Raw genomic sequence first — 56,005 nt, forward strand, 5'->3', positions numbered from 1 at the left:
CACATCACACACATGGCTATGGGATTTAAAAAAGAGACAGGTAGTACTGGGTCAGATATAGTATCCACATCACACACATGGCTATGGGATTTAAAAAAGAAGACAGTAGTACTGGGTCAGATATAGTATCCACATCACACACATGGCTATGGGATTTAAAAAAGAAGACAGTAGTACTGGGTCAGATATAGTATCCACATCACACACACATGGCTATGGATTTAAAAAAGAAGACAGTAGTACTGGGTCAGATATAGTATCCACATCACACACATGGCTATGGGATTTAAAAAAGAAGACAGTATAGTACTGGGTCAGATATAGTATCCACATCACACATGGCTATGGGATTTAAAAAAGAAGACAGTAGTACTGGGTCAGATCTGTCTCTTATACACATCTAGATGTGTATAAGAGACACACATGGCTATGGGATTTAAAAAAGAAGACAGTAGTACTGGGTCAGATATAGTATCCACATCACACACATGGCTATGGGATTTAAAAAGAAGACAGTAGTACTGGGTCAGATATAGTATCACATCACACACATGGCTATGGGATTTAAAAAGAAGACAGTAGTACTGGTCAGATATAGTATCCACATCACACACATGGCTATGGGATTTAAAAAAGAAGACAGTAGTACTGGGTCAGATATAGTATCCACATCACACACATGGCTATGGGATTTAAAAAAGAAGACAGTAGTACTGGGTCAGATATAGTATCCACATCACACACATGGCTATGGGATTAAAAAAGAAGACAGTAGTACTGGGTCAGATATAGTATCCACATCACACACATGGCTATGGGATTTAAAAAAGAAGAAGTAGTACTGGGTCAGATATAGTATCCACATCACACACATGGCTATGGGATTTAAAAAAGGAGACGTAGACAGTAGTACTGGGGGGTTCAGATATAGTATCCACATCACACACATGGCTATGGGATTTAAAAAAGAAGACAGTAGTACTGGGTCAGATATAGTATCCACATCACACACATGGCTATGGGATTTAAAAAAGAAGACAGCAGTAGTACTGGGTCAGATATAGTATCCACATCACACACATGGCTATGGGATTTAAAAAAGAAGACAGTAGTACTGGGTCAGATATAGTATCCACATCACACACATGGCTATGGGATTTAAAAAAAAGAAGACAGTAGTACTGGGTCAGATATAGTATCCACATCACACACATGGCTATGGATTTAAAAAAGAAGACAGTAGTACTGGGTCAGATATAGTATCCACATCACACACATGGCTATGGGATTTAAAAAAGAAGACGTAGTAACTGGGTCAGATATAGTATCCACATCACAACACATGGCTATGGGATTTAAAAAAGAAGACAGTAGTACTGGGTCAGATATAGTATCCACATCACACACATGGCTATGGGATTTAAAAAAGAAGACAGTAGTACTGGGTCAGAATATAGTATCCACATCACACACATGGCTATGGATTTAAAAAAGAAGACAGTAGTACTGGGTCAGATATAGTATCCACATCACACACATGGCTATGGGATTTAAAAAAGAAGACAGTAGTACTGGGTCAGATATAGTATCCACATCACACACATGGCTATGGGAATTTAAAAAAGAAGACAGTAGTACTGGGTCAGATATAGTAATCCACATCACACACATGGCTTGGGATTTAAAAAAGAAGACAGTAGTACTGGGTCAGATATAGTATCCACATCACACACATGGCTATGGGATTTAAAAAAGAAGACAGGTACTGGGTCAGATATAGTATCCACATCACCACACATGGCTATGGGATTTAAAAAGAAGACAGTAGTACTGGTCAGATATAGTATCCACATCACACACATGGCTATGGGATTTAAAAAAGAAGACAGTAGTACTGGGTCAGATATAGTATCCACATCACACACATGGCTATGGGATTTAAAAAAGAAGACGTAGTACTGGGTCAGATATAGTATCCACATCAGCACACATGGCTATGGGATTAAAAAAGAAGACGATAGTACTGTGTCAGATATAGTAATCCACATCACACACCTGGCTATGGGATTTAAACAAAGAAGAACAGTAGTAAACTGGGTGCAGATATAGTATCCACATCACACACATGGCTATGGGATTTAAAAAGAAGACAGTAGTACTGGGTCAGATATAGTATCCACATCACACACATGGCTATGGGATTAAAAGAAGACAGTAGTTACTGGGTCAGATATAGTATCCACATCACACACATGGCTATGGGATTTAAAAAAGGAAGAAGTAGTACTGGTCCAGATATAGTATCCACATCACACACATGGCTATGGGGATTTAAAAAGAAGACAGTAGTAACTGGGCCAGATATAGTATCCACATCACACACATGGCTATGGGATTTAAAAAAGAAGACAGTAGTACTGGGCAGATATAGTATCCACATCACACACATGGCTATGGGGATTTAAAAGAAGACAGTAGTACTGGTCAGAGATAGTATCCACATCACACACATGGCTATGGGATTTAAAAAAGAAGACAGTAGTACTGGGTCAGATATAGTATCCACATCACACACATGGCTATGGGATTTAAAAAAGAAGACGTAGTACTGGGTCAGATATAGTATCCACATCACACACATGGCTATGGGATTTAAAAAGAAGACAGTAGTACTGGGTCAGATATAGTATCCACATCACCACATGGCTATGGGATTTAAAAAAAGAAGACAGTAGTACTGGGTCAGATATAGTATCCCACATCACACACATGGCTATGGGATTTAAAAAAGAAGACAGTAGTACTGGGTCAGATATAGTATCCACATCACACACATGGCTATGGGATTTAAAAAGAAGACAGTAGTACTGGTCAGATATAGTATCCACATCACACACATGGCTATGGGATTTAAAAAAGAAGACAGTAGTACTGGGTCAGATATAGTATCCACATCACACACATGGCTATGGGATTTAAAAAGAAGACAGTAGTACTGGGTCAGATATGTATCCACATCACACACATGCTATGGGATTTAAAAAGAAGACAGTAGTACTGGGTCAGATATAGTATCCACATCACACACATGGCTATGGGATTTAAAAAAGAAGACAGTAGTATGGGGTCAGATATAGTATCCACATCACACACATGGCTATGGGATTTAAAAAGAAGACAGTAGTACTGGTTCAGATATAGTATCCACATCACACACATGGCTATGGGATTTAAAAGAAGACAGTAGTACTGGGTCAGATATAGTATCCACATCACACACATGGCTAGGGATTTAAAAAGAAGACAGTAGTACTGGGTCAGATATAGTATCCACATCACACACATGGCTATGGGGATTTAAAAAAAGAGACAGTAGTACTGGGTGCAGTATAGTATCACATCACACACATGGCTATTGGATTTAAAAAAGAAGAATAGTAACGGGTCATATAGTATCCACATCACACACATGGCTATGGGATTTAAAAAAAGAAGACAGTAGTACTGGGTCAGATATAGTATCCACATCACACACATGGCTATGGGATTTAAAAAAGAAGACAGTAGTACTGGTCAGATATAGTATCCACATCACACACATGGCTATGGGATTTAAAAAAGAAGACAGTAGTACTGGGTCAGATATAGTATCCACATCACACACATGGCTATGGGATTTAAAAAAGAAGACAGTAGTACTGGGTCAGATATAGTATCCACATCACACACATGGCTATGGGATTTAAAAAAGAAGACAGTAGTACTGGGTCAGATATAGTATCCACATCACACACATGGCTATGGATTTAAAAAAGAAGACAGTAGTACTGGGTCAGATATAGTATCCACATCACACACATGGCTATGGGATTTAAAAAAGAAGACAGTAGTACTGGGTCAGATATAGTATCCACATCACACACATGGCTATGGGATTTAAAAAAGAAGACAGTAGTACTGGGTCAGATATAGTATCCACATCACACACATGGCTATGGGATTTAAAAAAGAAGACAGTAGTACTGGGTCAGATATAGTATCCACATCACACACATGGCTATGGGATTTAAAAAAGAAGACAGTAGTACTGGGTCAGATATAGTATCCACATCACACACATGGCTATGGGATTTAAAAAAGAAGACAGTAGTACTGGGTCAGATATAGTATCCACATCACACACATGGCTATGGGATTTAAAAAAGAAGACAGTAGTACTGGGTCAGATATAGTATCCACATCACACACATGGCTATGGGATTTAAAAAGAAGACAGTAGTACTGGGTCAGATATAGTATCCACATCACACACATGGCTATGGGATTTAAAAAGAAGACAGTAGTACTGGGTCAGATATAGTATCCACATCACACACATGGCTATGGGATTTAAAAAAGAAGACAGTAGTACTGGGTCAGATATAGTATCCACATCACACACATGGCTATGGGATTTAAAAAGAAGACAGTAGTACTGGGTCAGATATAGTATCCACATCACACACATGGCTATGGGATTTAAAAAAGAAGACAGTAGTACTGGGTCAGATATAGTATCCACATCACACACATGGCTATGGGATTTAAAAAAGAAGACAGTAGTACTGGGTCAGATATAGTATCCACATCACACACATGGCTATGGGATTTAAAAAAGAAGACAGTAGTACTGGGTCAGATATAGTATCCACATCACACACATGGCTATGGGATTTAAAAAAGAAGACAGTAGTACTGGGTCAGATATAGTATCCACATCACACACATGGCTATGGGATTTAAAAAAGAAGACAGTAGTACTGGGTCAGATATAGTATCCACATCACACACATGGCTATGGGATTTAAAAAAGAAGACAGTAGTACTGGGTCAGATATAGTATCCACATCACACACATGGCTATGGGATTTAAAAAAGAAGACAGTAGTACTGGGTCAGATATAGTATCCACATCACACACATGGCTATGGGATTTAAAAAAGAAGACAGTAGTACTGGGTCAGATATAGTATCCACATCACACACATGGCTATGGGATTTAAAAAGAAGACAGTAGTACTGGGTCAGATATAGTATCCACATCACACACATGGCTATGGGATTTAAAAAAGAAGACAGTAGTACTGGGTCAGATATAGTATCCACATCACACACATGGCTATGGGATTTAAAAAAGAAGACAGTAGTACTGGGTCAGATATAGTATCCACATCACACACATGGCTATGGGATTTAAAAAGAAGACAGTAGTACTGGGTCAGATATAGTATCCACATCACACACATGGCTATGGGATTTAAAAAGAAGACAGTAGTACTGGGTCAGATATAGTATCCACATCACACACATGGCTATGGGATTTAAAAAAGAAGACAGTAGTACTGGGTCAGATATAGTATCCACATCACACACATGGCTATGGGATTTAAAAAGAAGACAGTAGTACTGGGTCAGATATAGTATCCACATCACACACATGGCTATGGGATTTAAAAAAGAAGACAGTAGTACTGGGTCAGATATAGTATCCACATCACACACATGGCTATGGGATTTAAAAGAAGACAGTAGTACTGGGTCAGATATAGTATCCACATCACACACATGGCTATGGGATTTAAAAGAAGACAGTAGTACTGGGTCAGATATAGTATCCACATCACACACATGGCTATGGGATTTAAAAGAAGACAGTAGTACTGGGTCAGATATAGTATCCACATCACACACATGGCTATGGGATTTAAAAGAAGACAGTAGTACTGGGTCAGATATAGTATCCACATCACACACATGGCTATGGGATTTAAAAGAAGACAGTAGTACTGGGTCAGATATAGTATCCACATCACACACATGGCTATGGGATTTAAAAAGAAGACAGTAGTACTGGGTCAGATATAGTATCCACATCACACACATGGCTATGGGATTTAAAAGAAGACAGTAGTACTGGGTCAGATATAGTATCCACATCACACACATGGCTATGGGATTTAAAAAGAAGACAGTAGTACTGGGTCAGATATAGTATCCACATCACACACATGGCTATGGGATTTAAAAAAGAAGACAGTAGTACTGGGTCAGATATAGTATCCACATCACACACATGGCTATGGGATTTAAAAAAGAAGACAGTAGGTACTGGGTCAGATATAGTATCCACATCACACACATGGCTATGGGATTTAAAAAAGAAGACAGTAGTACTGGGTCAGATATAGTATCCACATCACACACATGGCTATGGGATTTAAAAAGAAGACAGTAGTACTGGGTCAGATATAGTATCCACATCACACACATGGCTATGGGATTTAAAAGAAGACAGTAGTACTGGGCCAGATATAGTATCCACATCACACACATGGCTATGGGATTTAAAAGAAGACAGTAGTACTGGGTCAGATATAGTATCCACATCACACACATGGCTATGGGATTTAAAAGAAGACAGTAGTACTGGGCCAGATATAGTATCCACATCACACACATGGCTATGGGATTTAAAAAAGAAGACAGTAGTACTGGGTCAGATATAGTATCCACATCACACACATGGCTATGGGATTTAAAAGAAGACAGTAGTACTGGGTCAGATATAGTATCCACATCACACACATGGCTATGGGATTTAAAAAGAAGACAGTAGTACTGGGTCAGATATAGTATCCACATCACACACATGGCTATGGGATTTAAAAAGAAGACAGTAGTACTGGGTCAGATATAGTATCCACATCACACACATGGCTATGGGATTTAAAAAGAAGACAGTAGTACTGGGTCAGATATAGTATCCACATCACACACATGGCTATGGGATTTAAAAAAGAAGACAGTAGTACTGGGTCAGATATAGTATCCACATCACACACATGGCTATGGATTTAAAAAAGAAGACAGTAGTACTGGGTCAGATATAGTATCCACATCACACACATGGCTATGGGATTTAAAAGAAGACAGTAGTACTGGGTCAGATATAGTATCCACATCACACACATGGCTATGGGATTTAAAAAAGAAGACAGTAGTACTGGGTCAGATATAGTATCCACATCACACACATGGCTATGGATTTAAAAGAAGACAGTAGTACTGGGTCAGATATAGTATCCACATCACACACATGGCTATGGGATTTAAAAAAGAAGACAGTAGTACTGGGTCAGATATAGTATCCACATCACACACATGGCTATGGGATTTAAAAGAAGACAGTAGTACTGGGTCAGATATAGTATCCACATCACACACATGGCTATGGGATTTAAAAAGAAGACAGTAGTACTGGGTCAGATATAGTATCCACATCACACACATGGCTATGGGATTTAAAAGAAGACAGTAGTACTGGGCCAGATATAGTATCCACATCACACACATGGCTATGGGATTTAAAAGAAGACAGTAGTACTGGGTCAGATATAGTATCCACATCACACACATGGCTATGGGATTTAAAAGAAGACAGTAGTACTGGGCCAGATATAGTATCCACATCACACACATGGCTATGGGATTTAAAAGAAGACAGTAGTACTGGGTCAGATATAGTATCCACATCACACACATGGCTATGGGATTTAAAAGAAGACAGTAGTACTGGGTCAGATATAGTATCCACATCACACACATGGCTATGGGATTTAAAAGAAGACAGTAGTACTGGGTCAGATATAGTATCCACATCACACACATGGCTATGGGATTTAAAAGAAGACAGTAGTACTGGGTCAGATATAGTATCCACATCACACACATGGCTATGGGATTTAAAAAAGAAGACAGTAGTACTGGGTCAGATATAGTATCCACATCACACACATGGCTATGGGATTTAAAAGAAGACAGTAGTACTGGGCCAGATATAGTATCCACATCACACACATGGCTATGGGATTTAAAAAAGAAGACAGTAGTACTGGGTCAGATATAGTATCCACATCACACACATGGCTATGGGATTTAAAAAAGAAGACAGTAGTACTGGGTCAGATATAGTATCCACATCACACACATGGCTATGGGATTTAAAAAAGAAGACAGTAGTACTGGGTCAGATATAGTATCCACATCACACACATGGCTATGGGATTTAAAAAAGAAGACAGTAGTACTGGGTCAGATATAGTATCCACATCACACACATGGCTATGGGATTTAAAAAAGAAGACAGTAGTACTGGGTCAGATATAGTATCCACATCACACACATGGCTATGGGATTTTAAAAAAGAAGACAGTAGTACTGGGTCAGATATAGTATCCACATCACACACATGGCTATGGGATTTAAAAAAGAAGACAGTAGTACTGGGTCAGATATAGTATCCACATCACACACATGGCTATGGGATTTAAAAAAGAAGACAGTAGTACTGGGTCAGATATAGTATCCACATCACACACATGGCTATGGGATTTAAAAAGAAGACAGTAGTACTGGGTCAGATATAGTATCCACATCACACACATGGCTATGGGATTTAAAAAAGAAGACAGTAGTACTGGGTCAGATATAGTATCCACATCACACACATGGCTATGGGATTTAAAAAGAAGACAGTAGTACTGGGTCAGATATAGTATCCACATCACACACATGGCTATGGGATTTAAAAAAGAAGACAGTAGTACTGGGTCAGATATAGTATCCACATCACACACATGGCTATGGGATTTAAAAGAAGACAGTAGTACTGGGTCAGATATAGTATCCACATCACACACATGGCTATGGGATTTAAAAAAGAAGACAGTAGTACTGGGTCAGATATAGTATCCACATCACACACATGGCTATGGGATTTAAAAAGAAGACAGTAGTACTGGGTCAGATATAGTATCCACATCACACACATGGCTATGGGATTTAAAAAAGAAGACAGTAGTACTGGGTCAGATATAGTATCCACATCACACACATGGCTATGGGATTTAAAAAAGAAGACAGTAGTACTGGGTCAGATATAGTATCCACATCACACACATGGCTATGGGATTTAAAAAAGAAGACAGTAGTACTGGGCCAGATATAGTATCCACATCACACACATGGCTATGGGATTTAAAAAAGAAGACAGTAGTACTGGGTCAGATATAGTATCCACATCACACACATGGCTATGGGATTTAAAAAAGAAGACAGTAGTACTGGGCCAGATATAGTATCCACATCACACACATGGCTATGGGATTTAAAAAAGAAGACAGTAGTACTGGGTCAGATATAGTATCCACATCACACACATGGCTATGGGATTTAAAAAAGAAGACAGTAGTACTGGGTCAGATATAGTATCCACATCACACACATGGCTATGGGATTTAAAAAAGAAGACAGTAGTACTGGGTCAGATATAGTATCCACATCACACACATGGCTATGGGATTTAAAAAAGAAGACAGTAGTACTGGGTCAGATATAGTATCCACATCACACACATGGCTATGGGATTTAAAAGAAGACAGTAGTACTGGGTCAGATATAGTATCCACATCACACACATGGCTATGGGATTTAAAAGAAGACAGTAGTACTGGGTCAGATATAGTATCCACATCACACACATGGCTATGGATTTAAAAGAAGACAGTAGTACTGGGTCAGATATAGTATCCACATCACACACATGGCTATGGGATTTAAAAAAGAAGACAGTAGTACTGGGTCAGATATAGTATCCACATCACACACATGGCTATGGGATTTAAAAAAGAAGACAGTAGTACTGGGTCAGATATAGTATCCACATCACACACATGGCTATGGGATTTAAAAAAGAAGACAGTAGTACTGGGTCAGATATAGTATCCACATCACACACATGGCTATGGGATTTAAAAAAGAAGACAGTAGTACTGGGTCAGATATAGTATCCACATCACACACATGGCTATGGGATTTAAAAAAGAAGACAGTAGTACTGGGTCAGATATAGTATCCACATCACACACATGGCTATGGGATTTAAAAAAGAAGACAGTAGTACTGGGTCAGATATAGTATCCACATCACACACATGGCTATGGGATTTAAAAGAAGACAGTAGTACTGGGTCAGATATAGTATCCACATCACACACATGGCTATGGGATTTAAAAAGAAGACAGTAGTACTGGGTCAGATATAGTATCCACATCACACACATGGCTATGGGATTTAAAAAAGAAGACAGTAGTACTGGGTCAGATATAGTATCCACATCACACACATGGCTATGGGATTTAAAAAAGAAGACAGTAGTACTGGGTCAGATATAGTATCCACATCACACACATGGCTATGGGATTTAAAAAAGAAGACAGTAGTACTGGGTCAGATATAGTTTCCATTTATATTTCAGTTTGCATCTCAATATTGACACTTTAAATAAACTCAGCAAAAAAAAAGCAACTTCCCCTTTTTCAGGACCCTTTATCTCTTTCAAAGATCATTCGTAAAAATCTTAGACAAAGCAATATTGTTAATAATGTATATAATAGTTGTTTAATAGACATTTGTTATGATGTATATGACATTCTAACAACAATTTGACCACCCCTGGGTTATGATGTATATGACATTCTAACAACAATTTGACCACCCCTGGGTTATGATGTATATGACATTCTAACAACAATTTGACCACCCTGGGTTATGATGTATATGACATTCTAACAACAATTTGACCACCCCCTGGGTTATGATGTATATGACATTCTAACAACAATTTGACCACCCTGGGTTATGATGTATATGACATTCTAACAACAATTTGACCACCCTGGGTTATGATGTATATGACATTCTAACAACAATTTGACCACCCCTGGGTTATGATGTATATGACATTCTAACAACAATTTGACCACCCCTGGGTTATGATGTATATGACATTCTAACAACAATTTGACCACCCCCTGGGTTATTATGTATATGACATGACAAGATACACTGGTTACTTTAGGCATCTTTGTTAATGACATGTTTATAATCCAAAAGTATGTTTTTAGAGAGGAGGGAAATACTGTTTATGTTAAACTGTAGAGAACAAGAACCTGTGGTGAATCAGGGAGAGAGAGAGAGGCAGAGAGAGAGAGAGAGAGAGAGAGAGGCAGAGAGAGAGGCAGAGAGAGAGAGAGAGGCAGAGAGAGAGAGAGAGATCAGCGAGTCCCCGATTTCTTAAATACTACACAGAAGGTTGGTTCTGACAAACGCATTTCAAAGTTTAAATCACATACTATCACGTGGATTTGTTTTGTTGAAATGATGTGGAAACAGAGTTAATTCAATCAGTGGGAGGCTTGTAAATGACCCCAGGAAAGTAAAACAAAGAAGTCTTCATTGAGACAATGATGAAACAGCAATCCGTGGGAGAGTTGTGGTGGATATTATAAAATAAGGATCGGCTGGAGTCCAAGTCAAACCAAGATTCTTTATTTCTGAGCTCAGAGAGAATAACAGAGTTACACAGCGCAGTGTAGACAGTCTGAATTGCTGAAGCATTGGGTGATGAGCACATATCTTTATAGTTTCCTGTTCCTGGGAGGGACTTTATTCATACAAGGACGCAGGTGCAGCTGGTTTGCAACGCAGGACGTTACTCCCAGGAATAGGAGATTATAATAGGACAGTTTAACAAGGTTAGTCACATACTCAGATATGTGGACACATACAATTAACATTTTACATTACAGTCAGTGATATATTTCATTTAATTAAATCATCAGTGGGACAATGCAAATGTCAACAATGGAGCAAATGCATCACATCCAAATATCACTTGATTATCTGACCATTTAAACACAAGGAATCTGATCTACTCTTTATTGAAACTGACACACTCCATATTCAATTCATGTTTTCTCCCCTGTGTGGACTCTCACATGTCTTTTAAGTGACTGTGATGAGTAATATGTCTTCCCACACTCTGAGCATTTGTAAGGCTTCTCCCCTGTGTGTATTCGCTCATGAGCCATCAGGCTTCCTAACTCGCTAAATCTCTTTCCACACTGGGAGCAACGGTAAGGCTTCTCCCCTGTGTGTATTCTCTCATGTTTTTTCTGATTACTTAAGTGGGTAAAACGCTTTCCACACTTGGAGCAGTGGTACGGCTTTTCTCCTGTATGCATTCTCTCGTGTATTTTCAGGCTCCATAATGTTGTAAAACTCTTTCCACACTGGGAGCAGTGGTACGGCTTTTCTCCTGTATGTATTCTCTCGTGAATTTTCAGTGTCCCTATCGTTGTAAAACTCTTTCCACACCGGGAGCAATGGTAAGGCTTCTCACCTTTGTGTAATCTCTCAGGTCGTTTCAGGTCCCTTAACTGGTTACAACCTGTTCCAAACTGGGGACAGTGGTAAGGCTTCTCCCATGTGTGTATTCTCCCATGCTGCTTCAGGTGTCCTTTCTGGTTAAAACTCTTTCCACACTGAGAGCAGTGGTAAGGCTTCTCCCCTGTGTGTATTCTCTCGTGTGTTTTCAGGTTACATAACAGGGTAAAACTCTTTCCACACTGGGAGCAGAGGTAAGGCTTCTCCCCTGTGTGTATTCTCTCATGTTGTTTCAGGTCCCTTAACCCGTTACAACCCATTCCACACTGGGAGCAGTGGTAAGGCTTCTCCCCTGTGTGTATTTTCTCATGTTGGTTCAGGTGTCCTTTCTGGTTAAAACTCTTTCCACACTGGGAGCACTGGTGTCGTCTTGCTGGTTTGGACATACCTGGCTCTGGTTCCTCCGAGTCTTGTCTCTCTCCTGCCAAAAACAGATTGCTTATTTAAATAGACCTGAATGAAACCTCCACATGATAAAATAGGAAAATCCTAATCAGATCCCTCAATAACCTATAGCCAGTATTAACAATCTTGTTGTGATTTTAAAACAAATTATGTTGTAGAGCTTCCTGGTAATTACTGATAATATGTTTACATTACTTATTTGATTAATTCTGTTTTTACAAGTCAGAACACACAAAAAACGAAACAGTTCTAGGACACTGAAGACACAGACGTCACTGGATTCCAATCGAGCAGGTGGTTCTGAATAAAAAAAACTTCAGAGTTGTAAGACTAGTTGTATGTACAGAATGCGACCTACACACTTCCTTGAACCTAAAATAAGTAAAGAAGTAATTTTATGTGAAAATCCAAAACATGTATTTACGTCGAAGGGTTTCGACACGCTATTTAAATGGCCCAATTCATTTAGACGTTAACACATTTTCAACACTTTGACTGTCACTGAGGTCATGACATTTTGGGTAAAGTAACTATATACAGTACATCTATATATATAGCCACATTATAAAGTCTGAAAGGGCTTGGTCAGTCACATGTCATGAATTCACTATGAAATCATCATATGTTCCTAAGACTGTTAGTAACTATATACAGTACATCTATATATATAGCCACATTATAAAGTCTGAAAGGGCTTGGTCAGTCACATGTCATGAATTCACTATGACATCATCATATGTTCCTAAGACTGATAGTAACTATATACAGTACATCTATATATATAGCCACATTATAAAGTCTGAAAGGGCTTGGTCAGTCACATGTCATGAATTCACTATGACATCATCATATGTTCCTAAGACTGATAGTAACTCTATATAGCACATCTGATAGTAACTCTATATAGCACATCTGATAGTAACTCTATATAGCACATCTGATAGTAACTCTATATAGCACATCTCATAGTAGCACATCTGATAGTAACTATATATAGCACATCTGATAGTAACTCTACTGAACTAAAATATAAACGCAACATGTAAAGTAGAGGTCGACCGATTATGATTTTTCAACGCAGGTACCGATTATTGGAGGACCCCAAAAAATGTCAATACCGATTAATTGGCCGATATATATATATATATATTTGTAACAATTACAACAATACTGAATGAACACTTATTTTAACTTAATATAATACATAAATAAAATCTATTTAGTCTCAAATAAATAATGAAACATGTTCAATTTGGTTTAAATAATGCAAAAACACAGTGTTGGAGAAGAAAGTAAAAGTGCCATGTGAGAAAGCTAACGTTTAAGTTCCTTGCTCAGAACATGAGAACATATGAAAGCTGGTGGTTCCTTTTTACATGAGTCTTCAATATTCCCAGTTGAGAAGTTTTAGGTTGTAGTTATTATAGGAATTATGAGAATATTTCTCTCTATACCGTTTGTATTTCATATACCTTTGATTATTGGATGTTCTTATAGGCACTATAATATTGCCAGCCTAATCTCGGGAGTTGATGGGCTTGAAGTCATAAACAGCGCTGTGCTTCAAGCATTGCGAAGAGCTGCTGGCAAACGCAGAAAAGTGCTGTTTGAATGAATGCTTACGAGCCTGCTGCTGCCTACCACCACTCAGTCAGACAAAGAAATGGTCTTTACACAGTTCGCAATGAGCCAGGCGGCCCAAACTGCTGCATATACCCTGACGTGAATGCGCTTTTGTTAAATCATCACCCGTTTGGCGAAGTAGGCTGTGATTCGATGATAAATTACCAGGCACCACATTGATTATATGCAACGCAGTACAACTATGTGTAGTTAACTAGTGATTATGTTAATATTGATATTCTAGATTCTGGAAACTTCTCCTTTAAAGCATCATTGAGAAATAATGAATTGAAGTTGGAACATCTAACATTTGTAGACTAGCGGTTAATAAGAATGTTGGGCCAGTAAACGAAATTTCTACGGTTCGAATCCCCACGACGGCAAGTAGTAAAAATCCTCCATTAAGACTCCATAATGTGTCATCATTAGATGCTACAGTCCTCCTTTAAGACTCCATAATGTTTCATCTGTAGATTCTACAGTCCTCCTTTAAGACTCCATAATATTTGAAGAATCTAGGTATAGTGTACTGTAGCTATTCAATATAGATAGAAATGCTTTTCATTTAATCATATTTCATGGCTTTTAGAAAAATCTTACGGAGCTTGTTTTAAATATATATATTTGCAATTTTTAACAAGTTCTGTAGATCAGATGTTATTTTTTTAATTTAACCAGTTAGGCAAGTTGAGAACAAGTTCTCATTTACAACTGAGACCTGGCCAAGATAAAGCAAAGCAAGGCAGTTCGGCACATACAACAACACAGAGTTACACATGGAGTAAACAAACATACAGTCAATAATACAGTAGAAAAACAAGTCTATATACAATGTGTGCAAATGAGGTGAGATTAGGGAGGTAAGGCAATAAATAGGCAATGCTGGCGAAGGACATACAGTATAGCAATTAAACACTGGAATGGTAGATGTGCTGCAGATGAATGTGCAAAGTAGAAATACTGGGGTGCAAAGGAGCAAGATAAATAAAATCAATACAGTAGGGGATGAGGTAGTTGTTTGGGCTATTTACAGATGGGCTATGTACAGGTGATCTGTGAGCTGCTCTGACAGCTGGTGCTTAAAGCTAGTGAGGGAGATAAGTGTCTCCAGTTTCAGTGATTTTTGTAGTTCGTTCCAGTCATTGGCAGCAGAGAACTGGAAGGAGAGGCGGCCAAAGGAGGAATTGGCTTTGGGGGTGACCAGTGAGATATACCTGCTGGAGTGCCTGCTACGGGTGGGTGCTGCTATGGTGACCAGTGAGCTGAGATAAGGTGGGCTTTACCTAGCAGAGACTTGTAGATGACCTGGAGCCAGTGGGTTTGGCAATGATTATGAAGCGAGGTCCAACCAACGAGAGCGTACAGGTCGCAGTGGTGGGTAGTATATGGGTCTTTGGTGACAAAACGGCTGGCACTGTGATAGACTTCAACCAATTTGTTGAGTGGAGTGTTGGAGGCTCTTTTGTAAATGACATCGCCGAAGTCGAGGATCGGTAGGATGGTCAGTATTATGAGGAGGGTATGTTTGGCAGCGTGAGCGAAGGATGCTTTGTTTGCGAAATAGGAAGCAAATTCTAGATTTAATTTTGGATTGGAGATGTTTGATGTGAGTTTGGAAGGAGAGTTTACAGTCTAACCAGACACCTAGGTATTTATAGTTGTCCACATATTCTAAGTCAGAACCGTCCAGAGTAGTGATGCTGGACGGGCGGGCAGGTGCAGGCAGCGATCGGTTGAAGAGCACGCATTTAGTTTTACTTGTATTTAAGAGCAGTCGGAGGCCACGGAAGGATAGTTGAATGGCATTGAAGCTCATCTGGAGGGTAGTTAACACAGTGTCCAAAGAAGGGCCAGAAGTACAGTGCCTTGCGAAAGTATTCGGCCCCCTTGAACTTTGCGACCTTTTGCCACATTTCAGGCTTCAAACATAAAGATATAAAACTGTATTTGTTTGTGAAGAATCAACAACAAGTGGGACACAATCATGAAGTGGAATGACGTTTATTGGATATTTCAAACTTTTTTAACAAATCAAAAACTGAAAAATTGGGCGTGCAAAATTATTCAGCCCCTTTACTTTCAGTGCAGCAAACTCTCTCCAGAAGTTCAGTGAGGATCTCTGAATGATCCAATGTTGACCTAAATGACTAATGATGATAAATACAATCCACCTGTGTGTAATCAAGTCTCCGTATCAATGCACCTGCACTGTGATAGTCTCAGAGGTCCGTTAAAAGCGCAGAGAGCATCATGAAGAACAAGGAACACACCAGGCAGGTCCGAGATACTGTTGTGAAGAAGTTTAAAGCCAGATTTGGATACAAAAAGATTTCCCAAGCTTTAAACATCCCAAGGAGCACTGTGCAAGCGATAATATTGAAATGGAAGGAGTATCAGACCACTGCAAATCTACCAAGACCTTGCCGTCCCTCTAAACTTTCAGCTCATACAAGGAGAAGACTGATCAGAGATGCAGCCAAGAGGCCCATGATCACTCTGGATGAACTGCAGATATCTACAGCTGAGGTGGGAGACTCTGTCCATAGGACAACAATCAGTCGTATATTGCACAAATCTGGCCTTTATGGAAGAGTGGCAAGAAGAAAGACATTTCTTAAAGATATCCATAAAAAGTGTTGTTTAAAGTTTGCCACAAGCCACCTGGGAGACACACCAAACATGTGGAAGAAGGTGTTCTGGTCAGATGAAACCAAAATTGAACTTTTTGGCAACAATGCAAAACGTTATGTTTGGCGTAAAAGCAACACAGCTCATCAACCCTGAACACACCATCCCCACTGTCAAACATGGTGGTGGCAGCATCATGTTTTGGGCCTGCTTTTCTTCAGCAGGGACAGGGAAGATGGTTAAAATTGATGGGAAGATGGATGGAGCCAAATACAGGACCATTCTGGAAGAAAACCTGATGGAGTCTGCAAAAGACCTGAGACTGGGACGGAGATTTGTCTTCCAACAAGACAATGATCCAAAACATAAAGCAAAATCTACAATGGAATGGTTCAAAAATAAACATATCCAGGTGTTAGAATGGCCAAGTCAAAGTCCAGACCTGAATCCAATCGAGAATCTGTGGAAAGATCTGAAAACTGCTGTTCACAAATGCTCTCCATCGAGCTGTTTTGCAAGGAGGAATGGGAAAAAATTTCGGTCTCTCGATGTGCAAAACTGATAGAGACATACCCCAAGCGACTTACAGCTGTAATCGCAGCAAAAGGTGGCGCTACAAAGTATTAACTTAAGGGGGCTGAATAATTTTGCACGCCCAATTTTTCCGTTTTTGATTTGTTAAAAAAGTTTGAAATATCCAATAAATGTCGTTCCACTTCATGATTGTGTCCCACTTGTTGTTGATTCTTCACAAAAAAATACAGTTTTATATCTTTATGTTTGAAGCCTCAAATGTGGCAAAAGGTCGCAAAGTTCAAGGGGGGCGAATACTTTCGCATGGCACTGTATACAGAATGGTGTCGTCTTCGTAGAGGTGGATCAGAGAATCACCAGCAGCAAGAAAGAAGCAATACAGACCACATTGAAGTGTCAGGAGTTTAATTTGCATTCTAGAGTCTTGTAAAGATAGGGACAGGCAATGTAACATCCATCATATTTTGAGATTTTTTTTTTGAAAAACATGCACCTTACATCAGATCATCTTGAAACTTTCTCTCTAAAGCGACCTTTCATCAAGGTTTTATATGGTCTATTGGTTTCTCTCTAAAGCCAACTTTCATCAAGGTTTTATTTGGTCTATTGGTTTCTCTCTTTTAATTGGCAGAATCCTTTTTCAGTGTTATGATATTCATAACATCCATATCCACCAGTCTATCTTCCTGTCAACTAACAGAACTCTGCTGGTTGTCCTGGTAACAGATACCAGTGGGCAGATCTATTGTATTTGTTCAAACTAAACTACAGCACTTACTTTGAGTTAAATCTGATCCTTTCTTCTCTTCTCCTCCGCTCACAGTACCACTCAGCCCCGTTGTTTTCCTGCAGTCCACCAGCAGCACAGACAACCTCTTCATACCCAGCAGTAAGGTGCTACCGGGAGAGGCATGACACAGGGACTCTGGGAGGGAGGAAGGGCTAGCGTTGTCCTGGTAACCATAAAGAGGGGACACAGACACATATCATTATGGATGCTGATGTCACTGTTGACATGAAGTGCTTTACAGAAACCCATCCCAGACCCAGAGAGAGCAAGCTGTATGCTAGACCAGACCAAGCTGTACCATCTGGTGTTCTGATCCGGAGAGACTCTTCTCTGCCTCGTCAGCATCAGGATGTTGTTGAGGCTTCCCAGAGGATCCACCATAGTCATGTCTCTCTCCTGTGTTAACGAGAACATCAAACAGATGGTAAACTTATATCTTATTGCAATCACAGGGTCTTACTACAAGATGCATGAATATGTCTAAAAAGGGCCTAAAATGGCCACTTTCATCATGATTTTATAAAATATTGTGTGATGCAAATATAAAATGGTGCCTTTTGTGTCGCTTTGATATTTTAAGTAGAAATTACGCAGCAATATTGAATTTTATATTAGATGAAGTGCACTTTTATAAATCTAATTCAATAAATCTAATTTAAATCTCCCAAAAATATATGTACCAATGGCAGATTGAACTAACAATTTATACAGTACTGAACAACATATTCAAGTGTAGAACTTCAGTAGAATGCCCCTTTAAAACCCCACATTAGTTCAACAACAGTTTGTGCCCTTGTTTAAGACAGTACTCACTGGTGTTAATCTGATATTCTGTCTCTTCTTTCACTCCCAAAACATCTTCCTCCTTCACGTTTATTGAGACAGCATCCTCTTCCTCTCTAAAAGCTTCTTTCTCTTCTTTCACTATAACAGCCTCCTCTTCTTTCACTATAACAGCCTCCTCTTCTTTCACTACAACAGCCTCCTCTTCTTTCACTACAACAGCCTCCTCTTCTTTCACTACAACAGCCTCCTCTTCTTTCACTACAACAGCCTCCTCTTCTTTCACTACAACAGCCTCCTCTTCTTTCACTGCAACAGCCTCCTCTTCTTTTATCATTCTGAAAGATTCTTCCTCTCTTTTCACTGCAACACCCTCCTCTTCTTCTTCTTCCACGACAATGTTCAGTCCCAGAGCTTCTTTTTCCGTCCAGCAGACCACCTCTTCTTTAGCAAGGGAGGAGTAGTTTAGTGAGCTCATGGTCAGGGATGTTAGCTAGTTAGTTAGCATTAGCGACTAGCCTAGTGCTAACTTCAGTATCAATCTTTAACACGTTTGCAAATTAAGTTGACCAGTTGATCCATCAACAGAAATGTGTTTAAAACACAGATTAGCTAATGTACACAAACATGGTCGAAAGGGAGGAGAAGTTTAGTGAGCTCATGGTCAGGGATGTTAGTTAGCAAGTTTAGGTAGCATTAGCGACTAGCCTAGACACTATCAATATTTAACACGTTTGCAAATTGAACAAGCACATTAGGTTAAAGTTAACCATTAGATAAGTCAACCGAAATTTGTTTAAAACACTGAGATTAGCTAATGTACATTAACATGGTCTAAATAATCAATCTTTCAGTTTTATGTTGGCTAGCAAGCTACCGAGGTGGTTGAAAGAGTAGCCGTGTTGTTGTTCCTGAAGAAGCGTCCCGTCCAGTTAATTATACGTCATGCAAGACGCACATCGTCATCTGCTGACTGGAGTGAGTAACGCATTTTGGAATAGGTAGTGTGTTAATACACATTTTCTCTGTTCATTTTTCACATTCGTTTTTATCTCGATGTGACCATACTATTCCCTTAAAGCCAAATAGCACTTGATTATCTGTAGTGCTATACACGGAGTATACAAAACATTAAGAACACCTGCTCCTTCCATGACTTAGACTGACTAGATTAATTCAGGCTAAAGCTACAATCCCTTATTGATGTCAGTAGTTAAATCCAACTCAATCAGTGTAGATGAAGGGGGGGAGACAGGTTAAATAAGGATTTTTAAGCCTTGAGACAAATGAGACATGGATTGTGCATGTGTGCCATTCAGAGGGTGAATTGGGAAGACAAAATATTTAAGTGCCTTTGAACGGGGTATGGTAGTAGGTGCCAGGCGCACCGGTTTGTGTCAAGAACTGCAACACTGCTGTGGTTTTCAGCTCAACAGTTTCCCAAGTGTAGAAAGAATGGTCCACCACCCAAACTGTGGCGGTCAGTGCCGTTTCAGATTAGGGAGGACCATTTTGTTTTTCATGAGCATGGCCTTATTTCTACTACAGCATGTTGGATGACTCTCATTCAACTGTCATTCATATTCGATTCACCCTGTTCAATGTAACAGCGATAGGTTTAGGCTACTACATGATTCTCAAATGTTCCCTTTACAAATCATGAGGTTGCTACAACCTAGCCTATGAATGAAGTTTACAACGTAGGTGCACACAGGTCAGTGACAGTGACACATTCAATACCACCTTGCATACTCTTGCCTGCATCTAGCTGATATAGTGGGTAATCATTAATCCAGCAGTTGCAAACAAGAGTTTCTATTGGACAAATTCAGGTATGTTTATCCCCGTTTTGTTCCGTTTAAGAAACTTTGTCAACAACAATCGGCACATGAATACACCGCTGATCACACGAGAACACAGTTCACTTTCATAACAGCCACGTTGTTTTCCTTCTCATGCCAAGCTGCACCATCTGGTGTTCTGATCTGTAGAGACTATTCTCTGACTCGTCAGCTTCAGGATGTTGTTGAGGCTCCCCAGAGAATCCATGATAGTTGTGTCTCTCTCCTGTGTGAATGAGAAAAATCAAACAGATGGTAAACTTATGATCATCTATTACGATCACAGGGTCTTACATGAGGTATTAATATGTCTAAAAAATGACCTAAATTGACCACGTTAATTGTGCTTTAAAAAAAATATATTGTTTGTGATTGATTCAATGTAAAAGGCTCGTTCCACAAAATGTGTTGCTTTTACGTGATATTTTAAGTAGAAATTACATTTTAAAAGCCTGTTATATTAGATCAAGTGCACTTTAATATAGACCACGTGGGGAATTCAACCAAAATAATTTACAAGTCCTAAAAATATGTACCAATGGCAGATTGGCCCTTAAACAATTCCGACAGTGTAGAACTTCAGTAGAATGTCCCTTTGAAACACCACATTATTTCAAGAACTGCATAGTTTGTCCCTGTTTTTAAGACAATACTCACTGGGGTTAATCTGATCTTCAGTCTCCTCCTCTTTCACTCCCAAAACGTCTTCCTCTTTTATTGAGATATCCTCCTCTTTTACTCCAAAAGGGTCTTCCTCCTCTTTCAATGTTACGGCACCTTCCTCCTTTTTTATTCTGAAAGCTTCTACCTCTTCTTCAACTTTGACAACCTCTTTCCCATATTCCTCTTTCACTGTAATATCATCCTCTTCTTCTTTCAATGTGATAGCCTCCTCTTCATCCGTTTTCATTCTGAAAGCTTCTTCCTCTCCTTTCACCAGACCGTTCTCCGTCTTACTTAGTGAGCTCATGTTCCGGGCGATTAAGTATCAATGTAACACATATGCTAATTTAACGAGCAAATCACGTTTAAATTAACTAGATGATAGGTAAACAAAAGTATGTTCAAAACACAAAGAGTAATATACACAAGGTTGGTCTTAAACGCTTCAATTAACCAGGACCTCAGTGACCCATTGCCTGGAAAAAATAGACTTTAATCCATTGATAACACCAGCTGATGTGGTTATGGGTGTCTCTGCTATTTCAATGTATCTTGAGTAGTAATCTATCACTAGCAGATAAGTGTAATTTTTCCAATAGAACATCTCCGCCTCTACCTTTTGCCATGGCCGTTTTGGCAGCTCCGTTGCCATCATTGGCTCCGGATGACAAGGTTGACATTTTGTACAGACTTCACACTGTGCCACTAGCTTGGCAATCTGAGTACTCAGACCAAGCCACCACACTGACTGTTGAGCCCTCAGTCTGCATTTGGTTATCCTCATGTGTCCATCATGCACTCTGTCTAGCATTTCTGGTTGTAGAGTCTCTGGGATAACTATCCGTTGTCCTTTCATGAGAAGGTCTCCATTACAGTGGAAGTCACGTTGGTGCACCCAATAGGGCTTCAGCAGTTGAGGCAGTTCTGGGCCATCCCTTTTTTCACTATCTGTTGGCAGATGTGGTCTTGTTGTTGCTCCTCTGCAATCTGCTGCCGTTGTCGCGCGTTTTTATTTTAGATCATACTACAGTTTCGGTTTATTTTCGATTGCGAACTACCACGTAGTTGAATCTGTTGTCGCTGTTGAAGAAACCTCCCGTACCGTCCACTAGAAATATACGTCACGCAAGAAGCGTTATCTCGCTCGGCCAGGCAACATTGAGGGTTAGGTGGTTAACAGTCTAATATTGGCTATCAATTCAGAAAGAAACTAACTATAACTTGTTTTAGCAGCATAGGATAAGTTTAGAGTTCGTTTTTGTAAAGTTGAAGAACACGACAGAAAGACAATAGTAAACGGAATATCCAAGTCTCACAGAAGACGGCAGACATGCTAGCTAGCCACAACGAGAACCAGATCAGCATGGATACACAAGAAGCCGCGAACTCAAGCAAGAGAAAGAACAAAACTGACCAGGATTAAATCCTTGCAACCTCTTTACCTCAGACCCCAATTAAAAATCCACCGGTGAAAAAAGAGGCCATTTCCATGTCTGAACTTTTCTCTGCAATCCAGTCCCTGTCAACTAAAATAGACACCACGCTCTCCAAAGTGTCCATCATAGTCCGCTACTCATAATTGTGAGCGAGAACAAGGAAAATATAACGTTCCTAGAGAATGAGTTGGAAGAAACTGCAATCCCAAAATAATGAGCTGTGTGAGAATGTAGCTGAACGTCAAAGGTACTCTCGCAGGTAGAATCTGAAAATCCAAGGTGTAAAAGAGAGAGAGGATATTAGGGATGCAGTCATTCATATCCTGGGAAAGGTGGCTTTGTGCATCAAAGATAGGCTAAGAGATGTGGTACATCGACATGGGAAACGAAGATCTGATGGACCCCCTCGCAATATCATATTGCGCTTAACTGTGCACCATTACAGGGACATCATCTGGAGAATGGCAAAGGGGAACACGTTTCTGGACGAGAAGAAGAAGCTCTGATACCGCAGGATCAGGCTGCCAGATAGAAACTTTGGCCGCTTATACAGAAGGCGCGACAAGAGGGAAAGAAGGCGGGGTTCAAGGGCCCACACGCGATTATCGAAGGAAGAATGATTACTGGGTAACTCTGTTGACATGAACCAAACTGGAACTGTGAGTACTGCCAAGAGCACAGTTAATGTACTGCCATGAGTAAATGTACTGTTTGAACTTGAACTGATGAACACTTGCCCCCCCAAAAAAAGAGGAAGTAAATTTGTTATACGGTTTGTTATATGGTTAACCACCTCAGCTGAGCGTAGTTTTCCGTCGGAGTAATCCTCTAAAGGTTCACTGTTTGTTTTATTGTTCACATTACTACTTCTGTTATCTAGTTTGTGTTATATATATTTTTTAACGCAGGAGTTTGTTTTCAACTCACTCAATATTGTTAGTCGGAATGCCAGGGGTTTGAGAGATCTTACAAAAAGGAAAGCCTTATTTTTATTTTGTAAACGCAGATGTTGTCATTCTTCAGGAAACTCATTCAGGTGAAAGTGATTTGAAATGTTGTAAATCACAACGGGGAGACACATGGCCTATTTCAGTCATGGATCAAATCATTCTGCTGGTGTTTTGACACTTATTCACAAGTTTAAAGGTGACGTTCTAGAATCCACATCTTCACAAGTTTAAAGGTGACGTTCTAGAATCCACATCTTCAAAAGTTTAAAGGTGACGTTCTAGAATCCACATTTTCACAAGTTTAAAGGTGACGTTCTAGAATCCACATCTTCAAAAGTTTAAAGGTGACGTTCTAGAATCCACATTTTCACAGGATGGGAGATGGGTCACAGTAACTGTTAAACTCGACAATGCTATTTTCATCATCTGTAATGTATACGGACATAACTCACATGCTCCAGATAAGACCCCTTTTACCTAATTTACCAGGGAAAGTACAGGATTTAAGCAACAAATACTCTAGAGGCTTTTCTAATTCATTCAGGGGATTTTAATGAAACACCTGATGCATCTGTTGATCGTTTTCGAGTCAAAGCCTTCAAAATAGCAATATTATCACTACATTTTGCATGGTTCTCTGTGTCGATGATGCCTGGTTTTATTTCACTCCGGATGCAAAGGGACCAACAAAACTATGTCACGTAAATCTAGAATAGATTTATTCCTAATGTCCCCCTTTGTTACAATTAGTTATAGATGTAGATTATCAGTTGGCTCCCTTTTCTGATCATCACTTGATTTCCCTGAATTTACAAGCTACTAAAAAATCAACAGGTACTCGAGGATATTGGAAATTAAACAACACACTTCTTAAAGATACTACTCTCATTGAAAACATCAAATCGTTAGCCAAAGATATGTTAGCTATGGTAGCTTTCCACAAGCTTCCTACAATAAGTTGGGTGAATTTTGGCCCATTCCTCCTGACAGAGCTGGTGTAACTGAGTTAGGTTTGTAGGCCTCCTCGCTCGCACACACTTTTTCAGTTCTGTCCACAAATGTTCTATAGGATTGAGGTCAGGGCTTTGTTGTCTTGACTTTGTTGCCATTAAGCCATTTTGCCACATCTTTGGAAGTATGCTTGGGGTCATTGTCCATTTGGTAGACCCATTTGCGACAAAGCTTTAACTTCCTGACTGATGTCTTGATGTTTCTTCAAAATATCCACATCATTTTCCTACCTCATGATGCCATCTATTTTGTGAAGTGCATCAGTCCCTCCTGCAGCAAAGCACCCCCACAACATGATGCTGCCACCCCCGTGCTTCACGGTTGGAATGGTGTTCTTCGGTTTGCAAGCCTCCCCCGTTTTCCTACAAACATAACGATGGACATTATGGCCAAACAGTTTCATCAGACCAGAGGACATTTCATCAAAAAGCACGATCTTTGTCCCCATGTCCAGTTGCAAACCGTAGTCTGGCTTTTTTATGGCGGTTTTGGAACAGTGGCTTCTTCCTTGCTGAGCGGCCTTTCAGGTAATATAGGACTCGGTTGATAAAGGACTTGTTTTACTGTGGATATAGATACTTTTGTACCTGTTTCCTCCAGCATCTTCATAAGGTCCATTGCTGTTGTTCTGGGATTGATTTGCACTTTTTGCACCAAAGTACGTTCAGCTCTAGGAGACAGGACGGATCTCCTTCCTGAGCAGTATGATGGCTGCGTGGTCCCATGGTGTTTATGCTTGCGTACTATTGTTTGTACAGATGAACGTGGTACCTTCAGGCGTTTGGAAATTGCTCCCAAGGATGAACCAGACTTGTGGAGGTCTACAATTTTTTTCCTGTGGACTTGGCTGATTTCTTTTGATTTTCCCATGATGTCAAGCAAAGAGGCACTGAGTTTGAAGGTAGGCCTTGAAATACATCCACAGGTAGACCTCCAATTGACTCAAATGATGTCAATTAGCCTATCAGAAGCTTCTAAAGCCATGACATCATTTTCTGGAATTTTCCCAGTTGTTTAACGGCACAGTCAACTTAGTGTATGTACATTTCTGGATTTGTGATACAGTGAAATAATCTGTCTGTAAACAATTGTTGTAAAAATTACTTGTGTCATGCACAAAGTAGATGTCCTAACCGACTTGCCAAAACTATAGTTTGTTCATTATATACATCTACATTATGTATTGTTACACCATGTAGGAGTAGTATAGACCTAGTCTGTTCATTATATACATCTACATTATGTATTGTTACACCATGTAGGAGTAGTATAGACCTAGTCTGTTCATTATATACATATACATGATGTATTGTTACACCATGTAGGAGCAGTATAGACCTAGTCTGTTCATTATATACATCTACATGATGTATTGTTACACCATGTAGGAGCAGTATAGACCTAGTCTGTTCATTATATACATCTACATTATGTATTGTTACACCATGTAGGAGCAGTATAGACCTAGTCTGTTCATTATATACATGATGTATTGTTACACCATGCATGAGCAGTATAGACCTAGTCTGTTCATTATATACATCTACATGATGTATTGTTACACCATGTAGGAGCAGTATAGACCTAGTCTGTTCATTATATACATCTACATTATGTATTGTTACACCATGTAGGAGCAGTATAGACCTAGTCTGTTCATTATATACATCATGTATTGTTACACAGTATAGAGCAGTATAGACCTAGTCTGTTCATTATATACATCATGTATTGTTACACAGTATAGAGCAGTATAGACCTAGTCTGTTCATTATATACATCATGTATTGTTACACAGTATAGAGCAGTATAGACCTAGTCTGTTCATTATATACATGATGTATTGTTACACAGTATAGAGCAGTATAGACCTAGTCTGTTCATTATATACATGATGTATTGTTACACCATGTAGGAGCAGTATAGACCTAGTCTGTTCATTATATACATCTACATTATGTATTGTTACACCATGTAGGAGCAGTATAGACCTAGTCTGTTCATTATATACATCTACATGATGTATTGTTACACCATGTAGGAGCAGTATAGACCTAGTCTGTTCATTATATACATCTACATTATGTATTGTTACACCATGTAGGAGCAGTATAGACCTAGTCTGTTCATTATATACATATACATGATGTATTGTTACACCATGTAGGAGCAGTATAGACCTAGTCTGTTCGTTATATACATCTACATTATGTATTGTTACACCATGTAGGAGCAGTATAGACCTAGTCTGTTCATTATATACATCATGTATTGTTACACAGTATAGAGCAGTATAGACCTAGTCTGTTCATTATATACATCATGTATTGTTACACAGTATAGAGCAGTATAGACCTAGTCTGTTCATTATATACATCATGTATTGTTACACAGTATAGAGCAGTATAGATATCTCTGCTTATTGTGATATTATATGTTTGTTTGACTGATTTCCAAATGTTTTATTATGGTTTAATTTGACTGTGCAAGTCCGTTAAGAACAAATTCTTGTTTTACAATGACAGCCTACCCCAGCCAAACCCTACCCTGACCTGGGCCAATTGTGTGCCCCCTAATGGGACTCCTGTTCATGGCCGATTGTGATACAGCCCGGGATCGAACCAGGAACTAGAGATATATGCACCTATCAATATATGCTTCTGTTTGTACATTTCCATTTACCATTTAACTCTTTAATGAAATAAATGACAAATTAACCTTTTGTCTGAAATGCATCGTATTTTCCTAAACTGCGTTACCCACTCTGGTCAGCAGAAGGCGAATGACGTATTCCAGGCAATGTGTGACGTCTAATCTAATGGACGGGAAGTTTCTTCAACAACCCCACAACTGCGACCTCAGTAGCTTTGCTAGCCAACGTAGCGGAACATTTCAGCTCTTTGTACGTTTTTGGTTATTATTAGCCACTGTTTTAAACACACGTCTGTCGTATCTACTAGTTACTCCTTTTAATATCACATTTACGTTGGTGTTGGTCAGCTAGCTGTCTGGTTAAGGTAGCAATAGCTATAAGTTAGTCGCTAATGCTAACTAGCTAACATCCCCGACAATGACTTCAAAAAGCTACCACCCCTCTGCTGAAGAGGAGGACTGCTGGACGGAGAGAAACGCTCTCGTGAAAGAGGAAAGGGAAGAGGAGGCTGTTACTGTTAAACAAGAAGTAAAGGACGAGGCTGTTACAGTGAAAGACGTTTCAGTGAAAGAGGAGGAGGAAGTTAATAAACAAGAGGGTGCAGTTTTTACAGTGAAAGAGGAGACGACTGTCACGGTGAAAGAAGAGGAAGACGTTCTTGGAGTGAAGGAGGATGCGGAGATCACTGTCACATTGGAGGAGGAAGAAGAGCAGAATGGAGATCTGATTAACACCAGTGAGTAGTGTCTTTAAACAAAGGGGCACAAACTCTGCAGTTGTTGAACCGATGTCCCTGAATATCTCTTTCTGTTGAACCGATGTCCCTGAATATCTCTTTCTGTTGAACCGATGTCCCTGAATATCTCTTTCTGTTGAACCGATGTCCCTGAATATCTCTTTCTGTTGAACCGATGTCCCTGAATATGTCTTTCTGTTGAACCGATGTCCCTGAATATGTCTTTCTGTTGAACCAATGTTATTTTGAAGGGTCATTCTACTGAAGTTATTCCAGCGTTTTGGACATTAAAGTTGTGATTTTGAGTGCAAATTTAATCTCACAGAATGCGCAGACAAAATATAAATTCAATGTTTGATGTGTTTGTCTGTAGTACCCCTTGGGCTGAGTGTATACCCAGGGGTGGCAGGGTAGCCTAGTGGTTAGAGCGTTGGACTAGTAGCCGGAAGGTTGCAAGTTCAAACCCCCGAGCTGACAAGGTACACATCTGTCGTTCTGCCCCTGAACAGGCAGTTAACCCACTGTTCCTAGGCCGTCATTGAAAATAAGAATTTGTTCTTAACTGACTTGCCTAGTTAAATAAAGGTAAAAAAATATATTTAAAAAATACCCAGGAATACCCAGGGTTACTAGTCCAACGCTCTAACCACTAGGCTACCTGCCGCCCACTGCCACCAGGGTTACTAGTCCAACGCTCTAACCACTAGGCTACCTGCCGCCCACTGCCACCAGGGTTACTAGTCCAACGCTCTAACCACTAGGCTACCTGCCGCCCACTGCAACCAGGGTTACTTGTCCAACGCTCTAACCACTAGGCTACCTGCCACCCACTTACACCTGGGTTACTGGTCCAACGCTCTAACCACTAGGCTACCTGCCACCCACTTATACCTGGGTTACTGGTCCAACGCTCTAACCACTAGGCTACCTGCCACCCACTTACACCTGGGTTACTAGTCCAACGCTCTAACCACTAGGCTACCTGCCACCCACTTACACCAGGGTTACTAGTCCAACGCTCTAACCACTAGGCTACCTGCCGCCCCCTTACACCAGGGTTACTAGTCCAACGCTCTAACCATTAGGCTACCCGCCGCCCCCTTACACCAGGGTTACTAGTCCAACGCTCTAACCACTAGGCTACCCGCCGCCCTTTGACCTCATCAATGAGCTCTTTTCGCCCACAAAAGACTGCCGCTGATTCTGTTTTTGTTTGTCACACCATTCTATTGTAAACCCTAGATACGGTCATGCGTGAAAAACCCAGGAGGCTGTTTCTGAGTCACTGCATCCGGCCCCGACGACCATACGACGCTCAGTCTCTTAGATCACTTGTTTTCCCATCCTAACGTTCAATCGAACAATAACTGAATTCATCGATGCCTGTCTGCCTGCTTTATATAGCAAGCCACGGCCACACTGTCTGTAGGAGCGATTTTTGTGAACACGGTGGTGTACCTAATAAACTGGCCAGTTTGGATATAATAAAACACCCATAAGTTAAATGTTTTTTTAATGTGATTTTTAGGCCATATAGCCGAGCCCTACCTATAATTATGCAAACCTAAGGTACTACGACTTAACATTCCAGATGTAAACAAATGTGTTATGATAGATTTTAATCAAGAAATATTTAAGATCTGAATGTCCGTCTGTCTGTAACGTCCACAACGAAGGGTGTAGCATCCACAGCGGAGGGTGTAGCGTCCACAGCGGAGGGTGTAGCGTCCACAGCGGAGGGTGTAGCGTCCACAGCGGAGGGTGTAGCGTCCACAGCGGAGGGTGTAGCGTCCACAGCGGAGGGTGTAGCGTCCACAGCGGAGGGTGTAGCGTCCACAGCGGAGGGTGTAGCGTCCACAGCGGAGGGTGTAGCGTCCACAGCGGAGGGTGTAGCGTCCACAGCGGAGGGTGTAGCGTCCACAGCGAGGGGTGTAGCGCCCACAGCGAGGGGTGTAGCGCCCACAGCGAGGGGTGTAGCGCCCACAGCGGAGGGGTGTAGGGCCCACAGCGGAGGGTGTAGCGCCCACGCCAACGTCATGACAGGTGTACCGTCCATAACGAAGGCTGTATCGTCCATAACCCTTGTTTTCCTCTCTGAATTAATAATGGAAATCACAATCTTAAAAAATGTATAGTTTTTGTGTTCAGCCAAGCCTTTCCTTCGATATGCCTATCCATGTTATAACTAACACTGGGGGACAGCTGTGAGTGGAGAAACAAGCTCCAAGAGCTCTTTCAAAAAGCCATGAAATATGATTGACTGAAAAGCCTTCTTTGAGACTTGCCCTCCTACTCTGTAAGGGCCAAAATGCATGTAATCTCTGATTTTAAACGTTTAAAATTAACCCTGAATTCCAATATATATATATATACCTTAAGGATAATTGTGAACGTGGCATTGTTTCAGTTAGGAAAATGTGGTGCCAGACAACGTGACAATTAGGTATATGTTTTCAAAATGCATACTGCCTTCAGCTCACATTGCAAGTCTGCCTACCGTTGACTATGCACTTAAATGGCGAATGGGAGGTGCGCTTCAATTACCAGTTGAGAAATACAAATTATAGATCTTTTTAATTATTATTATTATTATTAATTTTTTTACATGTGATTGCATTTAGAATTGTTCGCAGTGTCTGGGTTTATTAAAGCAGATGGTTCACTCCAGCAGCAACAAGCTGGTTAAAGAGCAGAAGCAGGCTCTCAGCAACAGCTCTGGTTCCGTTCATAGGCTCTGTATGCTCTCTGTCTGACAGGTGATATTCCGTTCATAGGCTCTGTATGCTCTCTGTCTGACAGGTGATATTCCGTTCATAGGCTCTGTATGCTCTCTGTCTGACAGGTGATATTCCGTCCATAGGCTCTCTGTCTGACAGGTGATATTCCGTTCATAGGCTCTGTATGCTCTCTGTCTGACAGGTGATATTCCGTCCATAGGCTCTGTATGCTCTCTGTCTGACGGGTGACATTCCGTCCATAGGCTCTCTGTCTGACAGGTGATACTCCGTTCATAGGCTCTGTATGCTCTCTGTCTGACAGGTGATATTCCGTCCATAGGCTCTGTATGCTCTCTGTCTGACAGGTGATATTCCGTTCATAGGCTCTGTATGCTCTCTGTCTGACAGGTGATATTCCGTCCATAGGCTCTGTATGCTCTCTGTCTGACAGGTGATATTCCGTTCATAGGCTCTGTATGCTCTCTGTCTGACAGGTGATACTCCGTTCATAGGCTCTCTGTCTGACAGGTGATATTCCGTCCATAGGCTCTGTATGCTCTGTCTGACAGGTGATATTCCGTCCATAGGCTCTCTGTCTGACAGGTGATACTCCGTTCATAGGCTCTGTATGCTCTCTGTCTGACAGGTGATATTCCGTCCATAGGCTCTGTATGCTCTCTGTCTGACAGGTGATATTCCGTCCATAGGCTCTGTATGCTCTCTGTCTGACAGGTGATATTCCGTTCATAGGCTCTGTATGCTCTCTGTCTGACAGGTGATATTCCGTTCATAGGCTCTGTATGCTCTCTGTCTGACAGGCTCTGTATGCTCTCTGTCTGACAGGCTCTGTATGCTCTCTGTCTGACAGGCTCTGTATGCTCTCTGTCTGACAGGCTCTGTATGCTCTCTGTCTGACAGGTGATATTCTGTTCATAGGCTCTGTATGCTCTCTGTCTGACAGGCTCTGTATGCTCTCTGTCTGACAGGCTCTGTATGCTCTCTGTCTGACAGGTGATATTCTGTTCATAGGCTCTGTATGCTCTCTGTCTGACAGGTGATATTCTGTTCATAGGCTCTGTATGCTCTCTGTCTGACAGGTGATATTCTGTTCATAGGCTCTGTATGCTCTCTGTCTGACAGGTGATATTCTGTTCATAGGCTCTGTATGCTCTCTGTCTGACAGGTGATATTCTGTGCATAGGCTCTGTATGCTCTCTGTCTGACAGGTGATATTCTGTTCATAGGCTCTGTATGCTCTCTGTCTGACAGGCTCTATATGCTCTCTGTCTGACAGGCTCTGTATGCTCTCTGTCTGACAGGCTCTGTATGCTCTCTGTCTGACAGGCTCTGTATGCTCTCTGTCTGACAGGCTCTGTATGCTCTCTGTCTGACAGGTGATATTCTGTTCATAGGCTCTGTATGCTCTCTGTCTGACAGGTGATATTCTGTTCATAGGCTCTTTATGCTCTCTGTCTGACAGGTGATATTCTGTTCATAGGCTCTTTATGCTCTCTGTCTGACAGGTGATATTCTGTTCATAGGCTCTTTATGCTCTCTGTCTGACAGGTGATATTCTGTTCATAGGCTCTGTATGCTGTGCGCGTGTGATAAGATACTTGACGACTAAAGAAAATACACACACGCTGCAATTTCGTTCCGCTAAATTATGCAAATTTACCCATAGACTGACAGGTTGAATGCATTAATATTGACTGGTATTTCCATTAGCAAAATAATGCTTTTTATGAATTATGTTTAAAAAAAAAATATTGCCTGGAGTCTGCGACTCTTTTGAGCAAAACAAGTATTGAGACGACGCGCACTTGTATCCCAACTGCCACTTGTCAATATTCCAGAATTCTAAACATTCTAAACCCATTCGTGACCATTTTGTGTCCGGCTGCCTGTTTTGTAAAATTGTTCGTAATGAAACACTGCCAGACAGTCTCTCACTCTGGTTGTAGATACAGTAAGAAAGTTGTAAATAACTAAATGTGTCTGAAGCCAGTGACTTGATAAGCTGATTTGTATCATGGCTGCTCAATGTGTCTACCTATTTTCTAGCTTCATTTACAAATAACATTGGAATTTAGCTAGCTAGCAAGGCACTGATAAACAGGGAATTTAGCTAGCTAGCAAGGCACTGATAAACAGGGAATTTAGCTAGCTAGCAAGGCACTGATAAACAGCGTGTAGCAGCTTGTGCTTTATTAACAGTAGTTTGACAGCTTGCTGGTGATGTTATAAACATGTTCTCAGAAATCGGTCCGTCGATACTTACTGTATGCACTGCACTGACTAGTTTTCCATGCACATTTTTTAACATGAGAAATACTACACCAAACACCTTAGCTGGATGTAAAATTACGTGACGAAGACCTTAGCAAAAACGTACAAATGAATGACAGATTTCTCGATCTAGCTTAGATTCATTCTGACTAGCCTATTTTAAGGAAGTGGTAGTGGCTATCTTGTTGCTATGGTGAATTTGGAGTAACAGTAACTGTAACTGCCAGGGTATGATTTTCAACATAATACTCCTACATTGAAACCACACCCCCAACCACATCCCCAAGAACCAAATCACATGTTTCATAATGAGCACCAGAAAACACATGTGGAATTGCTGCGTTCAGTCCTCCTTTTAAAGCTAGAGAGAGTGTGAGGGGAGGGAGGGGCTTACTTTTCTAGATGACACTTTGTTTCCAGCTGTTGTACTGCTTGTCTTTGTCTTAGTGATTAACTTGGCCTCAGGTTATTGAGGGATCTGATATTCAACCTCACAGGAATACAGTTTTATCATGTGGCGGTTTCATTCAGGGCTGTATTCATTTGTGCACACCGTAGCAAAATGTTTTGCAATGGAAAGCAGAAACAAGCATTTCTTATTGGACAAGTTCCGCTAGTCGTCCCTCCCCATTTCGGCCTGTTTGCTTGTGTTTAGTTTCTAGTGAATACAACCTTGATTTCTCTGTTAAAATAAACACTCTGTCTTTGCCAGGAGAGAGACCAGACTCAGAGGAACCAGAGACGTCTGAACCAGCAAGACGACACCACTGCTCCCAGTGTGGAAAAAGTTTTACCCAATTACGGACACTGAAGGTGCATGGAAGAATACACACTGGAGAGAGGCCCTATCAATGTTCCCAATGTGGAAAGAGTTTTGCCCTGTTAGAGAGCCTGAAAATACATAATAGAATACACACAGGAGAGAAGCCTTACCAATGCTCCCAGTGTGGAAAGAGATTTTCACAGTTAAGTTGCCTGAAATCACATGAGATAATACACACAGGAGATAAGCCTCACAAATGCCCTCAATGTGGTAATACTTTTAAGCGGTTAAGTAACCTGAAGGACCATAAAAGAGTACACACAGGAGAAAAGCCTTACCACTGTATCCATTGTGAAGAGCGTTTTAGCTGGTCAAGGCAACTGAAAGCGCATGAGAGAACGCACACCGGAGAGAAGCCCTACCAATGTTCCCAGTGTGGAAAGAGTTTTACCCAGCTAGGGAGCCTGAAAATACATAATAGAATACACACAGGAGAAAAGCCTTACCAATGCTCCCAGTGTGGAAAGAGATGTAAACGGTTAAGTTGCCTGAAATCACATGAGATAATACACACCGGAGATAAGCCTCACAAATGCCCTCTATGTGGTAGTACTTTTAAGCGGCTAAGTAACCTGAAGGAACATGAAAGAGTGCACACAGGGGAAAAGCCTTACCACTGTTTCCATTGTGAAAAGAGTTTCAGCACGTTAAGGCAACAAAAAGAGCATGAGAGAACACACACCGGAGAGAAGCCCTACCAATGCTCCCAGTGTGGAAGGCGTTTTAACCGCTTAAGTAACCTGAAATCACATGAGTGGACACACAGGAGAGAAGCCACATCACTGATCTATGTGGAAATAGTTTAACCTCATCAGGCTTCCTGAAGATTCATGAGCAAAGCCTTTCCGCTGCTCCCAGTGTGGAATGACATTTACCTGGTTAAGGCAACTGAAATCACATGAAAGAATCCACACGAGAGAGAAATGTTATGAATGCTCTCAAGTGTAGAAAGATATTTACCCAGTTTAGGCACCTGAAAGACCGAGGTTACCCTCTCAGCGGAGAAGCCTTACCCATGCTCCCAGTGTGGAGAGCGATATTTCACACATAATTACAATTCATGACGTAACAGACACATTGCTCCCACACTTGTTCTCATCTTTTACTGAAAATTGGTGGTTTGTCATTTTGTTTATGCTCTTATTTCCATATGAAATCAAATTGGAGAATACCTACTAAAAATACATTAATATGTTGTTGTTTTTTTTTATCCCAAAACATGAATTGAATATGGAGTGTGGCAGGTTTTATGTAGATTATGTACACATACACACTGTGATTAAATAGTCTCTTTTTTTTTAAACTCTGACTCTGTTTTTTGTGGGGTTTTTAAATCGAGTGTTATATGTTGTTAATCAAGTGCTATATTTTGTGAAGCCCACTGGCTCCAGGTCATCTACAAGACCCTGCTAGGTAAAGCTATATGTTGTGAAGCCCACTGGCTCCAAGTCAGCTACAAGACCCTGCTAGGTAAAGCTATATGTTGTTAAGGGTGATCTACTGTTTACATATGTGATGGATATGTATCTTAGAGAATGTGGCAATAAAGCCCCCATTCAGTCTTTGTGTTTATTTTTTAATAATCCATTTTCCTGAGAGACAATGAACTTTGGGACAGCTCAGGACTTTGTTCCGTCTTTTGGGTTTCCAGATCATGTTTGTGGTTGGACAAGGGTGAGGGGCATTGTAGTTCATGGTTTCTTGTTGTCTATGAACCTGGTTTAGGGGTTGGGTACAGGATATGAACCTGGTTTAGGGGTTGGGTACAGGATATGAACCTGGTTTAGGGGCAGGGTTGGATACAGGATATGAACCTGGTTTAGGGGAGGATTGGATACAGGATAGGAACCTGGGGTAGGGTTGGATACAGGATATGAACCTGGTTTAGGGGGCAGGGTTGGATACAGGATATGAACCTGGTTTAGGGGTAGGATTGGGTACAGGATATGAACCTGGTTTAGGGGTTGGATACAGGATATGAACCTGGTTTAGGGGTAGGGTTGGATACAGGATATAAACTCGGTTTAGGGGTAGGAATGATTACAGGATATGAACCTGGTTTAGGAGCTGGGTACAGGATATGAACCTGGTTTAGGGTAGGGTTGGGTACAGGATATGAACCTGGTTTAGGGTAGGGTTGGATACAGGATTTGAACCTGGTTTAGGGGTTGGATACAGGATATGAACCTGGTTTAGGGGTAGGATTGGGTACAGGATATAAACCCGGTTTAGGGGTAGGAATGATTACAGTATATGAACCTGGTTTAGGAGCTGGGTACAGGATATGAACTCGGTTTAGCGTAAGGGTTTAGGGGTAGGTTTAAGTACATGATATGAAGCTGGTTGAGAGAATGCCAAGAGGGTGCAAATCTGTCATCAAACATTTCTAAAAACCTGTTTTCGCTTTGTCATTATGGGGTATTGTGATGTCATTATGGGGTATTGTGATGTCATTATGGGGTATTGTGTGTAGATTGATGAGGGGAAATAAATATTTGATCCATTTTAGAATACGGCTATAATGTAACAAAATGTGGAAAAAGTCAAGGAGTCTGAATACTTTCCGAATGCACTGAACATCTACATGATGTATTGTTACACCATGTAGGAGCAGTGGTGGCGCCGACAGAGATGGCCGCCTCGCTTTGCGTTCCTAGGAAACTCTGCAGTTTTTTGTTTTTTTACGTGTTATTTCTTACATTGGTACCCCAGGTCATCTTAGGTTTCATTACATACAGTCGAGAAGAACTACTGAATATAAGAGCAGCGTCAACTCACCATCAGTACGACCAAGAATATGACTTTCCCGGAGCGGATCCTGTGTCCTGCCTTCCACCCAGGACAACGGAATGGATCCCAGCCTGCGACCCAAAACAATGACATCGTAAAAGAGGCAAACGGAGCGGTCTTCTGGTCAGGCTCCGGAGACAGGCACATCGCGCGCCACTCCCTAGCATTCTACTCGCAAATGTCCAGTCTCTTGACAACAAGGTTGATGAAATCCGAGCAAGGGTAGCATTCCAGAGGGACATCAGGGACTGTAACGTTCTTTGCTTCACGGAAACATGGCTCACTGGAGAGACGCTATCGGAGTCGGTGCAGCCAGCTGGTTTCTCCACGCATCGCGCCGACAGAAACAAACATCTTTCTGGTAAGAAGAGGGGCGGGGGCGTATGCTTTATGGTTAACGAGACGTGGTGTGGTCACAACAACATACAGGAACTCAAGTCCTTCTGTTCACCTGATTTAGAATTCCTCACAATCAAATGTCGACCGCTTTATCTACCAAGGGAATTCTCTTCGATTATAATCACAGCCGTGTATATATTCCCCCCCAAGCAGACTCATCGATGGCGCTGAACGAACTTTATTTGACTCTTTGCAAACTGGAATCCGCATATCCCGAGGCTGCATTCATTGTAGCTGGGGATTTTAACAAGGCTAATCTGAAAACAAGACTCCCTAAATTGTATCAGCATATCGATTGCGCAACCAGGGCTGGTAAAACCCTGGATCATTGTTATTCTAACTTCCGCGACGCATATAAGGCCCTGCCCCGCCCTCCTTTCGGAAAAGCTGACCACGATTTTGTTGCTCCCTGCCTACAGACAAAAGCTAAAACAAGAAGCTCCCACGCTGAGGTCTGTTCAACGCTGGTCCGACCAATCTGATTCCACGCTCCAAGACTGCTTCCATCACGTGGACTGGGAGATGTTTCGTATTGCGTCAGATAACAACATTGACGAATACTCAGATTCGGTGAGCGAGTTCATTAGAACGTGCGTTGAAGATATCGTTCCCATAGCAACGATTAAAACATTCCCAAACCAGAAACCGTGGATTGATGGCAGCATTCGCGTGAAACTGAAAGCGCGAACCACTGCTTTTAATCAGGGCAAGGTGACCGGAAACATGACCGAATACAAACAGTGTAGCTAGTCCCTCCGCAAGGCAATCAAACAAGCTAAGCGTCAGTATAGAGACAAAGTAGAATCGCAATTCAACGGCTCAGACACAAGAGGTATGTGGCAGGGTCTACAGTCAATCACGGATTACAAAAAGAAAACCAGCCCCGTCACGGACCAGGATGTCTTGCTCCCAGGCAGACTAAATAACTTTTTTGCCCGCTTTGAGGACAATACAGTGCCACTCGCAAGGCTGCAGGCCCAGATGGCATCCCCAGCCGCGCCCTCAGAGCATGCACAAACCAGCTGGCTGGTGTGTTTACGGACATATTCAATCAATCCCTATCCCAGTCTGCTGTTCCCACATGCTTCAAGAGGGCCACCACTGTTCCTGTTCCCAAGAAAGCTAAGGTAACTGAGCTAAACGACTTCCGCCCCGTAGCACTCACTTCCGTCATCATGAAGTGCTTTGAGAGACTAGTCAAGGAGCATATCACCTCCACCCTACCTGACACCCTAGACCCACTCCAATTTGCTTACCGCCCAAATAGGTCCACAGACAATGCAATCTCAACCACACTGCACACTGCCCTAACCCATCTGTACAAGATGGTGCTTCTACACCTGCATTGCTTGCTGTTTGGGGTTTTAGGCTGGGTTTCTGTACAGCACTTTGAGATATCAGCTGATGTACGAAGGGCTATATAAATAAATTTGATTTGATGTGATTTGAATACCTATGTGAGAATGCTGTTCATCGACTACAACTCAGCGTTTAACACCATAGTACCCTCCAAACTCGTCATCACCCTGGGTCTCGACCCCGCCCTGTGCAACTGGGTACTGGACTTCCTGACGGGCCGCCCCCAGGGGATGAGGGTAGGTATCAACATCTCCACCCCGCTGATCCTCAACACTGGGGCCCCACAAGGGTGCGTTCAGAGCCCTCTCCTGTACTCCCTGTTCACCCACGACTGCGTGGCCACGCACGCCTCCAACTCAATCATCAAGTTTGCGGACGACACAACAGTGGTAGGCTTGATTACCAACAACGACGAGACGGCCTACAGGGAGGAGGTGAGGGCCCTCGGAGTGTGGTGTCAGGAAAATAACCTCACACTCAATGTCAACAAACTAAGGAGATGATTGTGGACGATGATTGTGGACACCCACACAGACAGCATCGTGAAGAAGGCGCAGCAGCGCCTCTTCAACCTCAGGAGGCTGAAGAAATTCGGCTTGTCACCAAAAGCACTCACAAACTTCTACAGATACACAATCGAGAGCATCCTGTCGGGCTGTATCACCGCCTGGTACGGCAACTGCTCCACCCACAACCGTAAGGCTCTCCAGAGGGTAGTGAGGTCTGCACAACGCATCACCGGGGGCAAACTACCTGCCCTCCAGGACACCTACACCACCCGATGTCACAGGAAGGCCATAAAGATCATCAAGGACAACAACCACCCGAGCCACTGCCTGTTCACCCCGCTATCGTCCAGAAGGCGAGATCAGTACAGGTGCATCAAAGCTGGGACCGAGAGACTGAAAAACAGCTTCTATCTCAAGGCCATCAGACTGTTAATTAAACAGCCACCACTAACATTGAGTGGCTGCTGCCAACACACTGACTCAACTCCAGCCACTTTAATAATGGGAATTGATGTAAAATATATCACTAGCCACTTTAAACAATGCTACTTAATATGATGTTTACATACCCTACATTATTTATCTCATATGTATACGTATATACTGTACTCTATATCATCTTCTGCATCTTTATGTAATACATGTATCACTAGCCACTTTAAACTATGCCACTTTGTTTACATACTCATCTCATATGTATATACTGTACTCGAGACCATCTACTGCATCTTGCCTATGCCGCTCTGTACCATCACTCATTCATATATCTTTATGTACATATTCTTTATCCCTTTACACTTATGTGTATAAGGTAGTAGTTTTGGAATTGTTAGCTAGATTACTCGTTGGTTATTACTGCATTGTCGGAACTAGAAGCACAAGCATTTCGCTACGCTCGCATTAACATCTGCTAACCATGTGTATGTGACAAATAAAATGTGATTTGATTTGATTTGGGGTATAGACCTAGTCTGTTCATTATATACATCTACATGATGTATTGTTACACCATGTAGGAGCAGTATAGACATCTCTGCTTATTGTGATATCGGTTCTGGTCTAGAGTGAGTGCCTTAGATCGCTGTACCACTCGGGAGCCGTCACTCAAGACCAGCACCGATTAACACATGCTTCTGTTTGTACGTTTTCATTTAACTATTCTTAATTATTCTTTTACGAAATAAATGAAAATAAATCAAATACATATTAATTTCCTAAACTGCGTTACATACTCTAGTCAGCAGATGGCTAATGGCGTCTTTCAGGTAATGCTGCCTGTGTGACGTATAATCTAATGGACGGGAAGTTTGTTCAACCACAACTGCGACCTCGCTTTGCTAGGCGACGTAGCAGGAACATTTGAGCTCTTTATATGCTTTTGGTGTTTATTCGCCACTCTGTTTTAAACACACGTCTGTCGTATCTACTAGTTATCCCTTTTAATATCATATGTACGTCAGCTAGCTGTCTGGTTAAGGTAGCAGTAGCACTAGGCTAATCGCTAATGCTAACATCCCCGACCATGAGTTCAAAAAGCTACCACCCCTCTGCTGAAGAGGAGGACTGCTGGACGGAGAGAGAAGCTCTCGTGAAAGATGAGAAGGAAGAAGAGGCTGTCACAGTTAAACAAGAAGTAAAGGATGAGGCTATTACAGTGAAAGAGGAAGACGTTTCAGTGAAAAAGGGAGAGGAAGTTAAACAAGAGGGTGCCGTTTGTACAGTGAAAGAGGAGACGACTGTCACGGTGAAAGAAGAGGAAGACGTTTTTGGAGTGAAGGAGGAGGGGGAGATCACTGTCACATTGGAGGAGGAAGAAGAGCAGAATGGAGATCTGATTAACACCAGTGAGTAGTGTCTTTAAACAAAGGGGCACAAACTCTGCAGTTGTTTAACAGATGACCCTGAATATCTCTTTCTGTTGAACCGATGTCCCTGAATATGTCTTTCTGTTGAACCGATGTCATTTTGAAGGGTCATTCTACTGAAGTTATGGGCGATTCCAGCGTTATAGACATTACATTTGCACGGAGATCACAACTTTAATGTCTCACAGAAATGTAATACAAAATATAAATTAAACGTTTGATGTGTTTGTCTGTAGTACCCCTGAGTGTATACCCAGGAAATCTGAATTCTAAATATTGGCATGTTGGAGAAAAAAACCCAAATAGAAGCTTTATGGATGTTACATGTTACACGCTTTTTTGCGAGATTGCTAACGAGCGTTAACAAAATGACTGGAAGTCTATGGGTATATGCTAGCAGATACCTGTAGACTTCCAGCCATTGTGCTAACGCTAGTTAGAAATTGGCTTGCAAAACTACCTCTAAATTCCTTCATACAGGACACAGAGACATACAAATGGTATCCACAAGTTCCTCTGGCTCTGGGGGAGTAGCTGAAGAGCCCCAGTGGCAAAATCACAAATCAGCCCTTTTAACGTCTGTATTTAGGATTTCAGGCTTTATTTGAAACGTTTAGGGAGGAAATTGCCTGAATTTTGACCATTACCTTGTTGCGGTCCAATCATATTTCATGGCTTTTAGAAAGGGCTCAGAGAGCTTGTTTTTTCCACTCACAGCTTTCCTCCAGTATTAGTTAAGATGTTAATGAAGCAGTACAGGCCACATTTTACAGTACAGTTTTGTTTGTGTGTTCTTTCGTCTTGTAAAGAGAGGGAGGAGGGGGTGACGGAGAGGAAATGTTTTTGTAAAACCTGCAGCATACATCGGATCATATTAAAACTTTATCTCTATAGAGAACTTTCATCAAGGTTTATACATGGTTTATATTGGTTTCTTTCCTTTCTTTCCTTATGATATTCCTAACATCCATAAGCATTTGTTGATATCTTGAAAAATGATGTGTTCTGGCTAAGATTCTCTCGCTCTCTCGTTCTCTCACACATCATTTTTCAAGACATCAACAATTGCTTGTGGTTGTTAGGAATATCATATATTTATATATATATATGCTAAAATAAATTTCTCATTGTGTTTATCAACTATCTGTGAAATAGTCCTGTAGTATTTATTCTTCTTCAATTTATTCTTGAGATTATTGCATAAAAGCAGGTTAATAAACTATTTAAACTTATGGTTGTGGAAGGAATGTATTTATCCTTGGTATAATTTCACAAGCCCTGAATTCATTAGATTATTGATGACTGTTTGAAATGCAGTGTATTTGACCTTTTAATTGTTCGACAAAGCTTATTTAGAGAGAACATGAACAATTAAGAGACACTCACCGGCCAATTTATTAGGTACACCCATCTAGTACCGGGTCAGATCCTCCTTTACCTCCAATCCTAGACACTGTCAGGCGTGAAAAGCCCAGGAGGGCGGCCGTTTCTGAGACACTGGATCAGGCCCGCCTGGCACTGACGACGACGCTCAGTCTCTTAGGTCACTTGTTTTGCCCATCTACTTAAAAATATGCCAAATGTAAGCCAATGTGTTATGATAGATTTGAATCAAGACATTTTTAGATCGGAATGTCTGTCCGTCTGTAACATCCATAACGGTTGTTTTCCTCTGTGATGTAATAATGAAAATCACAAACTTAAATGTTTTTGGTTTGTGTTCAGCCAAGCCTTTCCTTCGATATGCCTAACCATGTTATAACTAACACTGGGGGACAGCTGTGAGTGGAGAAACAAGCTCCAAGAGCTCTTTCAAAAAGCCATGAAATATGATTGACTGAAAAGCCTTCTTTGAGACTTGCCCTCCTACTCTGTAAGGGCCAAAATGCATGCAATTTCCTACTTAATTATGAATGTGGCCAATACAGAAATCATATTTAGATTAGGATTATGGTCATTAATATTAACAGAACATGCAACTCCTGTATTGAAGCAGCCAACAAAAACATCCTTTTAAAACATTTGCCAAAATGCAATTCGCAGTAAAACACCATTGTTAAACATCTCCGTCAGGAACTTAGAAAGAGATCTAAAGATGCCTGGGCTGCTAATATGACGAGGACTGTGTTAATCGAGGACTGTGTTTAATTAATGATTGTGGACATTGAAAGACAGAACAGGAGCCAAATGCTGACCAATAAGAACCTATGAAATAGGCCTAATTGACTCCACCTTTCTTTTGTCTGATTGTTGGCTACTGACTCATTGTTTCATAATGAGCACCAGAAAAACACCTATGGAACTTGGCCTCAGGTTTATTGAAGGATTTGATTTGGATTAAACCTAATAGGAAGACAGTTTTTATCATGTGAAGGTTTCATTCAGGGTCGTATTCATTCGTGAACACCGTTTCGTTTTAGTTACGAGTGAATACGACCCTGATCTCCCTGTTAAATTAAACCCACGGTTTGTCTTTGGTAGGAGAGACACCAGACTCAGAAGATCCAGAGCAAGAGACGTCTGAACCAGCAAGACGACACCACTGTTCCCACTGTGGAAAGACTTTTACCCAGTTACGGACACTAAAGGTGCATGAAAGAATACACACTGGAGAGAAGCCTTACCAATGTTCCCAGTGTGGAAAGAGTTTTACCCAGTTAGGGAGCCTGAAAATACATACTAGAATTCACACAGGAGAGAAGCCTTACCAATGCTCCCAGTGTGGAAAGAGATGTTCACAGTTAAGTTGCCTGAAATCACATGAGAGAATGCACACAGGAGACAAGCCTCACAAATGCCTTCAATGTGGTAATACTTTTAAGCGGTTAAGTAACCTGAAGGACCATAAAAGAGTACATACAGGGGAAAAGCCTTACTACTGTTTATATTGTGAAAAGCGTTTCAGCTGGGTAAGGCAACTGAAAGAGCATGAGAGAACACACACCGGAGAGAAGCCCTACCAATGTTCCCAGTGTGGAAAGAGTTTTACCCAGTTCGGGAGCCTGAAAATACATGAGAGAATCCACACAGGCGAAAAGCCTTTCCAATGTTCCCAGTGTGGAAAGAGTTTTAACCGGTTAGGTAACCTGAAATCACACGAGAGGACACACAAAGAAGAAGAGCCACATCACTGCTCCCAGTGTGGAAAGAATTTTACCTCATTACGCTTCCTGAAGAATCATGAGCAAAGACACACTGGGGAAAAGCCTTTCCGCTGCTGCCAGTGTGGAATGACATTTACCTGGTTACGGCAACTGAAATCACATGAAAGAATCCACACATGAGAGAAATGTTACGAATGCTCCCAGTGTAGAAAGATATTTCCCCAGTTCAGGCACCTGAAAGACTGAGGTTACACACACAGGGGAGAAGCTTTACTCATGCTCCCAATGTGGAGAGTGATTTTTCACATACTTACAATTCATGAGGTAACACGCACATTGAGGTAACACACTTCTCATCCTCAATTCATGAGGTAACACACTTCTCATCTTATACTGAAAAGTGGTGCTTTGTGGTTTTGTTTATGCTCTTTTTTCCATATGAAATCAAATTGGAGAAAACCTACTCAAAAATACATTTGTATGTTTTATGTTTTTAAATCACAAGATATTAATTGAATATGGAGTGTGTCAGTTTTTATGTAGATTCTATGTACACTCTCTCTCTGATTAAATAGTCTTCTTTTTTTTACTCTGGCTCTGTGTGTTTTTCTGTGTGTGTTGGGGATGTGGAACGCCATTGGGGTCTTTGCGTGTCAAAAAAAACACTTTGATGTGTCAAATAAGCTTGTTGACCAATCAGGACCTGAATATGACTGCACGTCACATAATAATTTAACGCATTTATACATTTTTTCCCCCCCGTAGTTATTACACATTGATTACATGATCACTCGTATTTCATATGCTATGATGCTGGTAAAGTTGTCTCGCGCACCTACAGTGCAGGTCATTAAAAAAAGCTAGCTAGCTCATGGATGCTAACAATGTTCTTCCCCCAAAAACATAGCAAAACGACATCTGTTTCAGTAGCGCTAGCTAACTATATAGCGAGGTGTCATCATCTAAAAAGAACCCTCATTTATAAGACCGTTTTTATTTGATTAATGGTGTTCGGACCCATCTATGTGAAGCGAGCCACAATAAGGATTAGCTAAATAGTGGACTTTGTGGTTAGCCTTCAAAATAAAAGTATGTAATTAACAGTGATGAAAATGAATACAAATAGTGGAATTGTGCCGTAATTGAATAGATCATGCTAAAGAGGTTAGAATGTTATATAAAGTCAACAAAAGACAATTTGTTAATATGACAAAAATCTGTTTTAATCACACTGGATGTATTAGACTTTAGAATTGCATTAGGGGACATACTTATTTCACTGTACAGCCGTACCTATGGAGTGTGGCTCAATGACATGGGGTATCAGTCTACTCAGTGACACCCAGAGAACATTAGTGTCGTAGCTCCTATTGCGGGACCCAAACCACTGTGAATTGAGCCACATTTATTGTCAACCTATGGGTATTGAACACTATTCCAGAGGAAAAACTATGCAACGTGGATGTTGGAGTCTGAGAAAAAAGTATTTGGATACTGAGTCGACCCCATTTCATTAGTCCGCAATCCAACCTTGTTTAACATTATCTAGTCTAAATATGGCACGATTCCACCAATTGTAACCTTCTTTCAACGAGGGACTTTTATCTTGAAGGCAAACCGCAAATTCCACTGTTGTGGCTAGCTTCATAACACGTAACCCCGCTAGTTTTTTTTCATGAACTGAAGTTCAATAGCCTTGCAGAAGCATCCCCCAGATCATCACTGATCCTCCACAGAATTTCACAGTGGTTGCGAGACACTGGCTTGTAGGCCTCGCCAGGTCTCACCCCACTGTGAAATTTGGTGGAGGATCAGTGATGATCTGGGGTTGGGGGTGCTTCTGCAAGGCTGGAATCGAGCAGATTTATATTTGTGAAGGACGCATGAATCATGCCACATACAAGGTTGTCCTGGAAGAAAACTTGCTTCCTTCTGCTCTGACAATGTTCCCCAACTCTGAGGGGTTGTTTTTTCCAGCAGGACAATACTCCATGCCACAAAGCCAGGTCAATCAAGGTGTGGATGGAGGACCACCAGATCAAGACCCTGTCATGGCCGGCCCAATCTCCAGACCTGAACCCCATTGAAAACCTCTGGAATGTGATCAAGAGGGAGATGGATGGTCACACGCCATCAAACAAAGCCCAGCTGCTTGAATGTTTACGCCAGGAGAGGCATAAAGTCACCCAACATCAATGTGAAAGACTGGTGGAGAGCATTATTATTTTTATTACACCTTTATTTAACCAGGTAGGCAAGTTGAGAACAAGTTCTCATTTACAATTGCGACCTGGATGCCAAGACGCATGTAAGCTGTGATTGAAAATCAGGGTTATTCCACCAAATATTGAAAAAAAAAAAAAGTGATTTCCGAACTCTTCCTAAGTGAAGAAAACATTAGTATTGTGTTGTTTTAAAAATGAATATGAACTTATTTTCTTTGCATTATTCGAGGTCTGACAACACTGCATCTTTTTTTTTGTTATTTTGACTAGTTGTCATTTTCTGCAAATAAATGCTCTAAATTAGAATATTTTTATTTGTAATTTGGGAGAAATGTTCATTTTACCCAAACACGAACCTATAAATAGTAAAACCAGAGAAACTGAAAATGTTGCAGTGGCTGTATGTATTGTTACACCATGTAGGAGCAGTATAGCCCTAGTCTGTTCATTATATACATGATGTATTGTTACACCATGTAGGAGCAGTATAGACCTAGTCTGTTCATTTTATACATCTACATGATGTATTGTTACACCATGTAGGAGCAGTATAGCCCTAGTCTGTTCATTATATACATCTACATGATGTATTGTTACACCATGTAGAAGCAGTATAGCCCTAGTCTGTTCATTATATACATCTACATGATGTATTGTTACACCATGTAGGAGCAGTATAGCCCTAGTCTGTTCATTATATACATATACATGATGTATTGTTACACTATGTAGGAGCAGTATAGCCCTAGTCTGTTCATTATATACATCTACATGATGTATTGTTACACCATGTAGGAGCAGTATAGCCCTAGTCTGTTCATTATATACATCTACATGATGTATTGTTACACCATGTAGGAGCAGTATAGACCTAGTCTGTTCATTATATACATCTACATGATGTATTGTTACACCATGTAGGAGCAGTATAGCCCTAGTCTGTTCATTATATACATGATGTATTGTTACACCATGTAGGAGCAGTATAGACCTAGTCTGTTCATTATATACATGATGTATTGTTACACCTATAAATAGTAAAACCAGAGAAACTGAAAATGTTGCAGTGGCTGTATGTATTGTTACACCATGTAGGAGCAGTATAGCCCTAGTCTGTTCATTATATACATCTACATGATGTATTGTTACACCATGTAGGAGCAGTATAGCCCTAGTCTGTTCATTATATACATAATGTATTGTTACACCATGTAGGAGCAGTAGGCTGTTTACAAAGGCAGACCATTTCAGATATTTTTGGGGGACCTAACAAATCAGCTCTGAAAAATATCAAATTCTTAAAATATTACATGTGATTGATCAAAAGACCAACATGAAAAATTGTATTAAATATTTCCTGAAACTGCATTACCCGTCCCACTCCAGTCAGCAGATGGCGATATGCGTTTTACAGGCGATTCTGCCGGAGCGTGACGTGGCATTAAATGTAGTGGACGGGACGCTTCTTCTTCAACAGCTAATCAGCCACCTCGGTATCTTGCTAGCCAACATAGCCGAAACGTTGGAGCTCTTCAGACGTTTTCGGTGTATATTAGTCATTGTGTTTTAAACACACGTCTGTCGTATCTACTAGTTAACCAAGTCCACCACCCCGTATTTACATTGTTAGTTAGCTAACTTAGCACAAGGCTAGTCGCTCATGCTAACTAGCTAGCTAAAATCCCTGACCATGAGCTCACCAAGGTACTCTCCGCCTGCTAAAGAAGAGGACGTCTGCTGGACCGAGAACAGGGTCTGTGGCTTAATATTGTCGTGAAAGAAGAGGAGGAAGAGAAGGATGTCACAGTGAAAGGCGATGAAGAAGCTTCCAGAGTGAAAGAGGACGAGACTGGAGATCTGATTAACACCAGTGAGTACTATTTTAAAAACTGGAGCAAAACCTTGTCAAACAACAAAATGTCCGCCATGACACTTAAAAAAACCCCAATTTTAGTCATTTAGCAGAGGCTCTTATCCAGAACCACTGACTGGAGCAATTATTGTTAAGTGACTTGCTCACGGGCACATCGACAGATGATTCACCTAGTTGGCTCAGGGAATCGAACCAGCGACGTTTCAGTTACTGGCCCAAAGCTTGTTTTGGTAAACAGCTACGGGATGGGGGCTGGAGACCCCGGTATGTAACCATTCTCAAATTTTAAATAATCCGAATATAAAACGTTGTGTTCTAGCTCCGCCCTGATGGCGCAGTGGACTAATTCTACGGGTAGAGAACAGGAGATCATAGGTTCCAATCTCACTAGAAAATAGATGCGACAGTTGCCTGCTATAGGGTGCTCCTGTCGATAAAAAAATAAAAATAAAAAAAACGTAATGACATCTCACCTAAAATACAAATCATTTTTTCGTAAAAACACGGTGTCTAATGAGAATGTAGAGGTTGAAGTGTTTCCAATACCCATTTAGGCTGTCGACAAATGTATTAATGACCAATTTGCCGGTCTGCCCTCCCAGCTATCAGTTTCATGTCTCAGCCCAGCCTGTCTGTTTCATGTCTCAGGTAGCCTGTCTGCCCTCCCAGCTATCGGTTTCATGTCTCAGGTAGCCTGCCAAAGCCAGCATGAATAAAATGCAATAAAACATTTGGGGGAAACATTAAGCAAGAAAGGCATTTCGCTATATTAGTGCACGTGACAATAAAAATTTGGAACTTGGCCATCTGCCCAAGATTGTTGAACCACTTTATAGAAGCCCATTTTCACTAGAGTAGCTACACTATCTGTGGACAACCCTTCAAATGAGTGGATTCGGCTATTTCAGCCACACCCGTTGCTGACAGGTGAATAAACTCGAGCACACAGCCATGCAATCTCCACACACACACAAACATTGGCAGTAGAATGACCTTACTGAAGAGCTCAGTGACCTTCAATGTGGCACTGTCATAGGATGCCACTTTTCCAACAAGTCAGTCGGTCAAATTTCTGCCCTGCTAGAGCTGCCCCAGTCAACTGTCAGTGCTGTTATTATGAAGTGTGAAAAAATCTAGGCGCAACAATGGCTCAGCTGCGAAGTGGTAGTCCACAAAAGCTCACAGAACGGGACAGCTGAAGCTCGTAGCGTGTAAAAAATCGTCTGTCCTCGGTTGCAACGCTCACAGAACGGGACCTCTGAAGCTCGTAGCATGTAAGAAATCGTCTGTCCTCCGTTACAAAGCTCACAGAACGGGTCCTCTGAAGCTCGTAGTGTTGCAACGCTCACTACCCAGTTCCAAACTGCCTCTGGAAGAAATGTCAGCACAATAACTGTTCGTCGGGAGCTTCATGAAAAGGGTTTCCATGGCCCAGCTGCCGCACACAAGCCTAAGATCACCATGCGCAATGCCAAGCGTCGGCTGGAGTGGTGTGAAGCTTGCTGGCATTGGACTCTGGTACAGTGGAAACGCATTCTCTGGAGTGACGAATCACGCTTCACCTTCTGGCAGTCTGATATACGAATCTGGGTTTGGCGGATGCCAGGAGTCGCTACTTGTCCCAATTCATAGTGCCAACTGTAATGTTTTTGGTGGAGGAGGAATAATGTTCTGGGGCTGTTTTTCATGGTTTGTACTAGGCCCCTTAGTTCCAGTGAAGGGAGACCTAAATTGCTACAGCATACAATGACATTCTAGATGATTCTGTGCTTCTGAATTAATGGCAACATTTTGGGGAAGGCCCTTTTCTGTTTCAGCATGACAATGTCCTTGTGCACAAAGCGAGGTATATACAGAAAGGGTTTGTCGAGATTGGTGTGGAAGAACTTGACTGGCCTGCACATAGTCCTGACCTCAACCCTATCGAACACCTTTTGGTTGAATTGGAACGCCGACTGCGAGCCAGGCCTAATCGCCCAACATCAGTGCCCGACCTCACAAATGCTCTTGTGGCTGAAAAGAAGCAAGTCCCCGCAGCAATGTTCCAACATCTAGTAGAACGCCTTCCCAGAATAGTGGAGGCTGTAATAGCATCACAGGTGGGACCAACTCCATATTAATACCCATGATTTTGGTATTCATTACTTGATCATTTAGGGATCTGTATTTCTCCCCAAATGCATCATTTCAATAGATATCCTGACATGTGTAATCATTTCAATAGATATCCTGACATGTGTAATCATTTCAATAGATATCCTGACATGTGTAATCATTTCAATAGATATCCTGACATAGCAGCAAAAGGGGGGGGGGGGGGGGGGGAACTCCATATTAATGGCCATGAGTTTGGAATTAGACGTTCGACAAGCAGGTGTCGACATACTTTTTTTGGTCATGTAGTGTTACCTTTTTTTGTAATGAAATGAATACATATTTTAAAAAAAATAAAAAACATTTAAAAGGTACACTACATGACCAAAAGTAATGTAGTGTACCTTTTAAGTTATTTAGTGTTTTTTTAAGGTAGGGGTGTGGATCAGAAAACCAGTCAGTATCTGTTATGACCACCAATTGTCTCAAGCAGCACGACACATGTCCTTCTCATATGATCAGGATGTTGATTGTGGAATGTTGCCCCACTCCTCTTCAATGGCTGTGCGAAGTTGCTGGATATTGGCAGGAAGTGGAACACTGTCGTACAAGTCGAGCCAATGTCAATGTACATTCAAATTGCCGTTGATAAAAATGCAATTGTTCGTTATCTGTATCTGACGCTTGCCCACTGTCACAACCCCACTGCCACCATGGGGCACTCTGTCCACAACGATGACATCAGCAAACCGCTCGCTCGCTCACACGACACCATACATGCTTTCTGCCAACTGCCTGGTACAGTTGAAACCCGGGATTCAAACATTGAGCACACTTCTCCAGTGGCCCACTGAAGTCTGTTACAACACCGAACTACAGTCAGGTCAAGACCCTGGTGAGGACGATGCACACACAGATGAGCTTCTCTGCGGCGGTTTCTGACAGTTTGTGCAGAAATTGTTCGGTTGTGGAAAAAAACACAGTTTCAACAGCTGTCTGGGTTGACTGGCCTCAGACGATCACGCTGGATGTGGAGATCCTGGGCTGGCTTGGTTAAACATGGTCTGCGGTTATGAGGCCGGTTGGGCACACTGCCATATTTTCTGAAATGAAGTTGGAGACTGCTTATTGTAGAGAAATTAACATTTAATTCTCTAACAGCTGTTATGGACTTTCTGCCGTCATCATGACAATTGCAAGTTCCCCTCAACTTGAGACATCTGTGGCATTGTGTTGTGTGACCAAAACTGCACATTATAGAGTGACCTTTTTATTGTCCCCAGCACAAGGCGCACCTCTGTAATGATCATGCTGTTTAATCAGCTTCTTGATATGCCACACCTGTCAGGTGGATGGATTATGTTGCTTTTTTATTGTCCCCAGCACAAGGTGCACCTCTGTAATGATCATGCTGTTTAATCAGCTTCTTGATATGCCACACCTGTCAGGTGGATGGATTATGTTGCTTTTTTATTGTCCCCAGCACAAGGTGCACCTCTGTAATGATCATGCTGTTTAATCAGCTTCTTGATATGCCACACCTGTCAGGTGGATGGATTATGTTGCTTTTTATATTTTTGTTCAAAAAGCTTAAAGGCAAATACGGCTACTTTTGCTGTTATTCTGGATACATTGTTTGATGTGACAGTGTTAGCCGTAGATGGCTAGCTAGCAAGCAAGGGATAAGAGGGATGCCAGCCTTTTGCTGTTATTCTGGATACATTGTTTGATGTGACAGTGTTAGCCGTAGATGGCTAGCTAGCAAGCAAGGGATAAGAGGGATGTACAATAACGGGAGAGGTTAGCATTTTTATATATATATATTATATATATATATATATATATATCATAACCCCAAGACATGCTAACCTCTCACCATTACAATAACAGGAGAGGTTACCATTTATATATATATCATACCCCCAAGACATGCTAACCTCTCACCATTACAATAACAGGAGAGGTTAGCATTTGGTATTATCACTTTAACACTACAGCCACTCTGTGATGACGCACTCTGCTGTTCAATATTTACATTTCAGCCATTTAGCAGACTCTCTGATCCAGAGACTTACAGTACTGAGTCATTTAGAAGACACTGATCCAGAGACTTACTGTACTGAGTCATTTAGCAGACGCTCTGATCCAGAGACTTACAGTACTGAGTCATTTAGCAGACACTGATCCAGAGACTTACTGTACTGAGTCATTTAGCAGACGCTCTGATCCAGAGACTTACTGTACTGAGTCATTTAGAAGACACTGATCCAGAGACTTACTGTACTGAGTCATTTAGAAGACACTGATCCAGAGACTTACTGTACTGAGTCATTTAGCAGACTCTCTGATCCAGAGACTTACAGTACTGAGTCATTTAGCAGACACTGCTCCAGTGACTTACAGTACTGAGTCATTTAGCAGACTACCTGATCTAGAGAGACTTACAGTACTGAGTCATTTAGCAGACTACCTGATCTAGAGAGACTTACGGTACTGAGTCATTTAGCAGACTCTGATCCAGAGACTTACGGTACTGAGTCATTTAGCAGACTCCCTGATCCAGAGACTTACGGTACTGAGTCATTTAGCAGACTCTCTGATCCAGAGACTTACGGTACTGAGTCATTTAGCAGACTCTCTGATCCAGAGACTTACGGTACTGAGTCATTTAGCAGACTCTCTGATCCAGAGACTTACGGTACTGAGTCATTTAGCAGACTCTCTGATCCAGAGACTTACGGTACTGAGTCATTTAGCAGACTCTCTGATCCAGAGACTTACGGTACTGAGTCATTAGCAGACTCTCTGATCCAGAGACTTACGGTACTGAGTCATTTAGCAGACTACCTGATCTAGAGACTTACGGTACTGAGTCATTTAGCAGACTCTCTGATCCAGAGACTTACGGTACTGAGTCATTTAGAAGAACACTGATCCAGAGACTTACTGTACTGAGTCATTTAGCAGACTCTCAAAGTTGTGGCAAAATGGCTTAACCACTCTGGGATATTTGGGACGTAGCGTCCCACCCCGCCAACAGCCAGTGAAAGTGCAGGGCCGCCAAATTCAAAACAACAAAAATCTCATAATTTAAAATTCCTCAAGCAATACAAGTATTTTACACCATTTTAAAGATAAAACTTCTCGTTAATCCAGCCACAGTGTCTGATTTCAAAAAGGCTATACAGCGAACGCACCACAACGATTTATGTTAGGTCACACCAAGTCACAGAAAAACACAGCCATTTTTCCAGCCAAAGAGTGGAGTCACAAAAGCAGAAATATAGATGAAATTAATCACTAACCTTTGATGATCTTCATCAGATGACACTCATAGGGGTTCATGTTACACATTACATGTATACATGCAACCACGTACCTATGTGAGAGTGGATTCTCGGCCCTCACGAGCACGATAACTAAATAACAGGCACAGACTGTGTGTGGGAAAATTATTTTAAGACTGTTACTCTCTCCAATACAACCCAACATTGCAGAGTTATGTGCATCCTTTCAAGCACACCCTTCTCATTAATCTGTGGTGAGTTATTCACACCCTTCTCATTAATCTGTGGTGAGTTACTATATTTTTGATGAACAAATAAAGTTTTCTATGTGAGATGGCTAAATAAAGTACAACATTATTGATTATTATTATTTGTGCCCTGGTACTACAACAGCTCTTTGTCACTTCCCACGAGTCGGGTTGCGACAAACTCATTCTTATGTTTAATAAATGTATCGTATAGTGTGTGTGTGGCAGGCTTACAATGATTTGAGAGTTTGAAAAACATTTGAGACTGCGCTGATCCTGGTGCTAAGAGGAGGATTCGCAGCTGGAGGTCGAATGTTTTGAAGGGGTATGAGACTATAAAACATTTAGGAACCACTGATGTAGAGGTTTCTTTCAGGTCTCTCTGTTTAACCAAATATTCTGTTTTGTCTTCAGCAGGTGAAAGACCAGACTCTCACAGAAGGAAAAGTCCTTCAGGGGAACCAGACCCACAGAAGACCAAACCAGCAAGACCACACCACTGCTCCCAGTGTGGAAAGTGTTTTAGACACTCGGGGAACCTGAAAACGCATGAGATGATACATACAGGAGAGAAGCCATATCAATGCTCCCAGTGTGGAAAGGGTTTTAGACTCTCAGGGCATCTAAAAGTGCATGAAAGAACACACACTGGAGAGAAGCCATATCTATGCTCCCAGTGTGGAAAGGGTTTTGGACACTCGGGCAATCTAAAACTGCATGAAAGAACACACACTGGAAAGAAGCCATATCTATGCTCCCAGTGTGGAAAAGAATTTTTCTCATCTGGGGACCTGAAAAAACATGAGAGAACGCACTTAGTAGAGAGGCCTTTCCAATGTGACCAATGTGGAAAGAGATTTATTCAGTCAGCGCATCTGAGAGATCACGAGAGAATACACCCAGGAGAACAACCATTCCACTGCTCCTTGTGTGGGAAAAGTTTTACCCATTCATGGAACCTGAAAATGCATGAGATGACACACACAGGAGGGAAGCCTTTCAGCTGCTCCCAGTGTGGAAAAAGCTTTAGCCAGTTAGGGACCTTGAAAACGCATGAAATGACACACACATGAGAAGGAGAGAAGCCTTTCACTGCTCCCAGTGCGGAGAGGTTTACTTGGTTATGGAATCTGAAAACGCATGAGAGAACACACACAGGGGAGAAGCCCTACCACTGCTCAGACTGTGGAAATAGATTTACTCAGCTAGGCTACCTGAAATCACATGAGTGGACACACACTGTGGAAAAGTTTTACCTAGTTAGGGAACTTGAAAATGCATGAGATGACACACAACAGGAGAGATGCCTTTCCACTGCTCCCAGTGTGGAAAGAGTTTTAGAAATGTAGGGAACCTGAAAGTGCATGAACGAGGACACTATGGAGAGAAGCCTTTCCAATCTTCTCAGTGTGGAAATACATTTTCCCTGTCAGAGGACCTGAAGTCACATGAGAGAATACAGGCGCTGTGTTCTAACTTATTTTTGACTTAAGATATTGTGTTTGGTTTATGCCACATCAAATCCACGTATACGAAAGCTTACTCAAAAACAGGGTTACTTTTGTTTTTCTTAAGACATGATAATATCTCAAATAAAAAATATATTTTTAAATGTCTATTGATTATGAAGTATAGATTTGAATATTGGTATTTAAAAATGTAAATATTATATAGATTAATTAGAATGTACATTTCTAGATTCTAACTTGAGACCTATTGGATATGATATGATTGGATATTACTAAAGACATTGATTGGATGCATGATTTGGATATTGCAAAGTGTAAATTGATTAGATCAGGAACAAAACTGATGGAGAAGCAAAAATAGCATCAATAAGGTAAGTATACCAGTTTCATTTGAGTACCAGAATGTTGAGAGGTTTTTGGGGGTAGGGGGCTGCTATGTGGGGTCTTGGATGGTTGGTGGCCTGGCGTTTTGACCTTGGGCCGGTGGGCCCGAGAGGTTGCTGGTTTGGTGGGTCCCTGATTCGACTGGGTGTGAGATCTGTCAATTTCCCCTTGCGTGGCGCTTGACCCTAGTTAC

General features: G+C 41.2%; 3 protein-coding genes across 6 annotated transcripts; 2 read left to right on the forward strand and 1 right to left on the reverse strand.

Moving 5' to 3' along the window:
* Positions 1-11,411: 11,411 nt before the first annotated feature.
* LOC116366478 (zinc finger protein 436-like) lies at positions 11,412-23,523 on the reverse strand. 2 transcript variants are annotated; one of them, XM_031818587.1, is made up of 5 exons: positions 21,586-23,520; positions 19,118-21,154; positions 18,603-18,700; positions 18,293-18,467; positions 11,412-12,745 (listed from the first exon to the last, which is right to left on the reverse strand). In XM_031818587.1, the coding sequence occupies exons 2-5, from the start codon at positions 19,563-19,565 to the stop codon at positions 11,847-11,849; spliced, it is 1,620 nt and encodes a 539-aa protein (XP_031674447.1). In that variant the 5' UTR covers positions 19,566-21,154; positions 21,586-23,520; the 3' UTR covers positions 11,412-11,846. The 2 variants fall into 2 exon arrangements, with proteins under 2 accessions (XP_031674447.1, XP_031674448.1); XM_031818588.1 differs by lacking the exon at positions 18,603-18,700 and having other exon boundaries at positions 21,057-21,154; positions 21,586-23,523.
* A 4,234-nt stretch (positions 23,524-27,757) lies between these two features.
* On the forward strand, positions 27,758-44,826 carry LOC109876560 (zinc finger protein 239). 3 transcript variants are annotated; one of them, XM_031818591.1, is made up of 2 exons: positions 27,758-28,377; positions 43,610-44,826. In XM_031818591.1, the coding sequence occupies exons 1-2, from the start codon at positions 28,059-28,061 to the stop codon at positions 44,410-44,412; spliced, it is 1,122 nt and encodes a 373-aa protein (XP_031674451.1). In that variant the 5' UTR covers positions 27,758-28,058; the 3' UTR covers positions 44,413-44,826. The 3 variants fall into 3 exon arrangements, with proteins under 3 accessions (XP_031674451.1, XP_031674449.1, XP_031674450.1); XM_031818589.1 differs by lacking the exon at positions 43,610-44,826 and adding an exon at positions 34,096-35,506 and having other exon boundaries at positions 27,777-28,377; XM_031818590.1 differs by lacking the exon at positions 27,758-28,377 and adding an exon at positions 40,540-41,107.
* A 3,024-nt stretch (positions 44,827-47,850) lies between these two features.
* LOC116366479 (zinc finger protein 239-like) lies at positions 47,851-55,054 on the forward strand. Its single transcript, XM_031818592.1, has 3 exons — positions 47,851-47,978; positions 48,182-48,327; positions 54,377-55,054. The coding sequence occupies exons 1-3, from the start codon at positions 47,851-47,853 to the stop codon at positions 55,030-55,032; spliced, it is 930 nt and encodes a 309-aa protein (XP_031674452.1). The 3' UTR covers positions 55,033-55,054.
* The last annotated feature ends 951 nt before the right edge of the window (positions 55,055-56,005 follow it).

Source organism: Oncorhynchus kisutch, unplaced genomic scaffold (genome assembly GCF_002021735.2).
Source record: "Oncorhynchus kisutch isolate 150728-3 unplaced genomic scaffold, Okis_V2 scaffold1498, whole genome shotgun sequence".
In the NCBI taxonomy this organism is placed as follows: Eukaryota; Metazoa; Chordata; class Actinopteri; order Salmoniformes; family Salmonidae; genus Oncorhynchus; species Oncorhynchus kisutch.

What these genes read in the sequence shown, in the direction of transcription:
- LOC109876560 (XM_031818589.1), top strand. Translation starts at nt 28,059, where the DNA reads ATGACTTCAAAAAGCTACCACCCCTCTGCTGAAGAGGAGGACTGCTGG. An exon ending in TGGAGATCTGATTAACACCA is followed by an intron (nt 28,378 to 34,095) that starts GTGAGTAGTGTC and finishes TGTCTTTGCCAG; the next exon opens with GAGAGAGACCAGACTCAGAG.
- LOC116366479 (XM_031818592.1), top strand. Translation starts at nt 47,851, where the DNA reads ATGGCGATATGCGTTTTACAGGCGATTCTGCCGGAGCGTGACGTGGCA. An exon ending in CTAGCCAACATAGCCGAAAC is followed by an intron (nt 47,979 to 48,181) that starts GTTGGAGCTCTT and finishes CGCCTGCTAAAG; the next exon opens with AAGAGGACGTCTGCTGGACC. An exon ending in TGGAGATCTGATTAACACCA is followed by an intron (nt 48,328 to 54,376) that starts GTGAGTACTATT and finishes TGTCTTCAGCAG; the next exon opens with GTGAAAGACCAGACTCTCAC.
- LOC116366478 (XM_031818587.1), bottom strand. Translation starts at nt 19,565, where the DNA reads ATGAGCTCACTAAACTACTCCTCCCTTGCTAAAGAAGAGGTGGTCTGC. An exon ending in CCGGATCAGAACACCAGATG is followed by an intron (nt 18,468 to 18,602) that starts GTACAGCTTGGT and finishes TATGGTTACCAG; the next exon opens with GACAACGCTAGCCCTTCCTC. An exon ending in AGGATCAGATTTAACTCAAA is followed by an intron (nt 12,746 to 18,292) that starts GTAAGTGCTGTA and finishes TGTTTTTGGCAG; the next exon opens with GAGAGAGACAAGACTCGGAG.